This window comes from Ambystoma mexicanum, chromosome 9, assembly GCF_040938575.1.
Source record: "Ambystoma mexicanum isolate Mex_15411 chromosome 9, UKY_AmexF1_1, whole genome shotgun sequence".
In the NCBI taxonomy this organism is placed as follows: domain Eukaryota; kingdom Metazoa; phylum Chordata; class Amphibia; order Caudata; family Ambystomatidae; genus Ambystoma; species Ambystoma mexicanum.
Window position 1 is genome coordinate 1,408,070,328 of NC_090931.1, and position 72,089 is coordinate 1,408,142,416.

A 72,089-nucleotide genomic window follows, 5' to 3' on the forward strand; every position below is an offset into this window, starting at 1 on the left:
GGCTATCTAGTTCTGTGAATGAGGAGGCAGATGTGATGCTATTAATGTGGCTATCGGGATCTGGTTCTGCAAAGGAAGTGATGCAGATGTAATACTATTTATGCGGCTATAGGAATCTGCTTCTGCAAATGAAACAGTGCAGATGTGATGCTGTTAATGTGGCTATAGGAGTCTGGTTCTGCGAATGAAACAGTGCAGATGTGATGCTAATAATGCGGCATTCGGAATCTGGTTCTGTGAATGAGGCGGGACAGATGTGATGCGATTATTGTGGCTATAGGAATCTGATTCTGCAAATGAAACAGTGCAGATGTGATGCTATTCATGTGGCTATCTAGTTCTGTGAATAAGGTGGGGCAGATGTGATGCTATTCATGTGGCTATCTAGTTCTGTGAATGAGGCGGGGCAGATGTAATGATATTAATGTGGCTATAGGAATCTAGTTCTGCAAAGGAAGCAATGCATATTGTATTCTATTAATGTGGCTATAGGAATCTGGTTCTGAGAATGAAACAGTGCAGATGTGATGCTATTCATGTGGCTATCTAGTTCTGTGAATGAGGTGGGGCAGATGTGATGCTATTCATGTGGCTATCTATTTCTGTGAATGAGGCGGGGCAGATGTGATGCCATTCATGTGGCCATCTAGTTCTGTGAATGAGGCGGGGCAGATGTGATGCTATTAATGCGGCTATAGGAATCTGGTTCTGCGAATGAAACAGTGCAGATGTGATGCTATTCATGTGGCTATCTAGTTCTGTGAATGAGGCGGGGCAGATGTGATGCTATTAATGCGGCTATAGGAATCTGGTTCTGAGAATGAAACAGTGCAGATGTGATGCTATTCATGTGGCTATCTAGTTCTGTGAATGAGGCGGGCAGATGTGATGCTATTCATGTGGCTTTCTAGTTCTGTGAATGAGGCGGGGCAGATGTGATGCTATTAATGTGGCTATCGGGTCCTGGTTCTGCAAAGGAAGCGATGCAGATGTGATGATATTCATGTGGCTAATGGGATGGCAGATGTGATGCTATTAATGTGGCTATAGGAATCTAGTTCTGCAAATGAAGCAATGCATATTGTATTCTATTAATGTGGCTATAGGAATCTGGTTCTGCGAATGAAACAGTGCAGATCTGATGCTATTCATGTGGCTATCTAGTTCTGTGAATGAGGTGGGGCAGATGTGATGCTATTCATGTGGCTATCTAGTTCTGTGAATGAGGCGGGGCAGATGTAATGATATTAATGTGGCTATAGGAATCTAGTTCTGCAAAGGAAGCAATGCATATTGTATTCTATTAATGTGGCTATAGGAATCTGGTTCTGAGAATGAAACAGTGCAGATGTGATGCTATTCATGTGGCTATCTAGTTCTGTGAATGAGGTGGGGCAGATGTGATGCTATTCATGTGGCTATCTATTTCTGTGAATGAGGCGGGGCAGATGTGATGCCATTCATGTGGCCATCTAGTTCTGTGAATGAGGCGGGGCAGATGTGATGCTATTAATGCGGCTATAGGAATCTGGTTCTGCGAATGAAACAGTGCAGATGTGATGCTATTCATGTGGCTATCTAGTTCTGTGAATGAGGCGGGGCAGATGTGATGCTATTAATGCGGCTATAGGAATCTGATTCTGCGAATGAAACAGTGCAGATGTGATGCTATTCATGTGGCTATCTAGTTCTGTGAATGAGGCGGGGCAGATGTGATGCTATTCATGTGGCTATCTAGTTCTGTGAATGAGGCGGGGCAGATGTGATGCTATTAATGTGGCTATCGGGTCCTGGTTCTGCAAAGGAAGCGATGCAGATGTGATGCTATTCATGTGGCTAATGGGATGGCAGATGTGATGCTATTAATGTGGCTATAGGAATCTAGTTCTGCAAATGAAGCAATGCATATTGTATTCTATTAATGTGGCTATAGGAATCTGGTTCTGCGAATGAAACAGGGCAGATGTGATGCTATTCATGTGGCTATCTAGTTCTGTGAATGAGGCAGGGCAGATGTGATGCTATTAATGAGGCTATCGGGTCCTGGTTCTGCAATGGAAGCGATGCAGATGTAATGCTATTAATGTGGCTATAGGAATCTGGTTCTGCAAATGAAACAGTGCAGATGTGATGCTGTTAATGTGGCTATCGGGATCTGGTTCTGTGAATGAGGCGGTGCAGATGTGATGCTATTAATGCGGCTATAGGAATCTGGTTCTGCGAATGAAACAGTGCAGATGTGATGCTATTCATGTGGCTATCTAGTTCTGTGAATGAGGCGGGGCAGATGTGATGCTATTCATGTGGCTATCTAGTTCTGAAAATGAGGCGGGGCAGATGTGATGCTATTAACGTGGCTATCTAGTTCTGTGAATGAGGAGGCAGATGTGATGCTATTAATGTGGCTATCGGAATCTGGTTCTGCAAAGGAAGCGATGCAGATGTAATACTATTTATGCGGCTATAGGAATCTGCTTCTGCAAATGAAACAGTGCAGATGTAATGCTATTCATGTTGCTATCGGGATCTGGTTCTATGAATGAGGCGGCAGATGTGATGCTATTAATGTGGCTATAGGAATCTAGTTCTACAAAGGAAGCAATGCATATTGTATTCTATTAATGCGGCTATAGGAATCTGGTTCTGCGAATGAAACAGTGAAGATGTGATGCTATTCATGTGGCTATCTAGTTCTGTGAATGAGGCGAGGCAGATGTGATGTTATTAATGTGGCTATCGACATCTGTTTCTGCAAATGAAACAGTGCAGATGTGATGCTATTCATGTGGCTATTGGGATCTGGTTCTATGAATGAGGCGGCAGATGTGATGCTATTAATGTGGCTATAGGAATCTAGTTCTGCAAAGGAAGCAATGCATATTGTATTCTATTAATGTGGCTATAGGAATCTGGTTCTGTGAATGAAACAGTGCAGATGTGATGCTATTCATGTGGCTATCTAGTTCTGTGAATGAGGCGGGGCAGATGTGATGCTATTAATGTGGCTATCGGGTCCTGGTTCTGCAAAGGAAGCGATGCAGATGTAATGCTATTAATGTGGCTATAGGAATCTGGTTCTGCAAAAGAAACAGTGCAGATGTGGTGCTGTTAATGTGGCTATCGGGATCTGGTTCTGTGAATGAGGTGGTGCAGATTTGATGCTATTAATGCGGCTATAGGAATCTGGTTCTGCGAATGAAACAGTGCAGATGTGATGCTATTCATGTTGCTATCTATTTCTGTGAATGAGGCGGGGCAGATGTGATGCTATTCATGTGGCTATTTAGTTCTGTGAATGAGGCGGGGCAGATGTGATGCTATTAATGTGGCTATCTAGTTCTGTGAATGAGGCGGGGCAGAAGTGATGCTATTAATGGGGCTATATGAATCTGGTTCTGCGAATGAAACAGTGCAGATGTGGTACTATTCATGTGGCTGTCTAGTTCTGTGAATGAGGCGGGGCAGATGTGGTGCTATTCATGTGGCTATCTAGTTCTGTGAATGAGGCAGGGCAGATGTGATGCTAATAATGCAGCATTCGGAATCTGGTTCTGTGAATGAGGCGGGACAGATGTGATGCTATTCATGTGGCTATAGGAGTCTGGTTCTGCGAATGAAACAGTGCAGATGTGATGCTAATAATGCGGCATTCGGAATCTGGTTCTGAAAATGAGGCGGGACAGATGTGATGCGATTATTGTGGCTATAGGAATCTGGTTCTGCAAATGAAACAGTGCAGATGTGATGTTATTCATGTGGCTATCTAGTTCTGTGAATAAGGTGGGGCAGATGTGATGCTATTCATGTGGCTATCTAGTTCTGTGAATGAGGCGGGGCAGATGTAATGATATTAATGTGGCTATAGGAATCTAGTTCTGCAAAGGAAGCAATGCATATTGTATTCTATTAATGTGGCTATAGGAATCTGGTTCTGAGAATGAAACAGTGCAGATGTGATGCTATTCATGTGGCTATCTAGTTCTGTGAATGAGGTGGGGCAGATGTGATGCTATTCATGTGGCTATCTATTTCTGTGAATGAGGCGGGGCAGATGTGATGCCATTCATGTGGCCATCTAGTTCTGTGAATGAGGCGGGGCAGATGTGATGCTATTAATGCGGCTATAGGAATCTGGTTCTGCGAATGAAACAGTGCAGATGTGATGCTATTCATGTGGCTATCTAGTTCTGTGAATGAGGCGGGGCAGATGTGATGCTATTCATGTGGCTATCTAGTTCTGTGAATGAGGCGGGGCAGATGTGATGCTATTCATGTGGCTATGTAGTTCTGTGAATGAGGCGGGGCAGATGTGATGCTATTAATGTGGCTATCTAGTTCTGTGAATGAGGCGGGGCAGATGTGATGCTATTGATGCGGCTATAGGAATCTGGTTCTGCGAATGAAACAGTGCAGATGTGATGCTATTCATGTGGCTATCTAGTTCTGTGAATGAGGCGGGGCAGATGTGATGCTATTAATGGGGCTATAGGAATCTGGTTTTGCGATTGAAACAGTGCAGATGTGGTGCTAGTCATGTGGCTATCTAGTTCTGTGAATGAGGCGGGGCAGATGTGACGCTATTCATGTGGCTATCTAGTTCTGTGAATGAGGCGGGCCGGATGTGATGCTATTCATGTGGCTATCTAGTTCTGTGAATGAAGCGGGGCAGATGTGATGCTATTAATGTGGCTATCTAGTTCTGTTAATGAGGTGGGGCAGATGTGATGCTATTAATGTGGCTATCGGGATATGGTTCTGCAAAGGAAGCGATGCAGATGTAATACTATTTATGCGGCTATAGGAATCTGGTTCTGCAAATGAAACAGTGCAGATGTGATGCTATTCATGTTGCTATCGGGATCTGGTTCTATGAATGAGACGGCAGATGTGATGCTATTAATGTGGCTATAGGAATCTAGTTCTACAAAGGAAGCAATGCATATTGTATTCTATTAATGCGGCTATAGGAATCTGGTTCTGCGAAGGAAACAGTGAAGATGTGGTAGTATTCATCTGGCTATCTAGTTCTGTGAATGAGGCGGGGCAGATGTTATGCTATTCATGTGGCTATCTAGTTCTGTGAATGAGGCGGGGCAGATGTGATGCTATTCATGTGGCTATCTAGTTCTGAAAATGAGGCGGGGCAGATGTGATGCTATTAACGTGGCTATCTAGTTCTGTAAATGAGGAGGCAGATGTGATGCTATTAATGTGGCTATCGGGATCTGGTTCTGCAAAGGAAGCGATGCAGATGTAATACTATTTATGCGGCTATAGGAATCTGGTTCTGCAAATGAAACAGTGCAGATGTGATGCTATTCATGTTGCTATCGGGATCTGGTTCTATGAATGAGGCGGCAGATGTGATGCTATTAATGTGGCTATAGGAATCTAGTTCTACAAAGGAAGCAATGCATATTGTATTCTATTAATGCGGCTATAGGAATCTGGTTCTGCGAATGAAACAGTGAAGATGTGATGCTATTCATGTGGCTATCTAGTTCTGTGAATGAGGCGAGGCAGATGTGATGTTATTAATGTGGCTATCGACATCTGTTTCTGCAAATGAAACAGTGCAGATGTGATGCTATTCATGTGGCTATTGGGATCTGGTTCTATGAATGAGGCGGCAGATGTGATGCTATTAATGTGGCTATAGGAATCTAGTTCTGCAAAGGAAGCAATGCATATTGTATTCTATTAATGTGGCTATAGGAATCTGGTTCTGTGAATGAAACAGTGCAGATGTGATGCTATTCATGTGGCTATCTAGTTCTGTGAATGAGGCGGGGCAGATGTGATGCTATTAATGTGGCTATCGGGTCCTGGTTCTGCAAAGGAAGCGATGCAGATGTAATGCTATTAATGTGGCTATAGGAATCTGGTTCTGCAAAAGAAACAGTGCAGATGTGGTGCTGTTAATGTGGCTATCGGGATCTGGTTCTGTGAATGAGGTGGTGCAGATTTGATGCTATTAATGCGGCTATAGGAATCTGGTTCTGCGAATGAAACAGTGCAGATGTGATGCTATTCATGTTGCTATCTAGTTCTGTGAATGAGGCGGGGCAGATGTGATGCTATTCATGTGGCTATTTAGTTCTGTGAATGAGGCGGGGCAGATGTGATGCTATTAATGTGGCTATCTAGTTCTGTGAATGAGGCGGGGCAGAAGTGATGCTATTAATGGGGCTATATGAATCTGGTTCTGCGAATGAAACAGTGCAGATGTGGTACTATTCATGTGGCTGTCTAGTTCTGTGAATGAGGCGGGGCAGATGTGGTGCTATTCATGTGGCTATCTAGTTCTGTGAATGAGGCAGGGCAGATGTGATGCTAATAATGCAGCATTCGGAATCTGGTTCTGTGAATGAGGCAGGACAGATGTGATGCTATTATTGTGGCTATAGGAATCTGGTTCTGCAAATGAAAAAGTGCAGATGTGATGCTATTCATGTGGCTATCTAGTTCTGTGAATGAGGCGGGGCAGATGTGATGCTATTCATGTGGCTATCTAGTTCTGTGAATGAGGCGGGGCAGATGTAATGATATTAATGTGGCTATAGGAATCTAGTTCTGCAAAGGAAGCAATGCATATTGTATTCTATTAATGTGGCTATAGGAATCTGGTTCTGAGAATGAAACAGTGCAGATGTGATGCTATTCATGTGGCTATCTAGTTCTGTGAATGAGGCGGGGCAGATGTGATGCTATTCATGTGGCTATCTAGTTCTGTGAATGAGGTGGGGCAGATGTGATGATATTGATGTGGCTATCTAGTTCTGTGAATGAGGCGGGGCAGATGTGATGCCATTCATGTGGCCATCTAGTTCTGTGAATGAGGCGGGGCAGATGTGATGCTATTGATGCAGCTATAGGAATCTGGTTCTGCAAATGAAACAGTGCAGATGTGATGCTATTCATGTGGCTATCTAGTTCTGTGAATGATGCGGGACAGATGTGATGCTATTAATGAGGCTATAGGAATCTGGTTTTGCGATTGAAACAGTGCAGATGTGATGCTATTCATGTGGCTATCTAGTTCTGTGAATGAGGCGGGGCAGATGTGATGCAATTCATGTGGCTATATAGTTCTGTGAATGAGGCGGGGCAGATGTGATGCTATTAATGTGGCTATCTAATTCTGTGAATGAGGCGGGGCAGATGTGATGCTATTAATGCGGCTATACGATTCTGGTTCTGCGAATGAAACAGTGCAGATGTGGTGCTATTCATGTGGCTATCTAGTTCTGTGAATGAGGCGGGGCAGATGTGACGCTATTCATGTGGCTATCTAATTCTGTGAATGAGGCGGGCGGATGTGATGCTATTCATGTGGCTATCTAGTTCTGTGAATGAGGCGGGGCAGATGTGATGCTATTAATGTGGCTATCTAGTTCTGTGAATGAGGCGGGGCAGATGTGATGCTACTCATGTGGCTATGTAGTTCTGTGAATGAGGCGGGGCAGATGTGATGCTAGTAATGTGGCTATCTAGTTCTGTGAATGAGATGGGGCAGATGTGATGCTATTAATGAGGCTATGGGAATCTGGTTCTGCGAATGAAACAGTGCAGATGTGATGCTATTCATGTGGCTATCTATTTCTGTGAATGAGGCGGGGCAGATGTGATGCTATTAATGTGGCTATCTAGTTCTGTGAATGAGGCGGGGCAGATGTGATGCTATTAATGTGGCCATCGGGATATGGTTCTGCAAAGGAAGCGATGCAGATGTAATACTATTTATGCGGCTATAGGAATCTGGTTCTGCAAATGAAGCAGTGCAGATGTGATGCTATTCATGTTGCTATCGGTATCTGGTTCTATGAATGAGACGGCAGATGTGATGCTATTAATGTGGCTATAGGAATCTAGTTCTACAAAGGAAGCAATGCATATTGTATTCTATTAATGCGGCTATAGGAATCTGGTTCTGCGAATGAAACAGTGAAGGTGTGGTACTATTCATGTGGCTATCTACTTCTGTGAATGAGGCGGGGCAGATGTGATGCTATTCATGTGGCTATCTAGTTCTGTGAATGAGGCGGGGCAGATGTGATACTATTCATGTGGCTATCTAGTTCTGAAATGAGGCGGAGCAGATGTGATGCTATTAACGTGGCTATCTAGTTCTGTGAATGATGAGGCAGATGTGATGCTATTAATGTGGCTATCGGGATCTGGTTCTGCAAAGGAAGCGATGCAGATGTAATACTATTTATGCGGCTATAGGAATCTGCTTCTGCAAATGAAACAGTGCAGATGTGATGCTGTTAATGTGGCTATAGGAGTCTTGTTCTGCGAATGAAACAGTGCAGATGTGATGCTAATAATGCGGCATTCGGAATCTGGTTCTGTGAATGAGGCGGGACAGATGTGATGCGATTATTGTGGCCATAGGAATCTGGTCCTGCAAATGAAACAGTGCAGATGTGATGCTATTCATGTGGCTATCTAGTTCTGTGAATGAGGCGGGGCAGATGTAATGATTTTAATGTGGCTATAGGAATCTAGTTCTGCAAAGGAAGCAATGCATATTGTATTCTATTAATGTGGCTATAGGAATCTGGTTCTGAGAATGAAACAGTGCAGATGTGATGCTATTCATGTGGCTATCTAGTTCTGTGAATGAGGTGGGGCAGATGTGATGCTATTCATGTGGCTATCTATTTCTGTGAATGAGGCGGGGCAGATATGATGCCATTCATGTGGCCATGTAGTTCTGTGAATGAGGTGGGGCAGATGTGATGATATTGATGTGGCTATCTAGTTCTGTGAATGACACGGGGCAGATGTGATGCCATTCATGTGGCCATCTAGTTCTGTGAATGAGGCGGGGCAGATGTGATGCTATTGATGCAGCTATAGGAATCTGGTTCTGCGAAGAAACAGTGCAGATGTGATGCTATTCATGTGGCTATCTAGTTCTGTGAATGAGGCGGGACAGATGTGATGCTATTAATGAGGCTATAGGAATCTGGTTTTGCGATTGAAACAGTGCAGATGTGATGCTATTCATGTGGCTATCTCGTTCTGTGAATGAGGCGGGGCAGATGTGATGCAATTCATGTGGCTATATAGTTCTGTGAATGAGGCGGGGCAGATGTGATGCTATTAATGTGGCTATCTAATTCTGTGAATGAGGCGGGGCAGATGTGATGCTATTAATGCGGCTATACGATTCTGGTTCTGCGAATGAAACAGTGCAGATGTGGTGCTATTCATGTGGCTATCTAGTTCTGTGAATGAGGCGGGGCAGATGTGACGCTATTCATGTGGCTATCTAATTCTGTGAATGAGGCGGGCGGATGTGATGCTATTCATGTGGCTATCTAGTTCTGTGAATGAGGCGGGGCAGATGTGATGCTATTAATGTGGCTATCTAGTTCTGTGAATGAGGCGGGGCAGATGTGATGCTACTCATGTGGCTATGTAGTTCTGTGAATGAGGCGGGGCAGATGTGATGCTAGTAATGTGGCTATCTAGTTCTGTGAATGAGATGGGGCAGATGTGATGCTATTAATGAGGCTATGGGAATCTGGTTCTGCGAATGAAACAGTGCAGATGTGATGCTATTCATGTGGCTATCTAGTTCTGTGAATGAGGCGGGGCAGATGTGATGCTATTAATGTGGCTATCTAGTTCTGTGAATGAGGCGGGGCAGATGTGATGCTATTAATGTGGCCATCGGGATATGGTTCTGCAAAGGAAGCGATGCAGATGTAATACTATTTATGCGGCTATAGGAATCTGGTTCTGCAAATGAAGCAGTGCAGATGTGATGCTATTCATGTTGCTATCGGTATCTGGTTCTGCGATTGAAACAGTGCAGGTGTGATACTATTCATGTGGCTATCTAGTTCTGTGAATGAGGCGGGGCAGATGTGATGCAATTCATGTGGCTATCTAATTCTGTGACTGAGGCGGGGCAGATGTGATGCTATTAATGCGGCTATACGAATCTGGTTCTGCGAATGAAACAGTGCAGATGTGGTGCTATTCATGTGGCTATCTAGGTCTGTGAATGAGGCGGGGCAGATGTGACGCTATTCATGTGGCTATCTAGTTCTGTGAATGAGGCGGGCCGTATGTGATGCTATTCATGTGGCTATCTAGTTCTGTGAATGAAGCGGGGCAGATGTGATGCTATTAATGTGGCTATCTAGTTCTGTTAATGAGGCGGGGCAGATGTGATGCTATTAATGTGGCTATCGGGATATGGTTCTGCAAAGGAAGCGATGCAGATGTAATACTATTTATGCGGCTATAGGAATCTGGTTCTGCAAATGAAACAGTGCAGATGTGATGCTATTCATGTTGCTATCGGGATCTGGTTCTATGAATGAGACGGCAGATGTGATGCTATTAATGTGGCTATAGGAATCTAGTTCTACAAAGGAAGCAATGCATATTGTATTCTATTAATGCGGCTATAGGAATCTGGTTTTGCGAATGAAACAGTGAAGGTGTGGTACTATTCATGTGGCTATCTACTTCTGTGAATGAGGCGGGGCAGATGTGATGCTATTCATGTGGCTATCTAGTTCTGTGAATGAGGCGGGGCAGATGTGATACTATTCATGTGGCTATCTAGTTTTGAAATGAGGCGGAGCAGATGTGATGCTATTAACGTGGCTATCTAGTTCTGTGAATGATGAGGCAGATGTGATGCTATTAATGTGGCTATCGGGATCTGGTTCTGCAAAGGAAGCGATGCAGATGTAATACTATTTATGCGGCTATAGGAATCTGCTTCTGCAAATGAAACAGTGCAGATGTGATGCTGTTAATGTGGCTATAGGAGTCTTGTTCTGCGAATGAAACAGTGCAGATGTGATGCTAATAATGCGGCATTCGGAATCTGGTTCTGTGAATGAGGCGGGACAGATGTGATGCGATTATTGTGGCTATAGGAATCTGGTCCTGCAAATGAAACAGTGCAGATGTGATGCTATTCATGTGGCTATCTAGTTCTGTGAATAAGGCGGGGCAGATGTGATGCTATTCATGTGGCTATCTAGTTCTGTGAATGAGGCGGGGCAGATGTAATGATATTAATGTGGCTATAGGAATCTAGTTCTGCAAAGGAAGCAATGCATATTGTATTCTATTAATGTGGCTATAGGAATCTGGTTCTGAGAATGAAACAGTGCAGATGTGATGCTATTCATGTGGCTATCTAGTTCTGTGAATGAGGTGGGGCAGATATGATGCCATTCATGTGGCCATGTAGTTCTGTGAATGAGGCGGGGCAGATGTGATGCTATTAATGCGGCTATCTAGTTCTGTGAATGAGGCGAGGCAGATGTTATGTTATTAATGTGGCTATCGACATCTGTTTCTGCAAATGAAACAGTGCAGATGTGATGCTATTCATGTGGCTATCTAGTTCTGTGAATGATGCGGGGCAGATGTGATGCTATTAATGTGGCTATCGGGTCCTGGTTCTGCAAAGGAAGCGATGCAGATGTAATGCTATTAATGTGGCTAAAGGAATCTGGTTCTGCAAAAGAAACAGTGCAGATGTGGTGCTGTTAATGTGGCTATCGGGATCTGGTTCTGTGAATGAGGTGGTGCAGATGTGATGCTATTAATGCGGCTATAGGAATCTGGTTCTGCGAATGAAACAGTGCAGATGTGATGCTATTCATGTTGCTATCTAGTTCTGTGAATGAGGCGGGGCAGATGTGATGCTATACATGTGGCTATTTAGTTCTGTGAATGAGGCGGGGCAGATGTGATGCTATTAATGTGGCTATCTAGTTCTGTGAATGAGGCGGGGCAGAAGTGATGCTATTAAAGGGGCTATATGAATCTGGTTCTGCGAATGAAACAGTGCAGATGTGGTGCTATTCATGTGGCTGTCTAGTTCTGTGAATGAGGCGGGGCAGATGTGGTGCTATTCATGTGGCTATCTAGTTCTGTGAATGAGGCAGGGCAGATGTGATGCTAATAATGCAGCATTCGGAATCTGTTTCTGTGAATGAGGCAGGACAGATGGGATGCTATTATTGTGGCTATAGGAATCTGGTTCTGCAAATGAAAAAGTGCAGATGTGATGCTATTCATGTGGGTATCTAGTTCTGTGAATGAGGCGGGGCAGATGTGATGCTATTCATGTGGCTATCTAGTTCTGTGAATGAGGCGGGGCAGATGTAATGATATTAATGTGGCTATAGGAATCTAGTTCTGCAAAGGAAGCAATGCATATTGTATTCTATTAATGTGGCTATAGGAATCTGGTTCTGAGAATGAAACAGTGCAGATGTGATGCTATTCATGTGGCTATCTAGTTCTGTGAATGAGGTGGGGCAGATGTGATGCTATTCATGTGGCTATCTAGTTCTGTGAATGAGGTGGGGCAGATGTGTTGATATTCATGTGGCTATCTAGTTCTGTGAATGAGGCGGGGCAGATGTGATGCCATTCATGTGGCCATCTAGTTCTGTGAATGAGGCGGGGCAGATGTGATGCTATTGATGCAGCTATAGGAATCTGGTTCTGCGAATGAAACAGTGCAGATGTGATGCTATTCATGTGGCTATCTAGTTCTGTGAATGAGGCGGGGCAGATGTGATGCTATTAATGAGGCTATAGGAATCTGGTTTTGCGATTGAAACAGTGCAGATGTGATGCTATTCATGTGGCTATCTAGTTCTGTGAATGAGGCGGGGCAGATGTGATGCAATTCATGTGGCTATCTAGTTCTGTGAATGAGGCGGGGCAGATGTGATGCTATTAATGTGGCTATCTAATTCTGTGAATGAGGCGGGGCAGATGTGATGCTATTAATGCGGCTATACAAATCTGGTTCTGCGAATGAAACAGTGCAAATGTGGTGCTATTCATGTGGCTATCTAGTTCTGTGAATGAGGCGGGGCAGATGTGACGCTATTCATGTGGCTATCTAGTTCTGTGAATGAGGCGGGCCGGATGTGATGCTATTCATGTGGCGATCTAGTTCTGTGAATGAAGCGGGGCAGATGTGATGCTATTAATGTGGCTATCTAGTTCTGTTAATGAGGCGGGGCAGATGTGATGCTATTAATGTGGCTATCGGGATATGGTTCTGCAAAGGAAGCGATGCAGATGTAATACTATTTATGCGGCTATAGGAATCTGGTTCTGCAAATGAAACAGTGCAGATGTGATGCTATTCATGTTGCTATCGGGATCTGGTTCTATGAATGAGACGGCAGATGTGATGCTATTAATGTGGCTATAGGAATCTAGTTCTACAAAGGAAGCAATGCATATTGTATTCTATTAATGCGGCTATAGGAATCTGGTTCTGCGAATGAAACAGTGAAGATGTGGTACTATTCATGTGGCTAGCTAGTTCTGTGAATGAGGCGGGGCAGATGTTATGCTATTCATGTGGCTATCTAGTTCTGTGAATGAGGCGGGGCAGATGTGATGCTATTCATGTGGCTATCTAGTTCTGAAAATGAGGCGGGGCAGATGTGATGCCATTCATGTGGCCATCTAGTTCTGTGAATGAGGTGGGGCAGATGTGATGCTATTAATGCGGCTATAGGAATCTGGTTCTGCGAATGAAACAGTGCAGATGTGATGCTATTCATGTGGCTATCTAGTTCTGTGAATGAGGTGGGGCAGATGTGATGCTATTCATGTGGCTATCTATTTCTGTGAATGAGGCGGGGAAGATGTGATGCCATTCATGTGGCCATCTAGTTCTGTGAATGAGGCGGGGCAGATGTGATGCTATTAATGCGGCTATAGGAATCTGGTTCTGCGAATGAAACAGTGCAGATGTGATGCTATTCATGTGGCTATCTAGTTCTGTGAATGAGGCGGGGCAGATGTGATGCTATTCATGTGGCTATCTAGTTCTGTGAATGAGGCGGGGTAGATGTGATGCTATTCATGTGGCTATGTAGTTCTGTGAATGAGGCGAGGCAGATGTGATGCTATTAATGTGGCTATCTAGTTCTGTGAATGAGGCGGGGCAGATGTGATGCTATTGATGCGGCTATAGGAATCTGGTTCTGCGAATGAAAAAGTGCAGATGTGATGCTATTCATGTGGCTATCTAGTTCTGTGAATGAGGCGGGGAATATGTGATGCTATTAATGAGGCTATAGGAATCTGGTTTTGCGATTGAAACAGTGCAGATTTGATGCTATTCATGTGGCTATCTAGTTCTGTGAATGAGGCGGGCCAGATGTGATGCTATTAATGTGGCTATCTAGTTCTACTAATGAGGCGGGGCAGATGTGATGCTATTAATGTGGCTATCGGGATATGGTTCTGCAAAGGAAGCGATGCAGATGTAATACTAGTTATGCGGCTATAGGAATCTGGTTCTGCAAATGAAACAGTGCAGATGTGATGCTATTCATGTTGCTATCGGGATCTGGTTCTATGAATGAGACGTCAGATGTGATGCTATTAATGTGGCTATAGGAATCTAGTTCTACAAAGGAAGCAATGCATATTGTATTCTATTAATGCGGCTATAGGAATATGGGTCTGCGAATGAAACAGTGAAGATGTGATGCTATTAATGTGGCTATCTAGTTCTGCTAATGAGGCGGGGCAGATGTGATGCTATTAATGTGGCTATCGGGATATGGTTCTGCAAAGGAAGCGATGCAGATGTAATACTATTTATGCGGCTATAGGAATCTGGTTCTGCAAATGAAACAGTGCAGATGTGATGCTATTCATGTTGCTATCGGGATCTGGTTCTATGAATAAGACGGCAGATGTGATGCTATTAATGTGGCTATAGGAATCTAGTTCTACAAAGGAAACAATGCATATTGTATTCTATTAATGCGGCTATAGGAATCTGGTTCTGCGAATGAAACAGTGAAGATGTGGTACTATTCATGTGGCTATCTAGTTCTGTGAATGAGGCGGGGCAGATGTTATGCTATTCATGTGGCTATCTAGTTCTGTGAATGAGGCGGGGCAGATGTGATGCTATTCATGTGGCTATCTAGTTCTGAAAATGAGGCGGGGCAGATGTGATGCTATTAACGTGGCTATCTAGTTCTGTAAATGAGGAGGCAGATGTGATGCTATTAATGTGGCTATCGTGATCTGGTTCTGCAAAGGAAGCGATGCAGATGTAATACTATTTATGCGGCTATAGGAATCTGGTTCTGCGAATGAAACAGTAAAGATGTGATGCTATTCATGTGGCTAATGGGATCTGGTTCTATGAATAAGGCGGCAGATGTGATGCTATTAATGTGGCTATAGGAATCTAGTTCTACAAAGGAAGCAATGCATATTGTATTCTATTAATGTGGCTATAGGAATCTGGTTCTGTGAATGAAACAGTGCAGGTGTGATGCTATTCATGTGGCTATCTAGTTCTGTGAATGAGGCGGGGCAGATGTGATGCTATTAATGTGGCTATCGGGTCCTGGTTCTGCAAAGGAAGCGATGCAGATGTAATGCTATTAATGTGGTTATAGGAATCTGGTTCTGCAAAAGAAACAGTGCTGATGTGGTGCTGTTAATGTGGCTATCGGGATCTGGTTCTGTGAATGAGGTGGTGCAGATGTGATGCTATTAATGCGGCTATAGGAATCTGGTTCTGCGAATGAAACAGTGCAGATGTGATGCTATTCATGTTGCTATCTAGTTCTGTGAATGAGGCGGGGCAGATGTGATGCTATTCATGTGGCTATTTAGTTCTGTGAATGAGGCGTGGCAGATGTGATGCTATTAATGTGGCTATCTAGTTCTGTGAATGAGGCGGGGCAGAAGTGATGCTATTAATGGGGCTATATGAATCTGGTTCTGCGAATGAAACAGTGCAGATGTGGTGCTATTCATGTGGCTGTCCAGTTCTGTGAATGAGGCGGGGCTGATGTGGTGCTATTCATGTGGCTATCTAGTTCTGTGAATGAGGCAGGGCAGATGTGATGCTAATAATGCAGCATTCGGAATCTGGTTCTGTGAATGAGGCGGGACAGATGTGATGCTATTATTGTGGCTATAGGAATCTGGTTCTGCAAATGAAAAAGTGCAGATGTGATGCTATTAATGTCGCTATCTAGTTCTGTTAATGATGCGGGGCAGATGTGATGCTATTAATGTGGCTATCGGGATATGGTTCTGCAAAGGAAGCGATGCAGATGTAATACTATTTATGCGGCTATAGGAATCTGGTTCTGCAAATGAAACAGTGCAGATGTGATGCTATTCATGTTGCTATCGGGATCTGGTTCTATGAATGAGACGGCAGATGTGATGTTATTAATGTGGCTATAGGAATCTAGTTCTACAAAGGAAGCAATGCATATTGTATTCTATTAATGCGGCTATAGGAATCTGGTTCTGCGAATGAAACAGTGAAGATGTGGTACTATTCGTGTGGCTATCTAGTTCTGTGAATGAGGCGGGGCAGATGTTATGCTATTCATGTGGCTATCTAGTTCTGTGAATGAGGCGGGGCAGATGTGATGCTATTCATGTGGCTATCTAGTTCTGAAAATGAGGCGGGGCAGATGTGATGCTATTAACGTGGCTATCTAGTTCTGTAAATGAGGAGGCAGATGTGATGCTATTAATGTGGCTATCGGGATCTGGTTCTGCAAAGGAAGCGATGCAGATGTAATACTATTTATGCGGCTATAGGAATCTGGTTCTGCAAATGAAACAGTGCAGATGTGATGCTATTCATGTTGCTATCGGGATCTGGCTCTATGAATGAGGCGGCAGATGTAATGCTATTAATGTGGCTATAGGAATCTAGTTCTACAAAGGAAGCAATGCATATTGTATTCTATTAATGCGGCTATAGGAATGTGGTTGTGCGAATGAAACAGTGAAGATGTGATGCTATTCATGTGACTATCTAGTTCTGTGAACACAGGCGAGGCAGATGTGATGTTATTAATGTGACTATCGACATCTGTTTCTGCAAATGAAACAGTGCAGATGTGATGCTATTGATGTGGCTAATGGGATATGGTTCTAGTAATGAGGCAGCAGATGTGATGCTATTAATGTGGCTATAGGAATCTAGTTCTGCAAAGGAAGCAATGCATATTGTATTCTATTAATGTGGCTATAGGAATCTGGTTCTGTGAATGAAACAGTGCAGATGTGATGCTATTCATGTGGCTATCTAGTTCTGTGAATGAGGCGGGGCAGATATGATGCTATTAATGTGGCTATCGGGTCCTGGTTCTGCAAAGGAAGCGATGCAGATGTAATGCTATTAATGTGGCTATAGAAATCTGGTTCTGCAAAAGAAACAGTGCAGATGTGGTGCTGTTAATGTGGCTATCGGGATCTGGTTCTGTGAATGAGGTGGTGCAGATGTGATGCTATTAATGCGGCTATAGGAATCTGGTTCTGCGAATGAAACAGTGCAGATGTGATGCTATTCATGTTGCTATCTAGTTCTGTGAATGAGGCGGGGCAGATGTGATGCTATTCATGTGGCTATTTAGTTCTGTGAATGAGGCGGGGCAGATGTGATGCTATTAATGTGGCTATCTAGTTCTGTGAATGAGGCGGGGCAGAAGTGATGCTATTAATGGGGCTATATGAATCTGGTTCTGCGAATGAAACAGTGCAGATGTGGTGCTATTCATGTGGCTGTCTAGTTCTGTGAATGAGGCGGGGCAGATGTGGTGCTATTCATGTGGCTATCTAGTTCTGTGAATGAGGCAGGGCAGATGTGATGCTAATAATGCAGCATTCGGAATCTGGTTCTGTGAATGAGGGGGGACAGATGTGATGCTATTATTGTGGCTATAGGAATCTGGTTCTGCAAATTAAAAAGTGCAGATGTGATGCTATTAATGTGGCTATCTAGTTCTGTTAATGAGGCGGGGCAGATGTGATGCTATTAATGTGGCTATCGGGATATGGTTCTGCAAAGGAAGCGATGCAGATGTAATACTATTTATGCGGCTATAGGAATCTGGTTCTGCAAATGAAACAGTGCAGATGTGATGCTATTCATGTTGCTATCGGGATCTGGTTCTATGAATGAGACGGCAGATGTGATGCTATTAATGTGGCTATAGGAATCTAGTTCTACAAAGGAAGCAATGCATATTGTATTCTATTAATGCGGCTATAGGAATCTGGTTCTGCGAATGAAACAGTGAAGATGTGGTACTATTCATGTGGCTATCTAGTTCTGTGAATGAGGCGGGGCAGATGTTATGCTATTCATGTGGCTATCTAGTTCTGTGAATGAGGCGGGGCAGATGTGATGCTATTCATGTGGCTATCTAGTTCTGAAAATGAGGCGGGGCAGATGTTATGCTATTAACGTGGCTATCTAGTTCTGTGAATGAGGCGGGGCAGATGTAATGATATTAATGTGGCTATAGGAATCTAGTTCTGCAAAGGAAGCAATGCATATTGTATTCTATTAATGTGGCTATAGGAATCTGGTTCTGAGAATTAAACAGTGCAGATGTGATGCTATTAATGTGGCTATCTAGTTCTGTGAATGAGGCGGGGCAGATATGACGCCATTCATGTGTCCATCTAGTTCTGTGAATGAGGCGGGGCAGATGTGATGCTATTGATGCAGCTATAGGAATCTGGTTCTGCGAATGAAACAGTGCAGATGTGATGCTATTCATGTGGCTATCTAGTTCTGTGAATGAGGCGGGGCAGATGTGATGCTATTAATGAGGCTATAGGAATCTGGTTTTGCGATTGAAACAGTGCAGATGTGATGCTATTCATGTGGCTATCTAGTTCTGTGAATGAGGCGGGGCAGATGTGATGCAATTCATGTGGCTATCTAGTTCTGTGAATGAGGCGGGGCAGATGTGATGCTATTAATGTGGCTATCTAATTCTGTGAATGAGGTCGGGCAGATGTGATGCTATTAATGCGGCTATACGATTCTGGTTCTGTGAATGAAACAGTGCAGATGTGGTGCTATTCATGTGGCTATCTAGTTCTGTGAATGAGGCGGGGCAGATGTGACGCTATTCATGTGGCTTTCTAATTCTGTGAATGAGGCGGGCGGATGTGATGCTATTCATGTGGCTATCTAGTTCTGTGAATGAGGCGGGGCAGATGTGATGCTATTAATGTGGCTATTGGGACCTGGTTCTGCAAAGGAAGCGATGCAGATGTAATGCTATTAATGTGGCTATAGGAATCTGGTTCTGCAAAAGAAACAGTGCAGATGTGGTGCTGTTAATGTGGCTATCGGGATCTGGTTCTGTGAATGAGGTGGTGCAGATGTGATGCTATTAATGCGGCTATAGGAATCTGGTTCTGCGAATGAAATAGTGCAGATGTGATGCTATTCATGTTGCTATCTAGTTCTGTGAATGAGGCGGGGCAGATGTGATGCTATTCATGTGGCTATTTAGTTCTGTGAATGAGGCAGGGCAGATGTGATGCTATTAATGTGGCTATCTAGTTCTGTGAATGAGGCGGGGCAGAAGTGATGCTATTAATGGGGCTATATGAATCTGGTTCTGCGAATGAAACAGTGCAGATGTGGTGCTATTCATGTGGCTGTCTAGTTCTGTGAATGAGGCGGGGCAGATGTGGTGCTATTCATGTGGCTATCTAGTTCTGTGAATGAGGCAGGGCAGATGTGATGCTAATAATGCAGCATTCGGAATCTGGTTCTGTGAATGAGGCGGGACAGATGTGATGCTATTATTGTGGCTATAGGAATCTGGTTCTGCAAATGAAAAAGTGCAGATGTGATGCTATTCATGTGGCTTTCTAGTTCTGTGAATGAGGCGGGGCAGATGTGATGCTATTCATGTGGCTATCTAGTTCTGTGAATGAGGCGGGGCAGATGTAATGATATTAACGTGGCTATAGGAATCTAGTTCTGCAAAGGAAGCAAAGCATATTGTATTCTATTAATGTGGCTATAGGAATCTGGTTCTGAGAATGAAACAGTGCAGATGTGATGCTATTCATGTGGCTATCTTGTTCTGTGAATGAGGCGGGGCAGATGTGATGCTATTCATGTGGCTATCTAGTTCTGTGAATGAGGTGGGGCAGATGTGATGATATTCATGTGGCTATCTAGTTCTGTGAATGAGGCGGGGCAGATGTGATGCCATTCATGTGGCCATCTAGTTCTGTGAATGAGGCAGGGCAGATGTGATGCTATTGATGCAGCTATAGGAATCTGGTTCTGCAAATGAAACAGTGAAGATGTGAAGCTATTCATGTGGCTATCTAGTTCTGTGAATGAGGCGGGGCAGATGTGATGTTATTAATGTGGCTATCGACATCTGTTTCTGCAAATGAAACAGTGCAGATGTGATGCTATTCATGTGGCTAATGGGATCTGGTTCTATGAATGAGGCGGCAGATGTGATGCTATTAATGTGGCTATAGGAATCTAGTTCTACAAAGGAAGCAATGCATATTGTATTCTATAAATGCGGCTATAGGAATCTGGTACTGCGAATGAAACAGTGAAGATGTGAAGCTATTCATGTGGCTATCAAGTTCTGTGAATGAGGCGGGGCAGATGTGATGTTATTAATGTGGCTATCGACATCTGTTTCTGCAAATGAAACAGTGCAGATCTGATGCTATTCATGTGGCTATCTAGTTCTGTGAATGAGGTGGGGCAGATGTGATGCTATTCATGTGGCTATCTAGTTCTGTGAATGAGGCGGGGCAGATGTAATGATATTAATGTGGCTATAGGAATCTAGTTCTGCAAAGGAAGCAATGCATATTGTATTCTATTAATGTGGCTATAGGAATCTGGTTCTGAGAATGAAACAGTGCAGATGTGATGCTATTCATGTGGCTATCTAGTTCTGTGAATGAGGCAGGGCAGATGTGATGCTAATAATGCAGCATTCGGAATCTGGTTCTGTGAATGAGGCGGGACAGATGTGATGCTATTATTGTGGCTATAGGAATCTGGTTCTGCAAATGAAAAAGTGCAGATGTGATGCTATTAATGTGGCTATCTAGTTCTGTTAATGAGGCGGGGCAGATGTAATGCTATTAATGTGGCTATCGGGATATGGTTCTGCAAAGGAAGCGATGCAGATGTAATACTATTTATGCGGCTATACGAATCTGGTTCTGCAAATGAAACAGTGCAGATGTGATGCTATTCATGTTGCTATGGGGATCTGGTTCTATGAATGAGACGGCAGATGTGATGCTATTAATGTGGCTATAGGAATCTAGTTCTACAAAGGAAGCAATGCATATTGTATTCTATTAATGCGGCTATAGGAATCTGGTTCTGCGAATGAAACAGTGAAGATGTGGTACTATTCATGTGGCTATCTAGTTCTGTGAATGAGGCGGGGCAGATGTTATGCTATTCATGTGGCTATCTAGTTCTGTGAATGAGGCAGGGCAGATGTGATGCTATTCATGTGGCTATCTAGTTCTGAAAATGAGGCGGGGCAGATGTGATGCTATTAACGTGGCTATCTAGTTCTGTGAATGAGGCGGGGCAGATGTAATGATATTAATGTGGCTATAGGAATCTAGTTCTGCAAAGGAAGCAATGCATATTGTATTCTATTAATGTGGCTATAGGAATCTGGTTCTGAGAATGAAACAGTGCAGATGTGATGCTATTAATGTGGCTATCTAGTTCTGTGAATGAGGCGGGGCAGATGTGATGCCATTCATGTTGCTATCTAGTTCTGTGAATGAGGCGGGGCAGATGTGATGCTATTCATGTGGCTATTTAGTTCTGTGAATGAGGTGGGGCAGATGTGATGCTATTAATGTGGCTATCTAGTTCTGTGAATGAGGCGGGGCAGAAGTGATGCTATTAATGGGGCTATATGAATCTGGTTCTGCGAATGAAACAGTGCAGATGTGGTGCTATTCATGTGGCTGTCTAGTTCTGTGAATGAGGCGGGGCAGATGTGGTGCTATTCATGTGGCTATCTAGTTCTGTGAATGAGGCAGGGCAGATGTGATGCTAATAATGCAGCATTCGGAATCTGGTTCTGTGAATGAGGCGGGACAGATGTGATGCTATTATTGTGGCTATAGGAATCTGGTTCTGCAAATGAAAAAGTGCAGATGTGATGCTATTCATGTGGCTATCTAGTTCTGTGAATGAGGCGGGGCAGATGTGATGCTATTCATGTGGCTATCTAGTTCTGTGAATGAGGCGGAGCAGATGTAATGATATTAACGTGGCTATAGGAATCTAGTTCTGCAAAGGAAGCAATGCATATTGTATTCTATTAATGTGGCTATAGAAATCTGGTTCTGAGAATGAAACAGTGCAGATGTGATGCTATTCATGTGGCTATCTAGTTCTGTGAATGAGGCGGGGCAGATGTGACGCTATTCATGTGGCTATCTAATTCTGTGAATGAGGCGGGCGGATGTGATGCTATTCATGTGGCTATCTAGTTCTGTGAATGAGGCGGGGCAGATGTGATGCTATTAATGTGGCTATCTAGTTCTGTGAATGAGGCGGGGCAGATGTGATGCTATTAATGTGGCTATCGGGATATGGTTCTGCAAAGGAAGCGATGCAGATGTAATACTATTTATGCAGCTATAGGAATCTGGTTCTGCAAATGAAACAGTGCAGATGTGATGCTATTCATGTTGCTATCGGGATCTGGTTCTATGAATGAGACAGCAGATGTGATGCTATTAATGTGGCTATAGGAATCTATTTCTACAAAGGAAGCAATGCATATTGTATTCTATTAATGCGGCTATAGGAATCTGGTTCTGCGAATGAAACAGTGAAGATGTGGTACTATTCATGTGGCTATCTAGTTCTGTGAATGAGGCGGGGCAGATGTGATGCTATTCATGTGGCTATCTAGTTCTGTGAATGAGGCGGGTCAGATGTGATGCTATTCATGTGGCTATCTAGTTCTAAAAATGAGGCGGGGCAGATGTGATGCTATTAACGTGGCTATCTAGTTCTGTGAATGAGGAGGCAGATGTGATGCTATTAATGTGGCTATCGGGATCTGGTTCTGCATTGGAAGCGATGCAGATGTAATACTATTTATGCGGCTATAGGAATCTGGTTCTGCAAATGAAACAGTGCAGATGTGATGCTATTCATGTTGCTATCGGGATCTGGTTCTATGAATGAGGCGGCAGATGTGATGCTATTAATGTGGCTATAGGAATCTAGTTCTACAAAGGAAGCAATGCATATTGTATTCTATAAATGCGGCTATAGGAATCTGGTTCTGCGAATGAAACAGTGAAGATGTGAAGCTTTTCATGTGGCTATCTAGTTCTGTGAATGAGGCGGGGCAGATGTGATGTTATTAATGTGGCTATCGACATCTGTTTCTGCAAATAAAACAGTGCAGATGTGATGCTATTCATGTGGCTAATGGGGTCTGGTTCTATGAATGAGGCGGCAGATGTGATGCTATTAATGTGGCTATAGGAATCTAGTTCTGCAAAGGAAGCAATGCATATTGTATTCTATTAATGTGGCTATAGGAATCTGGTTCTGTGAATGAAACAGTGCAGATGTGATGCTATTCATGTGGCTATCTAGTTCTGTGAATGAGGCGGGGCAGATGTGATGCTATTAATGTGGCTATCGGGTCCTGGTTCTGCAAAGGAAGCGATGCAGATGTAATGCTATTAATGTGGCTATAGGAATCTGGTTCTGCAAATGAAACAGTGCAGATGTGATGCTGTTAATGTGGCTATCGGGATCTGGTTCTGTGAATGAGGTGGTGCAGATGTGATGCTATTAATGCGGCTATAGGAATCTGGTTCTGCGAATGACACAGTGCAGATGTGATGCTATTCATGTTGCTATCTAGTTCTGTGAATGAGGCGGGGCAGATGTGATGCTATTCATGTGGCTATCTAGTTCTGTGAATGAGGCGGGGCAGATGTGATGCTATTAATGTGGCTATCTATTTCTGTGAATGAGGCCGGGCAGAAGTGATGCTATTAATGCGGCTATATGAATCTGGTTCTGCGAATGAAACAGTGCAGATGTGGTGCTATTCATGTGGCTATATAGTTCTGTGAATGAGGCGGGGCAGATGTGATGTTATTAATGTGGCTATCGACATCTGTTTCTGCAAATGAAACAGTGCAGATGTGATGCTATTCATGTGGCTAATGGGATCTGGTTCTATGAATGAGGCGGCAGATGTGATGCTATTAATGTGGCTATAGGAATCTAGTTCTACAAAGGAAGCAATGCATATTGTATTCTATAAATGCGGCTATAGGAATCTGGTACTGCGAATGAAACAGTGAAGATGTGAAGCTATTCATGTGGCTATCAAGTTCTGTGAATGAGGCGGGGCAGATGTGATGTTATTAATGTGGCTATCGACATCTGTTTCTGCAAATGAAACAGTGCAGATCTGATGCTATTCATGTGGCTATCTAGTTCTGTGAATGAGGTGGGGCAGATGTGATGCTATTCATGTGGCTATCTAGTTCTGTGAATGAGGCGGGGCAGATGTAATGATATTAATGTGGCTATAGGAATCTAGTTCTGCAAAGGAAGCAATGCATATTGTATTCTATTAATGTGGCTATAGGAATCTGGTTCTGAGAATGAAACAGTGCAGATGTGATGCTATTCATGTGGCTATCTAGTTCTGTGAATGAGGCAGGGCAGATGTGATGCATGCTAATAATGCAGCATTCGGAATCTGGTTCTGTGAATGAGGCGGGACAGATGTGATGCTATTATTGTGGCTATAGGAATCTGGTTCTGCAAATGAAAAAGTGCAGATGTGATGCTATTAATGTGGCTATCTAGTTCTGTTAATGAGGCGGGGCAGATGTGATGCTATTAATGTGGCTATCGGGATGTGGTTCTGCAAAGGAAGCGATGCAGATGTAATACTATTTATGCGGCTATACGAATCTGGTTCTGCAAATGAAACAGTGCAGATGTGATGCTATTCATGTTGCTATGGGGATCTGGTTCTATGAATGAGATGGCAGATGTGATGCTATTAATGTGGCTATAGGAATCTAGTTCTACAAAGGAAGCAATGCATATTGTATTCTATTAATGCGGCTATAGGAATCTGGTTCTGCGAATGAAACAGTGAAGATGAGGTACTATTCATGTAGCTATCTAGTTCTGTGAATGAGGCGGGGCAGATGTTATGCTATTCATGTGGCTATCTAGTTCTGTGAATGAGGCAGGGCAGATGTGATGCTATTCATGTGGCTATCTAGTTCTGAAAATGAGGCGGGGCAGATGTGATGCTATTAACGTGGCTATCTAGTTCTGTGAATGAGGCGGGGCAGATGTAATGATATTAATGTGGCTATAGGAATCTAGTTCTGCAAAGGAAGCAATGCATATTGTATTCTATTAATGTGGCTATAGGAATCTGGTTCTGAGAATGAAACAGTGCAGATGTGATGCTATTAATGTGGCTATCTAGTTCTGTGAATGAGGCGGGGCAGATGTGATGCCATTCATGTTGCTATCTAGTTCTGTGAATGAGGCGGGGCAGATGTGATGCTATTCATGTGGCTATTTAGTTCTGTGAATGAGGTGGGGCAGATGTGATGCTATTAATGTGGCTATCTAGTTCTGTGAATGAGGCGGGGCAGAAGTGATGCTATTAATGGGGCTATATGAATCTGGTTCTGCGAATGAAACAGTGCAGATGTGGTGCTATTCATGTGGCTGTCTAGTTCTGTGAATGAGGCGGGGCAGATGTGGTGCTATTCATGTGGCTATCTAGTTCTGTGAATGAGGCAGGGCAGATGTGATGCTAATAATGCAGCATTCGGAATCTGGTTCTGTGAATGAGGCGGGACAGATGTGATGCTATTATTGTGGCTATAGGAATCTGGTTCTGCAAATGAAAAAGTGCAGATGTGATGCTATTCATGTGGCTATCTAGTTCTGTGAATGAGGCGGGGCAGATGTGATGCTATTCATGTGGCTATCTAGTTCTGTGAATGAGGCGGAGCAGATGTAATGATATTAACGTGGCTATAGGAATCTAGTTCTGCAAAGGAAGCAATGCATATTGTATTCTATTAATGTGGCTATAGAAATCTGGTTCTGAGAATGAAACAGTGCAGATGTGATGCTATTCATGTGGCTATCTTGTTCTGTGAATGAGGCGGGGCAGATGTGATGCTATTCATGTGGCTATCTAGTTCTGTGAATGAGGTGGGGCAGATGTGATGATATTCATGTGGCTATCTAGTTCTGTGAATGAGGCAGGGCAGATGTGATGCCATTCATGTGGCCATCTAGTTCTGTGAATGAGGCGGGGCAGATGTGATGCTATTAATGTGGCTATTGGGACCTGGTTCTGCAAAGGAAGCGATGCAGATGTAATGCTATTAATGTGGCTATAGGAATCTGGTTCTGCAAAAGAAACAGTGCAGATGTGGTGCTGTTAATGTGGCTATCGGGATCTGGTTCTGTGAATGAGGTGGTGCAGATGTGATGCTATTAATGCGGCTATAGGAATCTGGTTCTGCGAATGAAATAGTGCAGATGTGATGCTATTCATGTTGCTATCTAGTTCTGTGAATGAGGCGGGGCAGATGTGATGCTATTCATGTGGCTATTTAGTTCTGTGAATGAGGCGGGGCAGATGTGATGCTATTAATGTGGCTATCTAGTTCTGTGAATGAGGCGGGGCAGAAGTGATGCTATTAATGGGGCTATATGAATCTGGTTCTGCGAATGAAACAGTGCAGATGTGGTGCTATTCATGTGGCTGTCTAGTTCTGTGAATGAGGCGGGGCAGATGTGGTGCTATTCATGTGGCTATCTAGTTCTGTGAATGAGGCAGGGCAGATGTGATGCTAATAATGCAGCATTCGGAATCTGGTTCTGTGAATGAGGCGGGACAGATGTGATGCTATTATTGTGGCTATAGGAATCTGGTTCTGCAAATGAAAAAGTGCAGATGTGATGCTATTCATGTGGCTTTCTAGTTCTGTGAATGAGGCGGGGCAGATGTGATGCTATTCATGTGGCTATCTAGTTCTGTGAATGAGGCGGGGCAGATGTAATGATATTAACGTGGCTATAGGAATCTAGTTCTGCAAAGGAAGCAAATTATATTGTATTCTATTAATGTGGCTATAGGAATCTGGTTCTGAGAATGAAACAGTGCAGATGTGATGCTATTCATGTGGCTATCTTGTTCTGTGAATGAGGCGGGGCAGATGTGATGCTATTCATGTGGCTATCTAGTTCTGTGAATGAGGTGGGGCAGATGTGATGATATTCATGTGGCTATCTAGTTCTGTGAATGAGGCGGGGCAGATGTGATGCCATTCATGTGGCCATCTAGTTCTGTGAATGAGGCAGGGCAGATGTGATGCTATTGATGCAGCTATAGGAATCTGGTTCTGCAAATGAAACAGTAAAGATGTGAAGCTATTCATGTGGCTATCTAGTTCTGTGAATGAGGCGGGGCAGATGTGATGTTATTAATGTGGCTATCGACATCTGTTTCTGCAAATGAAACAGTGCAGATGTGATGCTATTCATGTGGCTAATGGGATCTGGTTCTATGAATGAGGCGGCAGATGTGATGCTATTAATGTGGCTATAGGAATCTAGTTCTACAAAGGAAGCAATGCATATTGTATTCTATAAATGCGGCTATAGGAATCTGGTACTGCGAATGAAACAGTGAAGATGTGAAGCTATTCATGTGGCTATCAAGTTCTGTGAATGAGGCGGGGCAGATGTGATGTTATTAATGTGGCTATCGACATCTGTTTCTGCAAATTAAACAGTGCAGATCTGATGCTATTCATGTGGCTATGGGGATCTGGTTCTATGAATGAGATGGCAGATGTGATGCTATTAATGTGGCTATAGGAATCTAGTTCTACAAAGGAAGCAATGCATATTGTATTCTATTAATGCGGCTATAGGAATCTGGTTCTGCGAATGAAACAGTGAAGATGAGGTACTATTCATGTAGCTATCTAGTTCTGTGAATGAGGCGGGGCAGATGTTATGCTATTCATGTGGCTATCTAGTTCTGTGAATGAGGCAGGGCAGATGTGATGCTATTCATGTGGCTATCTAGTTCTGAAAATGAGGCGGGGCAGATGTGATGCTATTAACGTGGCTATCTAGTTCTGTGAATGAGGCGGGGCAGATGTAATGATATTAATGTGGCTATAGGAATCTAGTTCTGCAAAGGAAGCAATGCATATTGTATTCTATTAATGTGGCTATAGGAATCTGGTTCTGAGAATGAAACAGTGCAGATGTGATGCTATTAATGTGGCTATCTAGTTCTGTGAATGAGGCGGGGCAGATGTGATGCCATTCATGTTGCTATCTAGTTCTGTGAATGAGGCGGGGCAGATGTGATGCTATTCATGTGGCTATTTAGTTCTGTGAATGAGGTGGGGCAGATGTGATGCTATTAATGTGGCTATCTAGTTCTGTGAATGAGGCGGGGCAGAAGTGATGCTATTAATGGGGCTATATGAATCTGGTTCTGCGAATGAAACAGTGCAGATGTGGTGCTATTCATGTGGCTGTCTAGTTCTGTGAATGAGGCGGGGCAGATGTGGTGCTATTCATGTGGCTATCTAGTTCTGTGAATGAGGCAGGGCAGATGTGATGCTAATAATGCAGCATTCGGAATCTGGTTCTGTGAATGAGGCGGGACAGATGTGATGCTATTATTGTGGCTATAGGAATCTAGTTCTGCAAAGGAAGCAAATTATATTGTATTCTATTAATGTGGCTATAGGAATCTGGTTCTGAGAATGAAACAGTGCAGATGTGATGCTATTCATGTGGCTATCTTGTTCTGTGAATGAGGCGGGGCAGATGTGATGCTATTCATGTGGCTATCTAGTTCTGTGAATGAGGTGGGGCAGATGTGATGATATTCATGTGGCTATCTAGTTCTGTGAATGAGGCGGGGCAGATGTGATGCCATTCATGTGGCCATCTAGTTCTGTGAATGAGGCAGGGCAGATGTGATGCTATTGATGCAGCTATAGGAATCTGGTTCTGCAAATGAAACAGTAAAGATGTGAAGCTATTCATGTGGCTATCTAGTTCTGTGAATGAGGCGGGGCAGATGTGATGTTATTAATGTGGCTATCGACATCTGTTTCTGCAAATGAAACAGTGCAGATGTGATGCTATTCATGTGGCTAATGGGATCTGGTTCTATGAATGAGGCGGCAGATGTGATGCTATTAATGTGGCTATAGGAATCTAGTTCTACAAAGGAAGCAATGCATATTGTATTCTATAAATGCGGCTATAGGAATCTGGTACTGCGAATGAAACAGTGAAGATGTGAAGCTATTCATGTGGCTATCAAGTTCTGTGAATGAGGCGGGGCAGATGTGATGTTATTAATGTGGCTATCGACATCTGTTTCTGCAAATGAAACAGTGCAGATGTGATGCTATTCATGTGGCTATCTAGTTCTGTGAATGAGGCGGGGCAGATGTGATGCTATTCATGTGGCTATCTAGTTCTGTGAATGAGGCGGAGCAGATGTAATGATATTAACGTGGCTATAGGAATCTAGTTCTGCAAAGGAAGCAATGCATATTGTATTCTATTAATGTGGCTATAGAAATCTGGTTCTGAGAATGAAACAGTGCAGATGTGATGCTATTCATGTGGCTATCTTGTTCTGTGAATGAGGCGGGGCAGATGTGATGCTATTCATGTGGCTATCTAGTTCTGTGAATGAGGTGGGGCAGATGTGATGATATTCATGTGGCTATCTAGTTCTGTGAATGAGGCAGGGCAGATGTGATGCCATTCATGTGGCCATCTAGTTCTGTGAATGAGGCGGGGCAGATGTGATGCTATTAATGTGGCTATTGGGACCTGGTTCTGCAAAGGAAGCGATGCAGATGTAATGCTATTAATGTGGCTATAGGAATCTGGTTCTGCAAAAGAAACAGTGCAGATGTGGTGCTGTTAATGTGGCTATCGGGATCTGGTTCTGTGAATGAGGTGGTGCAGATGTGATGCTATTAATGCGGCTATAGGAATCTGGTTCTGCGAATGAAATAGTGCAGATGTGATGCTATTCATGTTGCTATCTAGTTCTGTGAATGAGGCGGGGCAGATGTGATGCTATTCATGTGGCTATTTAGTTCTGTGAATGAGGCGGGGCAGATGTGATGCTATTAATGTGGCTATCTAGTTCTGTGAATGAGGCGGGGCAGAAGTGATGCTATTAATGGGGCTATATGAATCTGGTTCTGCGAATGAAACAGTGCAGATGTGGTGCTATTCATGTGGCTGTCTAGTTCTGTGAATGAGGCGGGGCAGATGTGGTGCTATTCATGTGGCTATCTAGTTCTGTGAATGAGGCAGGGCAGATGTGATGCTAATAATGCAGCATTCGGAATCTGGTTCTGTGAATGAGGCGGGACAGATGTGATGCTATTATTGTGGCTATAGGAATCTGGTTCTGCAAATGAAAAAGTGCAGATGTGATGCTATTCATGTGGCTTTCTAGTTCTGTGAATGAGGCGGGGCAGATGTGATGCTATTCATGTGGCTATCTAGTTCTGTGAATGAGGCGGGGCAGATGTAATGATATTAACGTGGCTATAGGAATCTAGTTCTGCAAAGGAAGCAAATTATATTGTATTCTATTAATGTGGCTATAGGAATCTGGTTCTGAGAATGAAACAGTGCAGATGTGATGCTATTCATGTGGCTATCTTGTTCTGTGAATGAGGCGGGGCAGATGTGATGCTATTCATGTGGCTATCTAGTTCTGTGAATGAGGTGGGGCAGATGTGATGATATTCATGTGGCTATCTAGTTCTGTGAATGAGGCGGGGCAGATGTGATGCCATTCATGTGGCCATCTAGTTCTGTGAATGAGGCAGGGCAGATGTGATGCTATTGATGCAGCTATAGGAATCTGGTTCTGCAAATGAAACAGTAAAGATGTGAAGCTATTCATGTGGCTATCTAGTTCTGTGAATGAGGCGGGGCAGATGTGATGTTATTAATGTGGCTATCGACATCTGTTTCTGCAAATGAAACAGTGCAGATGTGATGCTATTCATGTGGCTAATGGGATCTGGTTCTATGAATGAGGCGGCAGATGTGATGCTATTAATGTGGCTATAGGAATCTAGTTCTACAAAGGAAGCAATGCATATTGTATTCTATAAATGCGGCTATAGGAATCTGGTACTGCGAATGAAACAGTGAAGATGTGAAGCTATTCATGTGGCTATCAAGTTCTGTGAATGAGGCGGGGCAGATGTGATGTTATTAATGTGGCTATCGACATCTGTTTCTGCAAATTAAACAGTGCAGATCTGATGCTATTCATGTGGCTATGGGGATCTGGTTCTATGAATGAGATGGCAGATGTGATGCTATTAATGTGGCTATAGGAATCTAGTTCTACAAAGGAAGCAATGCATATTGTATTCTATTAATGCGGCTATAGGAATCTGGTTCTGCGAATGAAACAGTGAAGATGAGGTACTATTCATGTAGCTATCTAGTTCTGTGAATGAGGCGGGGCAGATGTTATGCTATTCATGTGGCTATCTAGTTCTGTGAATGAGGCAGGGCAGATGTGATGCTATTCATGTGGCTATCTAGTTCTGAAAATGAGGCGGGGCAGATGTGATGCTATTAACGTGGCTATCTAGTTCTGTGAATGAGGCGGGGCAGATGTAATGATATTAATGTGGCTATAGGAATCTAGTTCTGCAAAGGAAGCAATGCATATTGTATTCTATTAATGTGGCTATAGGAATCTGGTTCTGAGAATGAAACAGTGCAGATGTGATGCTATTAATGTGGCTATCTAGTTCTGTGAATGAGGCGGGGCAGATGTGATGCCATTCATGTTGCTATCTAGTTCTGTGAATGAGGCGGGGCAGATGTGATGCTATTCATGTGGCTATTTAGTTCTGTGAATGAGGTGGGGCAGATGTGATGCTATTAATGTGGCTATCTAGTTCTGTGAATGAGGCGGGGCAGAAGTGATGCTATTAATGGGGCTATATGAATCTGGTTCTGCGAATGAAACAGTGCAGATGTGGTGCTATTCATGTGGCTGTCTAGTTCTGTGAATGAGGCGGGGCAGATGTGGTGCTATTCATGTGGCTATCTAGTTCTGTGAATGAGGCAGGGCAGATGTGATGCTAATAATGCAGCATTCGGAATCTGGTTCTGTGAATGAGGCGGGACAGATGTGATGCTATTATTGTGGCTATAGGAATCTGGTTCTGCAAATGAAAAAGTGCAGATGTGATGCTATTCATGTGGCTATCTAGTTCTGTGAATGAGGCGGGGCAGATGTGATGCTATTCATGTGGCTATCTAGTTCTGTGAATGAGGCGGAGCAGATGTAATGATATTAACGTGGCTATAGGAATCTAGTTCTGCAAAGGAAGCAATGCATATTGTATTCTATTAATGTGGCTATAGAAATCTGGTTCTGAGAATGAAACAGTGCAGATGTGATGCTATTCATGTGGCTATCTTGTTCTGTGAATGAGGCGGGGCAGATGTGATGCTATTCATGTGGCTATCTAGTTCTGTGAATGAGGTGGGGCAGATGTGATGATATTCATGTGGCTATCTAGTTCTGTGAATGAGGCAGGGCAGATGTGATGCCATTCATGTGGCCATCTAGTTCTGTGAATGAGGCGGGGCAGATGTGATGCTATTAATGTGGCTATTGGGACCTGGTTCTGCAAAGGAAGCGATGCAGATGTAATGCTATTAATGTGGCTATAGGAATCTGGTTCTGCAAAAGAAACAGTGCAGATGTGGTGCTGTTAATGTGGCTATCGGGATCTGGTTCTGTGAATGAGGTGGTGCAGATGTGATGCTATTAATGCGGCTATAGGAATCTGGTTCTGCGAATGAAATAGTGCAGATGTGATGCTATTCATGTTGCTATCTAGTTCTGTGAATGAGGCGGGGCAGATGTGATGCTATTCATGTGGCTATTTAGTTCTGTGAATGAGGCGGGGCAGATGTGATGCTATTAATGTGGCTATCTAGTTCTGTGAATGAGGCGGGGCAGAAGTGATGCTATTAATGGGGCTATATGAATCTGGTTCTGCGAATGAAACAGTGCAGATGTGGTGCTATTCATGTGGCTGTCTAGTTCTGTGAATGAGGCGGGGCAGATGTGGTGCTATTCATGTGGCTATCTAGTTCTGTGAATGAGGCAGGGCAGATGTGATGCTAATAATGCAGCATTCGGAATCTGGTTCTGTGAATGAGGCGGGACAGATGTGATGCTATTATTGTGGCTATAGGAATCTGGTTCTGCAAATGAAAAAGTGCAGATGTGATGCTATTCATGTGGCTTTCTAGTTCTGTGAATGAGGCGGGGCAGATGTGATGCTATTCATGTGGCTATCTAGTTCTGTGAATGAGGCGGGGCAGATGTAATGATATTAACGTGGCTATAGGAATCTAGTTCTGCAAAGGAAGCAAATTATATTGTATTCTATTAATGTGGCTATAGGAATCTGGTTCTGAGAATGAAACAGTGCAGATGTGATGCTATTCATGTGGCTATCTTGTTCTGTGAATGAGGCGGGGCAGATGTGATGCTATTCATGTGGCTATCTAGTTCTGTGAATGAGGTGGGGCAGATGTGATGATATTCATGTGGCTATCTAGTTCTGTGAATGAGGCGGGGCAGATGTGATGCCATTCATGTGGCCATCTAGTTCTGTGAATGAGGCAGGGCATATGTGATGCTATTGATGCAGCTATAGGAATCTGGTTCTGCAAATGAAACAGTAAAGATGTGAAGCTATTCATGTGGCTATCTAGTTCTGTGAATGAGGCGGGGCAGATGTGATGTTATTAATGTGGCTATCGACATCTGTTTCTGCAAATGAAACAGTGCAGATGTGATGCTATTCATGTGGCTAATGGGATCTGGTTCTATGAATGAGGCGGCAGATGTGATGCTATTAATGTGGCTATAGGAATCTAGTTCTACAAAGGAAGCAATGCATATTGTATTCTATAAATGCGGCTATAGGAATCTGGTACTGCGAATGAAACAGTGAAGATGTGAAGCTATTCATGTGGCTATCAAGTTCTGTGAATGAGGCGGGGCAGATGTGATGTTATTAATGTGGCTATCGACATCTGTTTCTGCAAATGAAACAGTGCAGATGTGATGCTATTCATGTGGCTATCTAGTTCTGTGAATGAGGCGGGGCAGATGTGATGCTATTCATGTGGCTATCTAGTTCTGTGAATGAGGCGGAGCAGATGTAATGATATTAACGTGGCTATAGGAATCTAGTTCTGCAAAGGAAGCAATGCATATTGTATTCTATTAATGTGGCTATAGAAATCTGGTTCTGAGAATGAAACAGTGCAGATGTGATGCTATTCATGTGGCTATCTTGTTCTGTGAATGAGGCGGGGCAGATGTGATGCTATTCATGTGGCTATCTAGTTCTGTGAATGAGGTGGGGCAGATGTGATGATATTCATGTGGCTATCTAGTTCTGTGAATGAGGCAGGGCAGATGTGATGCCATTCATGTGGCCATCTAGTTCTGTGAATGAGGCGGGGCAGATGTGATGCTATTAATGTGGCTATTGGGACCTGGTTCTGCAAAGGAAGCGATGCAGATGTAATGCTATTAATGTGGCTATAGGAATCTGGTTCTGCAAAAGAAACAGTGCAGATGTGGTGCTGTTAATGTGGCTATCGGGATCTGGTTCTGTGAATGAGGTGGTGCAGATGTGATGCTATTAATGCGGCTATAGGAATCTGGTTCTGCGAATGAAATAGTGCAGATGTGATGCTATTCATGTTGCTATCTAGTTCTGTGAATGAGGCGGGGCAGATGTGATGCTATTCATGTGGCTATTTAGTTCTGTGAATGAGGCGGGGCAGATGTGATGCTATTAATGTGGCTATCTAGTTCTGTGAATGAGGCGGGGCAGAAGTGATGCTATTAATGGGGCTATATGAATCTGGTTCTGCGAATGAAACAGTGCAGATGTGGTGCTATTCATGTGGCTGTCTAGTTCTGTGAATGAGGCGGGGCAGATGTGGTGCTATTCATGTGGCTATCTAGTTCTGTGAATGAGGCAGGGCAGATGTGATGCTAATAATGCAGCATTCGGAATCTGGTTCTGTGAATGAGGCGGGACAGATGTGATGCTATTATTGTGGCTATAGGAATCTGGTTCTGCAAATGAAAAAGTGCAGATGTGATGCTATTCATGTGGCTTTCTAGTTCTGTGAATGAGGCGGGGCAGATGTGATGCTATTCATGTGGCTATCTAGTTCTGTGAATGAGGCGGGGCAGATGTAATGATATTAACGTGGCTATAGGAATCTAGTTCTGCAAAGGAAGCAAATTATATTGTATTCTATTAATGTGGCTATAGGAATCTGGTTCTGAGAATGAAACAGTGCAGATGTGATGCTATTCATGTGGCTATCTTGTTCTGTGAATGAGGCGGGGCAGATGTGATGCTATTCATGTGGCTATCTAGTTCTGTGAATGAGGTGGGGCAGATGTGATGATATTCATGTGGCTATCTAGTTCTGTGAATGAGGCGGGGCAGATGTGATGCCATTCATGTGGCCATCTAGTTCTGTGAATGAGGCAGGGCAGATGTGATGCTATTGATGCAGCTATAGGAATCTGGTTCTGCAAATGAAACAGTAAAGATGTGAAGCTATTCATGTGGCTATCTAGTTCTGTGAATGAGGCGGGGCAGATGTGATGTTATTAATGTGGCTATCGACATCTGTTTCTGCAAATGAAACAGTGCAGATGTGATGCTATTCATGTGGCTAATGGGATCTGGTTCTATGAATGAGGCGGCAGATGTGATGCTATTAATGTGGCTATAGGAATCTAGTTCTACAAAGGAAGCAATGCATATTGTATTCTATAAATGCGGCTATAGGAATCTGGTACTGCGAATGAAACAGTGAAGATGTGAAGCTATTCATGTGGCTATCAAGTTCTGTGAATGAGGCGGGGCAGATGTGATGTTATTAATGTGGCTATCGACATCTGTTTCTGCAAATGAAACAGTGCAGATCTGATGCTATTCATGTGGCTATCTAGTTCTGTGAATGAGGTGGGGCAGATGTGATGCTATTCATGTGGCTATCTAGTTCTGTGAATGAGGCGGGGCAGATGTAATGATATTAATGTGGCTATAGGAATCTAGTTCTGCAAAGGAAGCAATGCATATTGTATTCTATTAATGTGGCTATAGGAATCTGGTTCTGAGAATGAAACAGTGCAGATGTGATGCTATTCATGTGGCTATCTAGTTCTGTGAATGAGGCAGGGCAGATGTGATGCTAATAATGCAGCATTCGGAATCTGGTTCTGTGAATGAGGCGGGACAGATGTGATGCTATTATTGTGGATATAGGAATCTGGTTCTGCAAATGAAAAAGTGCAGATGTGATGCTATTAATGGTGCTATCTAGTTCTGTTAATGAGGCGGGGCAGATGTGATGCTATTAATGTGGCTATCGGGATATGGTTCTGCAAAGGAAGCGATGCAGATGTAATACTATTTATGCGGCTATACGAATCTGGTTCTGCAAATGAAACAGTGCAGATGTGATGCTATTCATGTTGCTATGTGGATCTGGTTCTATGAATGAGACGGCAGATCTGATGCTATTAATGTGGCTATAGGAATCTAGTTCTACAAAGGAAGCAATGCATATTGTATTCTATTAATGCGGCTATAGGAATCTGGTTCTGCGAATGAAACAGTGAAGATGTGGTACTATTCATGTGGCTATCTAGTTCTGTGAATGAGGCGGGGCAGATGTTATGCTATTCATGTGGCTATCTAGTTCTGTGAATGAGGCAGGGCAGATGTGATGCTATTCATGTGGCTATCTAGTTCTGAAAATGAGGCGGGGCAGATGTGATGCTATTAACGTGGCTATCTAGTTCTGTGAATGAGGCGGGGCAGATGTAATGATATTAATGTGGCTATAGGAATCTAGTTCTGCAAAGGAAGCAATGCATATTGTATTCTATTAATGTGGCTATAGGAATCTGGTTCTGAGAATGAAACAGTGCAGATGTGATGCTATTAATGTGGCTATCTAGTTCTGTGAATGAGGCGGGGCAGATGTGATGCCATTCATGTTGCTATCTAGTTCTGTGAATGAGGCGGGGCAGATGTGATGCTATTCATGTGGCTATTTAGTTCTGTGAATGAGGTGGGGCAGATGTGATGCTATTAATGTGGCTATCTAGTTCTGTGAATGAGGCGGGGCAGAAGTGATGCTATTAATGGGGCTATATGAATCTGGTTCTGCGAATGAAACAGTGCAGATGTGGTGCTATTCATGTGGCTGTCTAGTTCTGTGAATGAGGCGGGGCAGATGTGGTGCTATTCATGTGGCTATCTAGTTCTGTGAATGAGGCAGGGCAGATGTGATGCTAATAATGCAGCATTCGGAATCTGGTTCTGTGAATGAGGCGGGACAGATGTGATGCTATTATTGTGGCTATAGGAATCTGGTTCTGCAAATGAAAAAGTGCAGATGTGATGCTATTCATGTGGCTATCTAGTTCTGTGAATGAGGCGGGGCAGATGTGATGCTATTCATGTGGCTATCTACTTCTGTGAATGAGGCGGAGCAGATGTAATGATATTAACGTGGCTATAGGAATCTAGTTCTGCAAAGGAAGCAATGCATATTGTATTCTATTAATGTGGCTATAGAAATCTGGTTCTGAGAATGAAACAGTGCAGATGTGATTCTATTCATGTGGCTATCTAGTTCTGTGAATGAGGCGGGGCAGATGTGACGCTATTCATGTGGCTATTTAATTCTGTGAATGAGGCGGGCGGATGTGATGCTATTCATGTGGCTATCTAGTTCTGTGAATGAGGCGGGGCAGATGTGATGCTATTAATGTGGCTATCTAGTTCTGTGAATGAGGCGGGGCAGATGTGATGCTATTAATGTGGCTATCGGGATATGGTTCTGCAAAGGAAGCGATGCAGATGTAATACTATTTATGCGGCTATAGGAATCTGGTTCTGCAAATGAAACAGTGCAGATGTGATGCTATTCATGTTGCTATCGGGATCTGGTTCTATGAATGAGACAGCAGATGTGATGCTATTAATGTGGCTATAGGAATCTATTTCTACAAAGGAAGCAATGCATATTGTATTCTATTAATGCGGCTATAGGAATCTGGTTCTGCGAATGAAACAGTGAAGATGTGGTACTATTCATGTGGCTATCTAGTTCTGTGAATGAGGCGGGGCAGATGTGATGCTATTCATGTGGCTATCTAGTTCTGTGAATGAGGCGGGTCAGATGTGATGCTATTCATGTGGCTATCTAGTTCTAAAAATGAGGCGGGGCAGATGTGATGCTATTAACGTGGCTATCTAGTTCTGTGAATGAGGAGGCAGATGTGATGCTATTAATGTGGCTATCGGGATCTGGTTCTGCATTGGAAGCGATGCAGATGTAATACTATTTATGCGGCTATAGGAATCTGGTTCTGCAAATGAAACAGTGCAGATGTGATGCTATTCATGTTGCTATCGGGATCTGGTTCTATGAATGAGGCGGCAGATGTGATGCTATTAATGTGGCTATAGGAATCTAGTTCTACAAAGGAAGCAATGCATATTGTATTCTATAAATGCGGCTATAGGAATCTGGTTCTGCGAATGAAACAGTGAAGATGTGAAGCTATTCATGTGGCTATCTAGTTCTGTGAATGAGGCGGGGCAGATGTGATGTTATTAATGTGGCTATCGACATCTGTTTCTGCAAATAAAACAGTGCAGATGTGATGCTATTCATGTGGCTAATGGGGTCTGGTTCTATGAATGAGGCGGCAGATGTGATGCTATTAATGTGGCTATAGGAATCTAGTTCTGCAAAGGAAGCAATGCATATTGTATTCTATTAATGTGGCTATAGGAATCTGGTTCTGTGAATGAAACAGTGCAGATGTGATGCTATTCATGTGGCTATCTAGTTCTGTGAATGAGGCGGGGCAGATGTGATGCTATTAATGTGGCTATCGGGTCCTGGTTCTGCAAAGGAAGCGATGCAGATGTAATGCTATTAATGTGGCTATAGGAATCTGGTTCTGCAAATGAAACAGTGCAGATGTGATGCTGTTAATGTGGCTATCGGGATCTGGTTCTGTGAATGAGGTGGTGCAGATGTGATGCTATTAATGCGGCTATAGGAATCTGGTTCTGCGAATGACACAGTGCAGATGTGATGCTATTCATGTTGCTATCTAGTTCTGTGAATGAGGCGGGGCAGATGTGATGCTATTCATGTGGCTATCTAGTTCTGTGAATGAGGCGGGGCAGATGTGATGCTATTAATGTGGCTATCTATTTCTGTGAATGAGGCCGGGCAGAAGTGATGCTATTAATGCGGCTATATGAATCTGGTTCTGCGAATGAAACAGTGCAGATGTGGTGCTATTCATGTGGCTATATAGTTCTGTGAATGAGGCGGGGCAGATGTGATGTTATTAATGTGGCTATCGACATCTGTTTCTGCAAATGAAACAGTGCAGATGTGATGCTATTCATGTGGCTAATGGGATCTGGTTCTATGAATGAGGCGGCAGATGTGATGCTATTAATGTGGCTATAGGAATCTAGTTCTACAAAGGAAGCAATGCATATTGTATTCTATAAATGCGGCTATAGGAATCTGGTACTGCGAATGAAACAGTGAAGATGTGAAGCTATTCATGTGGCTATCAAGTTCTGTGAATGAGGCGGGGCAGATGTGATGTTATTAATGTGGCTATCGACATCTGTTTCTGCAAATGAAACAGTGCAGATCTGATGCTATTCATGTGGCTATCTAGTTCTGTGAATGAGGTGGGGCAGATGTGATGCTATTCATGTGGCTATCTAGTTCTGTGAATGAGGCAGGGCAGATGTAATGATATTAATGTGGCTATAGGAATCTAGTTCTGCAAAGGAAGCAATGCATATTGTATTCTATTAATGTGGCTATAGGAATCTGGTTCTGAGAATGAAACAGTGCAGATGTGATGCTATTCACGTGGCTATCTAGTTCTGTGAATGAGGCAGGGCAGATGTGATGCATGCTAATAATGCAGCATTCGGAATCTGGTTCTGTGAATGAGGCGGGACAGATGTGATGCTATTATTGTGGCTATAGGAATCTGGTTCTGCAAATGAAAAAGTGCAGATGTGATGCTATTAATGTGGCTATCTAGTTCTGTTAATGAGGCGGGCAGATGTGATGCTATTAATGTGGCTATCGGGATATGGTTCTGCAAAGGAAGCGATGCAGATGTAATACTATTTATGCGGCTATACGAATCTGGTTCTGCAAATGAAACAGTGCAGATGTGATGCTATTCATGTTGCTATGGGGATCTGGTTCTATGAATGAGACGGCAGATGTGATGCTATTAATGTGGCTATAGGAATCTAGTTCTACAAAGGAAGCAATGCATATTGTATTCTATTAATGCGGCTATAGGAATCTGGTTCTGCGAATGAAACAGTGAAGATGAGGTACTATTCATGTGGCTATCTAGTTCTGTGAATGAGGCGGGGCAGATGTTATGCTATTCATGTGGCTATCTAGTTCTGTGAATGAGGCAGGGCAGATGTGATGCTATTCATGTGGCTATCTAGTTCTGAAAATGAGGCGGGGCAGATGTGATGCTATTAACGTGGCTATCTAGTTCTGTGAATGAGGCGGGGCAGATGTAATGATATTAATGTGGCTATAGGAATCTAGTTCTGCAAAGGAAGCAATGCATATTGTATTCTATTAATGTGGCTATAGGAATCTGGTTCTGAGAATGAAACAGTGCAGATGTGATGCTATTAATGTGGCTATCTAGTTCTGTGAATGAGGCGGGGCAGATGTGATGCCATTCATGTTGCTATCTAGTTCTGTGAATGAGGCGGGGCAGATGTGATGCTATTCATGTGGCTATTTAGTTCTGTGAATGAGGTGGGGCAGATGTGATGCTATTAATGTGGCTATCTAGTTCTGTGAATGAGGCGGGGCAGAAGTGATGCTATTAATGGGGCTATATGAATCTGGTTCTGCGAATGAAACAGTGCAGATGTGGTGCTATTCATGTGGCTGTCTAGTTCTGTGAATGAGGCGGGGCAGATGTGGTGCTATTCATGTGGCTATCTAGTTCTGTGAATGAGGCAGGGCAGATGTGATGCTAATAATGCAGCATTCGGAATCTGGTTCTGTGAATGAGGCGGGACAGATGTGATGCTATTATTGTGGCTATAGGAATCTGGTTCTGCAAATGAAAAAGTGCAGATGTGATGCTATTCATGTGGCTATCTAGTTCTGTGAATGAGGCGGGGCAGATGTGATGCTATTCATGTGGCTATCTAGTTCTGTGAATGAGGCGGAGCAGATGTAATGATATTAACGTGGCTATAGGAATCTAGTTCTGCAAAGGAAGCAATGCATATTGTATTCTATTAATGTGGCTATAGAAATCTGGTTCTGAGAATGAAACAGTGCAGATGTGATGCTATTCATGTGGCTATCTTGTTCTGTGAATGAGGCGGGGCAGATGTGATGCTATTCATGTGGCTATCTAGTTCTGTGAATGAGGTGGGGCAGATGTGATGATATTCATGTGGCTATCTAGTTCTGTGAATGAGGCAGGGCAGATGTGATGCCATTCATGTGGCCATCTAGTTCTGTGAATGAGGCGGGGCAGATGTGATGCTATTGATGCAGCTATAGGAATCTGGTTCTGCGAATGAAACAGTGCAGATGTGATGCTATTCATGTGGCTATCTAGTTCTGTGAATGAGGCGGGGCAGATGTGATGCTATTAATGAGGCTATAGGAATCTGGTTTTGCGATTGAAACAGTGCAGATGTGATGCTATTCATGTGGCTATCTAGTTCTGTGAATGAGGCGGGGCAAATGTGATGCAATTCATGTGGCTATCTAGTTCTGTGAATGAGGCGGGGCAGATGTGATGCTATTAATGTGGCTATACGATTCTAATTCTGCGAATGAAACAGTGCAGATGTGGTGCTATTCATGTGGCTATCTAGTTCTGTGAATGAGGCGGGGCAGATGTGACGCTATTCATGTGGCTATCTAATTCTGTGAATGAGGCGGGCGGATGTGATGCTATTCATGTGGCTATCTAGTTCTGTGCATGAGGCGGGGCAGATGTGATGCTATTAATGTGGCTATCTAGTTCTGTGAATGAGGCGGGGCAGATGTGATGCTATTAATGTGGCTATCGGGATATGGTTCTGCAAAGGAAGCGATGCAGATGTAATACTATTTATGCGGCTATAGGAATCTGGTTCTGCAAATGAAACAGTGCAGATGTGATGCTATTCATGTTGCTATCGGGATCTGGTTCTATGAATGAGACAGCAGATGTGATGCTATTAATGTGGCTATAGGAATCTAGTTCTACAAAGGAAGCAATGCATATTGTATTCTATTAATGCGGCTATAGGAATCTGGTTCTGCGAATGAAACAGTGAAGATGTGGTACTATTCATGTGGCTATCTAGTTCTGTGAATGAGGCGGGGCAGATGTGATGCTATTCATGTGGCTATCTAGTTCTGTGAATGAGGCGGGTCAGATGTGATGCTATTCATGTGGCTATCTAGTTCTAAAAATGAGGCGGGGCAGATGTGATGCTATTCATGTGGCTATCTAGTTCTGTGAATGAGGAGGCAGATGTGATGCTATTAATGTGGCTATCGGGATCTGGTTCTGCATTGGAAGCGATGCAGATGTAATACTATTTATGCGGCTATAGGAATCTGGTTCTGCAAATGAAACAGTGCAGATGTGATGCTATTCATGTTGCTATCGGGATCTGGTTCTATGAATGAGGCGGCAGATGTGATGCTATTAATGTGGCTATAGGAATCTAGTTCTACAAAGGAAGCAATGCATATTGTATTCTATAAATGCGGCTATAGGAATCTGGTTCTGCCAATGAAACAGTGAAGATGTGAAGCTATTCATGTGGCTATCTAGTTCTGTGAATGAGGCGGGGCAGATGTGATGTTATTAATGTGGCTATCGACATCTGTTTCTGCAAATAAAACAGTGCAGATGTGATGCTATTCATGTGGCTAATGGGGTCTGGTTCTATGAATGAGGCGGCAGATGTGATGCTATTAATGTGGCTATAGGAATCTAGTTCTGCAAAGGAAGCAATGCATATTGTATTCTATTTATGTGGCTATAGGAATCTGGTTCTGTGAATGAAACAGTGCAGATGTGATGCTATTCATGTGGCTATCTAGTTCTGTGAATGAGGCGGTGCAGATATGATGCTATTAATGTGGCTATCGGGTCCTGGTTCTGCAAAGGAAGCGATGCAGATGTAATGCTATTAATGTGGCTATAGGAATCTGGTTCTGCAAATGAAACAGTGCAGATGTGATGCTGTTAATGTGGCTATCGGGATCTGGTTCTGTGAATGAGGTGGTGCAGATGTGATGCTATTAATGCGGCTATAGGAATCTGGTTCTGCGAATGACACAGTGCAGATGTGATGCTATTCATGTTGCTATCTAGTTCTGTGAATGAGGCGGGGCAGATGTGATGCTATTCATGTGGCTATCTAGTTCTGTGAATGAGGCGGGGCAGATGTGATGCTATTAATGTGGCTATCTATTTCTGTGAATGAGGCCGGGCAGAAGTGATGCTATTAATGCGGCTATATGAATCTGGTTCTGCGAATGAAACAGTGCAGATGTGGTGCTATTCATGTGGCTATATAGTTCTGTGAATGAGGCGGGGCAGATGTGATGCGTTTCATGTGGCTGGCTAGTTCTGTGAATGAGGCAGGGCAGATGTGATGCTATTAATGTGGCTATCTAGTTCTGTGAATGAGGCGGGGCAGATGTGATGCTATTAATGTGGCTATCGGGATCTGGCTCTGCAAAGGAAGCGATGCAGATGTAATACTATTTATGCGGCTATAGGAATCTGGTTCTGCAAATGAAACAGTGCAGATGTGATGCTGTTAATGTGGCTATAGGAATCTGGTTCTGCGAATGAAACAGTGCAGATGTGATGCTAATAATGCGGCATTCGGAATCTGGTTATGTGAATGAGGTGGGACAGATGTGATGCTATTATTGTGGCTATAGGAATCTGGTTCTGCAAATGAAACAGTGCAGATGTGAGGCTATTAATGTGGCTATAGGAATCTAGTTCTGCAAAGGAAGCAATGCATATTGTATTCTATTAATGTGGCTATAGGAATCTGGTTCTGTGAATGAAACAGTGCAGATGTGATGCTATTCATGTGGCTATCTAGTTCTGTGAATGAGGCGGGGCAGATGTGATGCTATTAATGTGGCTATCGGGTCCTGGTTCTGCAAAGGAAGCGATGAAGATGTAATGCTATTAATGTGGCTATAGGAATCTGGTTCTGCAAAAGAAACAGTGCAGATGTGGTGCTGTTAATGTGGCTATCGGGATCTGGTTCTGTGAATGAGGTGGTGCAGATGTGATGCTATGAATGCGGCTATAGGAATCTGGTTCTGCGAATGAAACAGTGCAGATGTGATGCTATTAATGTTGCTATCTAGTTCTGTGAATGAGGCGGGGCAGATGTGATGCTATTCATGTGGCTATTTAGTTCTTTGAATGAGGCGGGGCAGATGTGATGCTATTAATGTGGCTATCTAGTTCTGTGAATGAGGCGGGGCAGAAGTGATGCTATTAATGGGGCTATGTGAATCTGGTTCTGCGAATGAAACAGTGCAGATGTGGTGCTATTCATGTGGCTGTCTAGTTCTGTGAATGAGGCGGGGCAGATGTGGTGCTATTCATGTGGCTATCTAGTTCTGTGAATGAGGCAGGGCAGATGTGATGCTAATAATGCAGCATTCGGAATCTGGTTCTGTGAATGAGGCGGGACAGATGTGATGCTATTATTGTGGCTATAGGAATCTGGTTCTGCAAATGAAAAAGTGCAGATGTGATGCTATTCATGTGGCTATCTAGTTCTGTGAATGAGGCGGGGCATATGTGATGCTATTCATGTGGCTATCTAGTTCTGTGAATGAGGCGGGGCAGATCTAATGATATTAATGTGGCTATAGGAATCTAGTTCTGCAAAGGAAGCAATGCATATTGTATTCTATTAATGTGGCTATAGGAATCTGGTTCTGAGAATGAAACCGTGCAGATGTGATGCTATTCATGTGGCTATCTAGTTCTGTGAATGAGGCGGGGCAGATGTGATGCTATTCATGTGGCTATCTAGTTCTGTGAATGAGGTGGGGCAGATGTGATGATATTCATGTGGCTATCTAGTTCTGTGAATGAGGCCGGGCAGATGTGATGCCATTCATGTGGCCATCTAGTTCTGTGAATGAGGCGGGGCAAATGTGATGCTATTGATGCAGCTATAGGAATCTGGTTCTGCGAATGAAACAGTGCAGATGTGATGCTATTCATGTGGCTATCTAGTTCTGTGAATGAGGCGGGGCAGATGTGATGCTATTAATGAGGCTATAGGAATCTGGTTTTGCGATTGAAACAGTGCAGATGTGATGCTATTCATGTGGCTATCTAGTTCTGTGAATGAGGCGGGGCAGATGTGATGCAATTCATGTGGCTATCTAGTTCTGTGAATGAGGCGGGGCAGATGTGATGCTATTAATGTGGCTATCTAATTCTGTGAATGAGGCGGGGCAGATGTGAAGCTATTCATGTGGCTATCTAGTTCTGTGAATGAGGCGGGGCAGATGTGACGCTATTCATGTGGCTATCTAATTCTGTGAATGAGGCGGGCGGATGTGATGCTATTCATGTGGCTATCTAGTTCTGTGAATGAGGCGGGGCAGATCTAATGATATTAATGTGGCTATAGGAATCTAGTTCTGCAAAGGAAGCAATGCATATTGTATTCTATTAATGTGGCTATAGGAATCTGGTTCTGAGAATGAAACCGTGCAGATGTGATGCTATTCATGTGGCTATCTAGTTCTGTGAATGAGGCGGGGCAGATGTGATGCTATTCATGTGGCTATCTAGTTCTGTGAATGAGGTGGGGCAGATGTGATGATATTCATGTGGCTATCTAGTTCTGTGAATGAGGCCGGGCAGATGTGATGCCATTCATGTGGCCATCTAGTTCTGTGAATGAGGCGGGGCAAATGTGATGCTATTGATGCAGCTATAGGAATCTGGTTCTGCGAATGAAACAGTGCAGATGTGATGCTATTCATGTGGCTATCTAGTTCTGTGAATGAGGCGGGGCAGATGTGATGCTATTAATGAGGCTATAGGAATCTGGTTTTGCGATTGAAACAGTGCAGATGTGATGCTATTCATGTGGCTATCTAGTTCTGTGAATGAGGCGGGGCAGATGTGATGCAATTCATGTGGCTATCTAGTTCTGTGAATGAGGCGGGGCAGATGTGATGCTATTAATGTGGCTATCTAATTCTGTGAATGAGGCGGGGCAGATGTGAAGCTATTCATGTGGCTATCTAGTTCTGTGAATGAGGCGGGGCAGATGTGACGCTATTCATGTGGCTATCTAATTCTGTGAATGAGGCGGGCGGATGTGATGCTATTCATGTGGCTATCTAGTTCTGTGAATGAGGCGGGGCAGATGTGATGCTATTAATGTGGCTATCTAGTTCTGTGAATGAGGCGGGGCAGATGTGATGCTATTAATGTGGCTATCGGGATATGGTTCTGCAAAGGAAGCGATGCAGATGTGATGCTATTAATGCGGCTATACGATTCTGGTTCTTTGAATGAAACAGTGCAGATGTGGTGCTATTCATGTGGCTATCTAGTTCTGTGAATGAGGCGGGGCAGATGTGATGCTATTAATGTGGCTATCTAATTCTGTGAATGAGGCGGGGCAGATGTGAAGCTATTCATGTGGCTATCTAGTTCTGTGAATGAGGCGGGGCAGATGTGACGCTATTCATGTGGCTATCTAATTCTGTGAATGAGGCGGGCGGATGTGATGCTATTCATGTGGCTATCTAGTTCTGTGAATGAGGCGGGGCAGATGTGATGCTATTAATGTGGCTATCTAGTTCTGTGAATGAGGCGGGGCAGATGTGATGCTATTCATGTTGCTATCGGGATCTGGTTCTATGAATGAGACAGCAGATGTGATGCTATTAATGTGGCTATAGGAATCTAGTTCTACAAAGGAAGCAATGCATATTGTATTCTATTAATGCGGCTATAGGAATCTGGTTCTGCGAATGAAACAGTGAAGATGTGGTACTATGCATGTGGCTATCTAGTTCTGTGAATGAGGCGGGGCAGATGTGATGCTATTCATGTGGCTATCTAGTTCTGTGAATGAGGCGGGTCAGATGTGATGCTATTCATGTGGCTATCGGGATCTGGTTCTGCATTGGAAGCGATGCAGATGTAATACTATTTATGCGGCTATAGGAATCTGGTTCTGCAAATGAAACAGTGCAGATGTGATGCTATTCATGTTGCTATCGGGATCTGGTTCTATGAATGAGGCGGCAGATGTGATGCTATTAATGTGGCTATAGGAATCTAGTTCTACAAAGGAAGCAATGCATATTGTATTCTATAAATGCGGCTATAGGAATCTGGTTCTGCGAATGAAACAGTGAAGATGTGATGCTATTCATGTGGCTATCTAGTTCTGTGAATGAGGGGGGCAGATGTGATGTTATTAATGTGGCTATCGACATCTGTTTCTGCAAATGAAACAGTGCAGATGTGATGCTATTCATGTGGCTAAGGGGATCTGGTTCTATGAATGAGGCGGCAGATGTGATGCTATTAATGTGGCTATAGGAATCTAGTTCTGCAAAGGAAGCAATGCATATTGTATTCTATTAATGTGGCTATAGGAATCTGGTTCTGTGAATGAAACAGTGCAGATGTGATGCTATTCATGTGGCTATCTAGTTCTGTGAATGAGGCGGGGCAGATGTGATGCTATTAATGTGGCTATCGGGTCCTGGTTCTGCAAAGGAAGCGATGCAGATGTAATGCTATTAATGTGGCTATAGGAATCTGGTTCTGCAAATGAAACAGTGCAGATGTGATGCTGTTAATGTGGCTATCGGGATCTGGTTCTGTGAATGAGGTGGTGCAGATGTGATGCTATTAATGCGGCTATAGGAATCTGGTTCTGCGAATGACACAGTGCAGATGTGATGCTATTCATGTTGCTATCTAGTTCTGTGAATGAGGCGGGGCAGATGTGATGCTATTCATGTGGCTATCTAGTTCTGTGAATGAGGCGGGGCAGATGTGATGCTATTAATGTGGCTATCTAGTTCTGTGAATGAGGCGGGGCAGAAGTGATGCTATTAATGTGGCTATATGAATCTGGTTCTGCGAATGAAACAGTGCAGATGTGGTGCTATTCATGTGGCTATATAGTTCTGTGAATGAGGCGGGGCAGATGTGATGCTATTCATGTGGCTATCTAGTTCTGTGAATGAAGCGGGGCAGATGTGACGCTATTCATGTGGCTATCTAATTCTGTGAATGAGGCGGGCGGATGTGATGCTATTCATGTGGCTATCTAGTTCTGTGAATGAGGCGGGGCAGATGTGATGCTATTAATGTGGCTATCTAGTTCTGTGAATGAGGCGGGGCAGATGTGATGCTATTAATGTGGCTATCGGGATATGGTTCTGCAAAGGAAGCGATGCAGATGTGATGCAATTAATGCGGCTATACGATTCTGGTTCTGCGAATGAAACAGTGCAGATGTGGTGCTATTCACGTGGCTATCTAATTCTGTGAATGAGGCGTGCGGATGTGATGCTATTCATGTGGCTATCTAGTTCTGTGAATGAGGCCGGGCAGATGTGATGCCATTCATGTGGCCATCTAGTTCTGTGAATGAGGCGGGGCAGATGTGATGCTATTGATGCAGCTATAGGAATCTGGTTCTGCGAATGAAACAGTGCAGATGTGATGCTATTCATGTGGCTATCTAGTTCTGTGAATGAGGCGGGGCAGATGTGATGCTATTAATGAGGCTATAGGAATCTGGTTTTGCGATTGAAACAGTGCAGATGTGATGCTATTCATGTGGCTATCTAGTTCTGTGAATGAGGCGGGCGGATGTGATGCTATTCATGTGGCTATCTAGTTCTGTGAATGAGGCGGGGCAGATGTGATGCTATTAATGTGGCTATCTAGTTCTGTGAATGAGGTGGGGCAGATGTGATGCTATTAATGTGGCTATCGTGATATGGTTCGGCAAAGGAAGCGATGCAGATGTGATGCTATTAATGCGGCTATAAGATTCTGGTTCTGCGAATGAAACAGTGCAGATGTGGTGCTATTCACGTGGCTATCTAGTTCTGTGAATGAGGCGGGGCAGATGTGACGCTATTCATGTGGCTATCTAATTCTGTGAATGAGGCGTGCGGATGTGATGCTATTCATGTGGCTATCTAGTTCTGTGAATGAGGCCGGGCAGATGTGATGCCATTCATGTGGCCATCTAGTTCTGTGAATGAGGCGGGGCAGATGTGATGCTATTGATGCAGCTATAGGAATCTGGTTCTGCGAATGAAACAGTGCAGATGTGATGCTATTCATGTGGCTATCTAGTTCTGTGAATGAGGCGGGGCAGATGTGATGCTATTAATGAGGCTATAGGAATCTGGTTTTGCGATTGAAACAGTGCAGATGTGATGCTATTCATGTGGCTATCTAGTTCTGTGAATGAGGCGGGGCAGATGTGATGCAATTCATGTGGCTATCTAGTTCTGTGAATGAGGCGGGGCAGAAGTGATGCTATTAATGTGGCTATCTAATTCTGTGAATGAGCGGGGCAGATGTGAAGCTATTCATGTGGCTATCTAGTTCTGTGAATGAGGCGGGGCAGATGTGACGCTATTCATGTGGCTATCTAATTCTGTGAATGAGGCGGGCGGATGTGATGCTATTCATGTGGCTATCTAGTTCTGTGAATGAGGCGGGGCAGATGTGATGCTATTAATGTGGCTATCTAGTTCTGTGAATGAGGCGGGGCAGATGTGATGCTATTAATGTGGCTATCGGGATATGGTTCTGCAAAGGAAGCGATACAGATGTGATGCTATTAATGCGGCTATACGATTCTGGTTCTTTGAATGAAACAGTGCAGATGTGGTGCTATTCATGTGGCTATCTAGTTCTGTGAATGAGGTGGGGCAGATGTGACGCTATTCATGTGGCTATCTAATTCTGTGAATGAGGCGGGCGGATGTGATGCTATTCATGTGGCTATCTAGTTCTGTGAATGAGGCGGGGCAGATGTGATGCTATTAATGTGGCTATCTAGTTCTGTGAATGAGGCGGGGCAGATGTGATGCTATTCATGTTGCTATCGGGATCTGGTTCTATGAATGAGACAGCAGATGTGATGCTATTAATGTGGCTATAGGAATCTAGTTCTACAAAGGAAGCAATGCATATTGTATTCTATTAATGCGGCTATAGGAATCTGGTTTTGCGAATGAAACAGTGAAGATGTGGTACTATGCATGTGGCTATCTAGTTCTGTGAATGAGGCGGGGCAGATGTGATGCTATTCATGTGGCTATCTAGTTCTGTGAATGAGGCGTGTCAGATGTGATGCTATTCATGTGGCTATCGGGATCTGGTTCTGCATTGGAAGCGATGCAGATGTAATACTATTTATGCGGCTATAGGAATCTGGTTCTGCAAATGAAACAGTGCAGATGTGATGCTATTCATGTTGCTATCGGGATCTGGTTCTATGAATGAGGCGGCAGATGTGATGCTATTAATGTGGCTATAGGAATCTAGTTCTACAAAGGAAGCAATGCATATTGTATTCTATAAATGCGGCTATAGGAATCTGGTTCTGCGAATGAAACAGTGAAGATGTGATGCTATTCATGTGGCTATCTAGTTCTGTGAATGAGTGGGGCAGATGTGATGTTATTAATGTGGCTATCGACATCTGTTTCTGCAAATGAAACAGTGCAGATGTGATGCTATTCATGTGGCTAAGGGGATCTGGTTCTATGAATGAGGCGGCAGATGTGATGCTATTAATGTGGCTATAGGAATCTAGTTCTGCAAAGGAAGCAATGCATATTGTATTCTATTAATGTGGCTATAGGAATCTGGTTCTGTGAATGAAACAGTGCAGATGTGATGCTATTCATGTGGCTATCCAGTTCTGTGAATGAGGCGGGGCAGATGTGATGCTATTAATGTGGCTATCGGGTCCTGGTTCTGCAAAGGAAGCGATGCAGATGTAATGCTATTAATGTGGCTATAGGAATCTGGTTCTGCAAATGAAACAGTGCAGATGTGATGCTGTTAATGTGGCTATCGGGATCTGGTTCTGTGAATGAGGTGGTGCAGATGTGATGCTATTAATGCGGCTATAGGAATCTGGTTCTGCGAATGACACAGTGCAGATGTGATGCTATTCATGTTGCTATCTAGTTCTGTGAATGAGGCGGGGCAGATGTGATGCTATTCATGTGGCTATCTAGTTCTGTGAATGAGGCGGGGCAGATGTGATGCTATTAATGTGGCTATCTAGTTCTGTGAATGAGGCGGGGCAGAAGTGATGCTATTAATGTGGCTATATGAATCTGGTTCTGCGAATGAAACAGTGCAGATGTGGTGCTATTCATGTGGCTATATAGTTCTGTGAATGAGGCGGGGCAGATGTGATGCTATTCATGTGGCTATCTAGTTCTGTGAATGAGGCGGGTCAGATGTGATGCTATTCATGTGGCTATCGGGATCTGGTTCTGCATTGGAAGCGATGCAGATGTAATACTATTTATGCGGCTATAGGAATCTGGTTCTGCAAATGAAACAGTGCAGATGTGATGCTATTCATGTTGCTATCGGGATCTGGTTCTATGAATGAGGCGGCAGATGTGATGCTATTAATGTGGCTATAGGAATCTAGTTCTACAAAGGAAGCAATGCATATTGTATTCTATAAATGCGGCTATAGGAATCTGGTTCTGCGAATGAAACAGTGAAGATGTGATGCTATTCATGTGGCTATCTAGTTCTGTGAATGAGGCGGGGCAGATGTGATGTTATTAATGTGGCTATCGACATCTGTTTCTGCAAATGAAACAGTGCAGATGTGATGCTATTCATGTGGCTAATGGGATCTGGTTCTATGAATGAGGCGGCAGATGTGATGCTATTAATGTGGCTATAGGAATCTAGTTCTGCAAAGGAAGCAATGCATATTGTATTCTATTAATGTGGCTATAGGAATCTGGTTCTGTGAATGAAACAGTGCAGATGTGATGCTATTCATGTGGCTATCTAGTTCTGTGAATGAGGCGGGCAGATGTGATGCTATTAATGTGGCTATCGGGTCCTGGTTCTGCAAAGGAAGCGATGCAGATGTAATGCTATTAATGTGGCTATAGGAATCTGGTTCTGCAAATGAAACAGTGCAGATGTGATGCTGTTAATGTGGCTATCGGGATCTGGTTCTGTGAATGAGGTGGTGCAGATGTGATGCTATTAATGCGGCTATAGGAATCTGGTTCTGCGAATGACACAGTGTCATGATGCCTACCTCTAAGGAGCCAGGCCGGGCCCAGCAACCCCAGAGGCAGACATCATTTTCCCCAGGGAAGTCTCAGCGGGCCCAAGTCGGGGCCCTTTGGACTCAGTCCTGGCGCCTTAGGCGCCAGGCTCATAGTGGAACCCAGTCCTGGCGCCTTAGGGCCAGGCTCATAGAAGAGGATATGTGTTTAAGTGCTTGGGTGCACACTTACCTGATGCAGACCTTGCTGCTTCATCCAGGCCCTCTTGAGGCCTGAATGGGACTACTTTACCTGTAGGACTACTTCACCACCCGGGTGTGGTCGGGGAAGGATACATACCTGATTGGTGGAAGGATACATACCAGGAACTTCTTCCAAGGCTATTTAAACCCCACCCGATCAGCCACACATGCTTCGCGTTGTTCTGCACCTAGCAGCTGGACGCTCACCGTGTCAGCTCCTGCATCCTGACTTCAGCCACGCCTGCCAGCACCCTTGAACACCTGCAAGGGGAGAAAGGAAGAGAATAGGAGAAGAAAAGCCCTTACCTGCTAAATCTGCATCCCGGAGTCATTTCTCCAACGGCCCTGAAAAGGAAGACATAATTTTAAAGGCATTTCGTTTCGATCGCTGCAGCGCTGCATTTTACTCACCTTTGCAAGGCGCTTCCATCTTCAGCAGCGATCTTCCGGATTCAGCTACGCCCCGGCGCCTAGAGCAAAAAAGACAAGAACAAAGGTGAGAGGGAGAAAAGGAATAAGGAAAGCTCAGTTTCCTTTTAAGTCTTACCTGTTGGATTATTCCCACTGCATTTCGGGTCCTGCCGCTTCCTGGCATCTCCGGACCCCGGCCCCTATGGGGAAAAAAGACAAAGACATTGAATGAGCGAATGCAAAGACATTACCTGAGCGCTCATCCAGAACTGTTTCACTTCGGGTCGGCGCCATATCTCCGGCACTCCGAACCCCGGCCCCTAAGGGGAAAAAGACATAAGCATTAGCGCTTGCTGCAATTAGACAACGAACATCATTATTAAGCTTGAACTTTTGAACAGAACTTTTACAGCGCCTTACCTGAACAGTCAAGCTTACCTGAACTCTCATCAATCCTCAATCCAGTGAAGTAACTGGGTTTCAACGCGCCCCTGCATCAGAAGCAGGATGGAGAGCTCATCCTTCCAAACCCTAAGGTGAGGCTTCACGGGGAATCGTGGAGGAGGTATCGTGGAGGGTTGGAAGGGAGTGGGAGGCTTGAGCATTGTTCCACAGTTGGTAATACTCCCTTTTCACGCACAGGAGGGTATCCAACGAGCCAGGGAAGCCAGAATAGAGGGGCCTTTCCTGTCCATCTTCAGAGTTCTGCGCCTTCGACGCCGCGCCTCCGTGGGAACCAGGTGAGCGTTACACACAGTGCAGATGTGATGCTATTCATGTTGCTATCTAGTTCTGTGAATGAGGCGGGGCAGATGTGATGCTATTCATGTGGCTATCTAGTTCTGTGAATGAGGCGGGGCAGATGTGATGCTATTAATGTGGCTATCTAGTTCTGTGAATGAGGCGGGGCAGAAGTGATGCTATTAATGCGGCTATATGAATCTGGTTCTGCGAATGAAACAGTGCAGATGTGGTGCTATTCATGTGGCTATATAGTTCTGTGAATGAGGCGGGGCAGATGTGATGCTATTCATGTGGCTATCTAGTTCTGTGAATGAGGCGGGGCAGATGTGACGCTATTCATGTGGCTATCTAATTCTGTGAATGAGGCGGGCGGATGTGATGCTATTCATGTGGCTATCTAGTTCTTGAATGAGGCGGGGCAGATGTGATGCTATTAATGTGGCTATCTAGTTCTGTGAATGAGGCGGGGCAGATGTGATGCTATTAATGTGGCTATCGGGATATGGTTCTGCAAAGGAAGCGATGCAGATGTGATGCTATTAATGCGGCTATACGATTCTGGTTCTGCGAATGAAACAGTGCAGATGTGGTGCTATTCATGTGGCTATCTAGTTCTGTGAATGAGGCGGGGCAGATGTGACGCTATTCATGTGGCTATCTAATTCTGTGAATGAGGCGGGCGGATGTGATGCTATTCATGTGGCTATCTAGTTCTGTGAATGAGGCGGGGCAGATGTGATGCTATTAATGTGGCTATCTAGTTCTGTGAATGAGGCGGGGCAGATGTGATGCTATTCATGTTGCTATCGGGATCTGGTTCTATGAATGAGACAGCAGATGTGATGCTATTAATGTGGCTATAGGAATCTAGTTCTACAAAGGAAGCAATGCATATTGTATTCTATTAATGCGGCTATAGGAATCTGGTTCTGCGAATGAAACAGTGAAGATGTGGTACTATGCATGTGGCTATCTAGTTCTGTGAATGAGGCGGGGCAGATGTGATGCTATTCATGTGGCTATCTAGTTCTGTGAATGAGGCGGGTCAGATGTGATGCTATTCATGTGGCTATCGGGATCTGGTTCTGCATTGGAAGCGATGCAGATGTAATACTATTTATGCGGCTATAGGAATCTGGTTCTGCAAATGAAACAGTGCAGATGTGATGCTATTCATGTTGCTATCGGGATCTGGTTCTATGAATGAGGCGGCAGATGTGATGCTATTAATGTGGCTATAGGAATCTAGTTCTACAAAGGAAGCAATGCATATTGTATTCTATAAATGCGGCTATAGGAATCTGGTTCTGCGAATGAAACAGTGAAGATGTGATGCTATTCATGTGGCTATCTAGTTCTGTGAATGAGGCGGGGCAGATGTGATGTTATTAATGTGGCTATCGACATCTGTTTCTGCAAATGAAACAGTGCAGATGTGATGCTATTCATGTGGCTAATGGGATCTGGTTCTATGAATGAGGCGGCAGATGTGATGCTATTAATGTGGATATAGGAATCTAGTTCTGCAATGGAAGCAATGCATATTGTATTCTATTAATGTGGCTATAGGAATCTGGTTCTGTGAATGAAACAGTGCAGATGTGATCCTATTCATGTGGCTATCTAGTTCTGTGAATGAGGCGGGGCAGATGTGATGCTATTAATGTGGCTATCGGGTCCTGGTTCTGCAAAGGAAGCGATGCAGATGTAATGCTATTAATGTGGCTATAGGAATCTGGTTCTGCAAATGAAACAGTGCAGATGTGATGCTGTTAATGTGGCTATCGGGATCTGGTTCTGTGAATGAGGTGGTGCAGATGTGATGCTATTAATGCAGCTATAGGAATCTGGTTCTGCGAATGACACAGTGCAGATGTGATGCTATTCATGTTGCTATCTAGTTCTGTGAATGAGGCGGGGCAGATGTGATGCTATTCATGTGGCTATCTAGTTCTGTGAATGAGGCGGGGCAGATGTGATGCTATTAATGTGGCTATCTAGTTCTGTGAATGAGGCGGGGCAGAAGTGATTCTATTAATGCGGCTATATGAATCTGGTTCTGCGAATGAAACAGTGCAGATGTGGTGCTATTCATGTGGCTATATAGTTCTGTGAATGAGGCGGGGCAGATGTGATGCTATTCATGTGGCTAGCTAGTTCTGTGAATGAGGCAGGGCAGATGTGATGCTATTAATGTGGCTATCTAGTTCTGTGAATGAGGCGGGGCAGATGTGATGCTATTAATGTGGCTACCGGGATCTGGCTCTGCAAAGGAAGCGATGCAGATGTAATACTATTTATGCGGCTATAGGAATCTGGTTCTGCAAATGAAACAGTGCAGATGTGATGCTGTTAATGTGGCTATAGGAATCTGGTTCTGCGAATGAAACAGTGCAGATGTGATGCTAATAATGCGGCATTCGGAATCTGGTTCTGTGAATGAGGCGGGACATATGTGATGCTATTATTGTGGCTATAGGAATCTGGTTCTGCAAATGAAACAGTGCAGATGTGAGGCTATTCATGTTGCTATCAGGATCTGTTTCTATGAATGAGGCGGCAGATGGGATGCTATTAATGTGGCTATAGGAATCTAGTTCTGCAAAGGAAGCAATGCATATTGTATTCTATTAATGTGGCTATAGGAATCTGGCTCTGCGAATGAAACATTGCAGATGTGATGCTATTCATGTGGCTATCTAGTTCTGTGAATGAGGCGATCAGATGTGATGCTATTAATGTGGCTATCGGGTCCTGGTTCTGCAAAGGAAGCGATGCAGATGTGATGCTATTCATGTGGCTAATGGGATGGCACATGTGATGCTATTGATGTGGCTATAGGAATCTAGTTCTGCAAATGAAGCAATGCATATTGTATTCTATTAATGTGGCTATAGGAATCTGGTTCTGCGAATGAAACAGGGCAGATGTGATGCTATTCATGTGGCTATCTAGTTCTGTGAATGAGGCAGGGCAGATGTGATGCTATTAATGAGGCTATCGGGTCCTGGTTCTGCAATGGAAGCGATGCAGATGTAATGCTATTAATGTGGCTATAGGAATCTGGTTCTGCAAATGAAACAGTGCAGATGTGATGCTGTTAATGTGGCTATCGGGATCTGGTTCTGTGAATGAGGCGGTGCAGATGTGATGCTATTAATGCGGCTATAGGAATCTGGTTCTGCGAATGAAACAGTGCAGATGTGATGCTATTCATGTGGCTATCTAGTTCTGTGAATGAGGCGGGGCAGATGTGATGCTATTAATGTGGCTATATAGTTCTGTGAATGAGGCGGGGCAGATGTGATGCTATTCATGTGGCTATCTAGTTCTGAAAATGAGGCTGGGCAGATGTGATGCTATTAACGTGGCTATCTAGTTCTGTGAATGAGGAGGCAGATGTGATGCTATTAATGTGGTTATCGGGATCTGGTTCTGCAAAGGAAGCGATGCAGATGTAATACTATTTATGCAGCTATAGGAATCTGCTTCTGCAAATGAAACAGTGCAGATGTGATGCTGTTAATGTGGCTATAGGAGTCTGGTTCTGCGAATGAAACAGTGCAGATGTGATGCTAATAATGCGGCATTCGGAATCTTGTTCTGTGAATGAGGCGGGACAGATGTGATGCGATTATTGTGGCTATAGGAACCTGGTTCTGCAAATGAAACAGTGCAGATGTGATGCTATTCATGTGGCTATCTAGTTCTGTGAATAAGGTGGGGCAGATGTGACGCTATTCATGTGGCTATCTAATTCTGTGAATGAGGCATGCGGATGTGATGCTATTCATGTGGCTATCTAGTTCTGTGAATGAGGCGGGGCAGATGTGATGCTATTAATGTGGCTATCTAGTTCTGTGAATGAGGCGGGGCAGATGTGATGCTATTCATGTTGCTATTGGGATCTGGTTCTATGAATGAGACAGCAGATGTGATGCTATTAATGTGGCTATAGGAATCTAGTTCTACAAAGGAAGCAATGCATATTGTATTCTATTAATGTGGCTATAGGAATCTGGTTCTGCGAATGAAACAGTGAAGATGTGGTACTATGCATGTGGCTATCTAGTTCTATGAATGAGGCGGGGCAGATGTGATGCTATTCATGTAGCTATCTAGTTCTGTGAATGAGGCGGGTCAGATGTGATGCTATTCATGTGGCTATCGGGATCTGGTTCTGCATTGGAAGCGATGCAGATGTAATACTATTTATGCGGCTATAGGAATCTGGTTCTGCAAATGAAACAGTGCAGATGTGATGCTATTCATGTTGCTATCGGGATCTGGTTCTATGAATGAGGCGGCAGATGTGATGCTATTAATGTGGCTATAGGAATCTAGTTCTACAAAGGAAGCAATGCATATTGTATTCTATAAATGCGGCTATAGGAATCTGGTTCTGCGAATGAAACAGTGAAGATGTGATGCTATTCATGTGGCTATCTAGTTCTGTGAATGAGGCGGGGCAGATGTGATGTTATTAATGTGGCTATCGACATCTGTTTCTGCAAATGAAACAGTGCAGATGTGATGCTATTCATGTGGCTAATGGGATCTGGTTCTATGAATGAGGCGGCAGATGTGATGCTATTAATGTGGCTATAGGAATCTAGTTCTGCAAAGGAAGCGATGCAGATGTAATGCTATTAATGTGGCTATAGGAATCTGGTTCTGCAAATGAAACAGTGCAGATGTGATGCTGTTAATGTGGCTATCGGGATCTGGTTCTGTGAATGAGGTGGTGCAGATGTGATGCTATTAATGCGGCTATAGGAATCTGGTTCTGCGAATGACACAGTGTCATGATGCCTACCTCTAAGGAGCCAGGCCGGGCCCAGCAACCCCAGAGGCAGACATCATTTTCCCCAGGGAAGTCTCAGCGGGCCCAAGTCAGGGCCCTTTGGACTCAGTCCTGGCGCCTTAGGCGCCAGGCTCATAGTGGAACCCAGTCCTGGCGCCTTAGGCGCCAGGCTCATAGAAGAGGATATGTGTTTAAGTGCTTGGGTGCACACTTACCTGATGCAGACCTTGCTGCTTCATCCAGGCCCTCTTGAGGCCTGAATGGGACTACTTTACCTGTAGGACTACTTCACCACCCGGGTGTGGTCGGGGAAGGATACATACCTGATTGGTGGAAGGATACATACCAGGAACTTCTTCCAAGGCTATTTAAACCCCACCCGATCAGCCACACATGCTTCGCGTTGTTCTGCACCTAGCAGCTGGACGCTCACCGTGTCAGCTCCTGCATCCTGACTTCAGCCACGCCTGCCAGCACCCTTGAACACCTGCAAGGGGAGAAAGGAAGAGAATAGGAGAAGAAAAGCCCTTACCTGCTAAATCTGCATCCCGGAGTCATTTCTCCAACGGCCCTGAAAAGGAAGACATAATTTTAAAGGCATTTCGTTTCGATCGCTGCAGCGCTGCATTTTACTCACCTTTGCAAGGCGCTTCCATCTTCAGCAGCGATCTTCCGGATTCAGCTACGCCCCGGCGCCTAGAGGAAAAAAGACAAGAACAAAGGTGAGAGGGAGAAAAGGAATAAGGAAAGCTCAGTTTCCTTTTAAGTCTTACCTGTTGGATTATTCCCACTGCATTTCGGGTCCTGCCGCTTCCTGGCATCTCCGGACCCCGGCCCCTATGGGGAAAAAAGACAAAGACATTGAATGAGCGAATGCAAAGACATTAGCTGAGCGCTCATCCAGAACTGTTTCACTTCGGGTCGGCGCCATATCTCCGGCACTCCGAACCCCGGCCCCTAAGGGGAAAAAGACATAAGCATTAGCGCTTGCTGCAATTAGACAACGAACATCATTATTAAGCTTGAACTTTTGAACAGAACTTTTACAGCGCCTTACCTGAACAGTCAAGCTTACCTGAACTCTCATCAATCCTCAATCCAGTGAAGTAACTGGGTTTCAACGCGCCCCTGCATCAGAAGCAGGATGGAGAGCTCATCCTTCCAAACCCTAAGGTGAGGCTTCATGGGGAATCATGGAGGAGGTATCGTGGAGGGTTGGAAGGGAGTGGGAGGCTTGAGCATTGTTCCACAGTTGGTAATACTCCCTTTTCACGCACAGGAGGGTATCCAACGAGCCAGGGAAGCCAGAATAGAGGGGCCTTTCCTGTCCATCTTCAGAGTTCTGCGCCTTCGACGCCGCGCCTCCGTGGGAACCAGGTGAGCGTTACACACAGTGCAGATGTGATGCTATTCATGTTGCTATCTAGTTCTGTGAATGAGGCGGGGCAGATGTGATGCTATTCATGTGGCTATCTAGTTCTGTGAATGAGGCGGGGCAGATGTGATGCTATTAATGTGGCTATCTAGTTCTGTGAATGAGGCGGGGCAGAAGTGATGCTATTAATGCGGCTATATGAATCTGGTTCTGCGAATGAAACAGTGCAGATGTGGTGCTATTCATGTGGCTATATAGTTCTGTGAATGAGGCGGGGCAGATGTGATGCTATTCATGTGGCTATCTAGTTCTGTGAATGAGGCGGGGCAGATGTGACGCTATTCATGTGGCTATCTAATTCTGTGAATGAGGCGGGCGGATGTGATGCTATTCATGTGGCTATCTAGTTCTTGAATGAGGCGGGGCAGATGTGATGCTATTAATGTGGCTATCTAGTTCTGTGAATGAGGCGGGGCAGATGTGATGCTATTCATGTTGCTATCGGGATCTGGTTCTATGAATGAGACAGCAGATGTGATGCTATTAATGTGGCTATAGGAATCTAGTTCTACAAAGGAAGCAATGCATATTGTAATTTATTAATGCGGCTATAGGAATCTGGTTCTGCGAATGAAACAGTGAAGATGTGGTACTATGCATGTGGCTATCTAGTTCTGTGAATGAGGCGGGGCAGATGTGATGCTATTCATGTGGCTATCTAGTTCTGTGAATGAGGCGGGTCAGATGTGATGCTATTCATGTGGCTATCGGGATCTGGTTCTGCATTGGAAGCAATGCAGATGTAATACTATTTATGCGGCTATAGGAATCTGGTTCTGCAAATGAAACAGTGCAGATGTGATGCTATTCATGTTGCTATCGGGATCTGGTTCTATGAATGAGGCGGCAGATGTGATGCTATTAATGTGGCTATAGGAATCTAGTTCTACAAAGGAAGCAATGCATATTGTATTCTATAAATGCGGCTATAGGAATCTGGTTCTGCGAATGAAACAGTGAAGATGTGATGCTATTCATGTGGCTATCTAGTTCTGTGAATGAGGCGGGGCAGATGTGATGTTAGTAATGTGGCTATCGACATCTGTTTCTGCAAATGAAACAGTGCAGATGTGATGCTATTCATGTGGCTAATGGGATCTGGTTCTATGAATGAGGCGGCAGATGTGATGCTATTAATGTGGCTATAGGAATCTAGTTCTGCAAAGGAAGCAATGCATATTGTATTCTATTAATGTGGCTATAGGAATCTGGTTCTGTGAATGAAACAGTGCAGATGTGATGCTATTCATGTGGCTATCTAGTTCTGTGAATGAGGCGGGGCAGATGTGATGCTATTAATGTGGCTATCGGGTCCTGGTTCTGCAAAGGAAGCGATGCAGATGTAATGCTATTAATGTGGCTATAGGAATCTGGTTCTGCAAATGAAACAGTGCAGATGTGAGGCTGTTAATGTGGCTATCGGGATCTGGTTCTGTGAATGAGGTGGTGCAGATGTGATGCTATTAATGCGGCTATAGGAATCTGGTTCTGCGAATGACACAGTGCAGATGTGATGCTATTCATGTTGCTATCTAGTTCTGTGAATGAGGCGTGGCAGATGTGATGCTATTCATGTGGCTATCTAGTTCTGTGAATGAGGCGGGGCAGATGTGATGCTATTAATGTGGCTATCTAGTTCTGTGAATGAGGCGGGGCAGAAGTGATGCTATTAATGCGGCTATATGAATCTGGTTCTGCGAATGAAACAGTGCAGATGTGGTGCTATTCATGTGGCTATATAGTTCTGTGAATGAGGCGGGGCAGATGTGATGCTATTCATGTGGCTAGCTAGTTCTGTGAATGAGGCAGGGCAGATGTGATGCTATTAATGTGGCTATCTAGTTCTGTGAATGAGGCGGGGCAGATGTGATACTATTAATATGGCTATCGGGATCTGGCTCTGCAAAGGAAGCGATGCAGATGTAATACTATTTATGCGGCTATAGGAATCTGGTTCTGCAAATGAAACAGTGCAGATGTGATGCTGTTAATGTGGCTATAGGAATCTGGTTCTGCGAATGAAACAGTGCAGATGTGATGCTAATAATGCGGCATTCGGAATCTGGTTCTGTGAATGAGGCGGGACATATGTGATGCTATTATTGTGGCTATAGGAATCTGGTTCTGCAAATGAAGCGATGCAGATGTGATGCTATTCATGTGGCTAATGGGATGGCAGATGTGATGCTATTGATGTGGCTATAGGAATCTAGTTCTGCAAATGAAGCAATGCATATTGTATTCTATTAATGTGGCTATAGGAATCTGGTTCTGCGAATGAAACAGGGCAGATGTGATGCTATTCATGTGGCTATCTAGTTCTGTGAATGAGGCAGGGCAGATGTGATGCTATTAATGAGGCTATCGGGTCCTGGTTCTGCAATGGAAGCGATGCAGATGTAATGCTATTAATGTGGCTATAGGAATCTGGTTCTGCAAATGAAACAGTGCAGATGTGATGCTGTTAATGTGGCTATCGGGATCTGGTTCTGTGAATGAGGCGGTGCAGATGTGATGCTATTAATGCGGCTATAGGAATCTGGTTCTGCGAATGAAACAGTGCAGATGTGATGCTATTCATGTGGCTATCTAGTTCTGTGAATGAGGCGGGGCAGATGTGATGCTATTAATGTGGCTATATAGTTCTGTGAATGAGGCAGGGCAGATGTGATGCTATTCATGTGGCTATCTAGTTCTGATAATGAGGCGGGGCAGATGTGATGCTATTAATGTGGCTATCTAGTTCTGTGAATGAGGAGGCAGATGTGATGCTATTAATGTGGCTATCGGGATCTGGTTCTGCAAAGGAAGCGATGCAGATGTAATACTATTTATGCAGCTATAGGAATCTGCTTCTGCAAATGAAACAGTGCAGATGTGATGCTGTTAATGTGGCTATAGGAGTCTGGTTCTGCGAATGAAACAGTGCAGATGTGATGCTAATAATGCGGCATTCGGAATCTTGTTCTGTGAATGAGGCGGGACAGATGTGATGCGATTATTGTGGCTATAGGAACCTGGTTCTGCAAATGAAACAGTGCAGATGTGATGCTATTCATGTGGCTATATAGTTCTGTGAATGAGGCGGGGCAGATGTGATGCTATTCATGTGGCTAGCTAGTTCTGTGAATGAGGCAGGGCAGATGTGATGCTATTAATGTGGCTATCTAGTTCTGTGAATGAGGCGGGGCAGATGTGATACTATTAATATGGCTATCGGGATCTGGCTCTGCAAAGGAAGCGATGCAGATGTAATACTATTTATGCGGCTATAGGAATCTGGTTCTGCAAATGAAACAGTGCAGATGTGATGCTGTTAATGTGGCTATAGGAATCTGGTTCTGCGAATGAAACAGTGCAGATGTGATGCTAATAATGCGGCATTCGGAATCTGGTTCTGTGAATGAGGCGGGACATATGTGATGCTATTATTGTGGCTATAGGAATCTGGTTCTGCAAATGAAGCGATGCAGATGTGATGCTATTCATGTGGCTAATGGGATGGCAGATGTGATGCTATTGATGTGGCTATAGGAATCTAGTTCTGCAAATGAAGCAATGCATATTGTATTCTATTAATGTGGCTATAGGAATCTGGTTCTGCGAATGAAACAGGGCAGATGTGATGCTATTCATGTGGCTATCTAGTTCTGTGAATGAGGCAGGGCAGATGTGATGCTATTAATGAGGCTATCGGGTCCTGGTTCTGCAATGGAAGCGATGCAGATGTAATGCTATTAATGTGGCTATAGGAATCTGGTTCTGCAAATGAAACAGTGCAGATGTGATGCTGTTAATGTGGCTATCGGGATCTGGTTCTGTGAATGAGGCGGTGCAGATGTGATGCTATTAATGCGGCTATAGGAATCTGGTTCTGCGAATGAAACAGTGCAGATGTGATGCTATTCATGTGGCTATCTAGTTCTGTGAATGAGGCGGGGCAGATGTGATGCTATTAATGTGGCTATATAGTTCTGTGAATGAGGCAGGGCAGATGTGATGCTATTCATGTGGCTATCTAGTTCTGATAATGAGGCGGGGCAGATGTGATGCTATTAATGTGGCTATCTAGTTCTGTGAATGAGGAGGCAGATGTGATGCTATTAATGTGGCTATCGGGATCTGGTTCTGCAAAGGAAGCGATGCAGATGTAATACTATTTATGCAGCTATAGGAATCTGCTTCTGCAAATGAAACAGTGCAGATGTGATGCTGTTAATGTGGCTATAGGAGTCTGGTTCTGCGAATGAAACAGTGCAGATGTGATGCTAATAATGCGGCATTCGGAATCTTGTTCTGTGAATGAGGCGGGACAGATGTGATGCGATTATTGTGGCTATAGGAACCTGGTTCTGCAAATGAAACAGTGCAGATGTGATGCTATTCATGTGGCTATCTAGTTCTGTGAATAAGGTGGGGCAGATGTGATGCTATTCATGTGGCTATCTAGTTCTGTGAATGAGGCGGGGCAGATGTAATGATATTAATGTGGCTATAGGAATCTAGTTCTGCAAAGGAAGCAATGCATATTGTATTCTATTAATGTGGCTATAGGAATCTGGTTCTGAGAATGAAACAGTGCAGATGTGATGCTATTCATGTGGCTATCTAGTTCTGTGAATGAGGTGGGGCAGATGTGATGCTATTCATGTGGCTATCTATTTCTGTGAATGAGGCGGGGCAGATGTGATGCCATTCATGTGGCCATCTAGTTCTGTGAATGAGGCGGGGCAGATGTGATGCTATTAATGCGGCTATAGGAATCTGGTTCTGCGAATGAAACAGTGCAGATGTGATGCTATTCATGTGGCTATCTAGTTCTGTGAATGAGGCGGGGCAGATGTGATGCTATTTATGCGGCTATAGGAATCTGGTTCTGCGAATGAAACAGTGCAGATGTGATGCTATTCATGTGGCTATCTAGTTCTGTGAATGAGGCGGGGCAGATGTGATGCTATTCATGTGGCTATCTAGTTCTGTGAATGAGGCGGGGCAGATGTGATGCTATTAATGTGGCTATCGGGTCCTGGTTCTGCAAAGGAAGCGATGCAGATGTGATGCTCTTCATGTGGCTAATGGGATGGCAGATGTGATGCTATTAATGTGGCTATAGGAATCTAGTTCTGCAAATGAAGCAATGCATATTGTATTCTATTAATGTGGCTATAGGAATCTGGTTCTGCGAATGAAACAGGGCAGATGTGATGCTATTCATGTGGCTATCTAGTTCTGTGAATGAGGCAGGGCAGATGTGATGCTATTAATGAGGCTATCGGGTCCTGGTTCTGCAATGGAAGCGATGCAGATGTAATGCTATTAATGTGGCTATAGGAATCTGGTTCTGCAAATGAAACAGTGCAGATGTGATGCTGTTAATGTGGCTATCGGGATCTGGTTCTGTGAATGAGGCGGTGCAGATGTGATGCTATTAATGCGGCTATAGGAATCTGGTTCTGCGAATGAAACAGTGCAGATGTGATGCTATTCATGTGGCTATCTAGTTCTGTGAATGAGGCGGGGCATATGTGATGCTATTCATGTGGCTATCTAGTTCTGAAAATGAGGCGGGGCAGATGTGATGCTATTAACGTGGCTATCTAGTTCTGTGAATGAGGAGGCAGATGTGATGCTATTAATGTGGCTATCGGGATCTGGTTCTGCAAAGGAAGCGATGCAGATGTAATACTATTTATGCGGCTATAGGAATCTGCTTCTGCAAATGAAACAGTGCAGATGTGATGCTGTTAATGTGGCTATAGGAGTCTGGTTCTGCGAATGAAACAGTGCAGATGTGATGCTAATAATGCGGCATTCGGAATCTGGTTCTGTGAATGAGGCGGGACAGATGTGATGCGATTATTGTGGCTATAGGAATCTGGTTCTGCAAAGGAAACAGTGCAGATGTGATGCTATTCATGTGGCTATCTAGTTCTGTGAATAAGGTGGGGCAGATGTGATGCTCTTCATATGGCTATCTAGTTCTGTGAATGAGGCGGGGCAGATGTAATGATATTAATGTGGCTATAGGAATCTAGTTCTGCAAAGGAAGCAATGCATATTGTATTCTATTAATGTGGCTATAGGAATCTGGTTCTGAGAATGAAACAGTGCAGATGTGATGCTATTCATGTGGCTATCTAGTTCTGTGAATGAGGTGGGGCAGATGTGATGCTATTCATGTGGCTATCTATTTCTGTGAATGAGGCGGGGCAGATGTGATGCCATTCATGTGGCCATCTAGTTCTGTGAATGAGGCGGGGCAGATGTGATGCTATTAATGCGGCTATAGGAATCTGGTTCTGCGAATGAAACAGTGCAGATGTGATGCTATTCATGTGGCTATCTAGTTCTGTGAATGAGGCGGGGCAGATGTGATGCTATTCATGTGGCTATCTAGTTCTGTGAATGAGGCGGGGCAGATGTGATGCTATTCATGTGGCTATGTAGTTCTGTGAATGAGGCGGGGCAGATGTGATGCTATTAATGTGGCTATCTAGTTCTGTGAATGAGGCGGGGCAGATGTGATGCTATTGATGCGGCTATAGGAATCTGGTTCTGCAAATGAAACAGTGCAGATGTGATGCTATTCATGTGGCTATCTAGTTCTGTGAATGAGGCGGGGCAGATGTGATGCTATTAATGAGGCTATAGGAATCTGGTTTTGCGATTGAAACAGTGCAGGTGTGATGCTATCCATGTGGCTATCTAGTTCTGTGAATGAGGCGGGGCAGATGTGATGCAATTCATGTGGCTATCTAATTCTGTGAATGAGGCGGGGCAGATGTGATGCTATTAATGCGGCTATACGAATCTGGTTCTGCGAATGAAACAGTGCAGATGTGGTGCTATTCATGTGGCTATCTAGGTCTGTGAATGAGGCGGGGCAGATGTGACGCTATTCATGTGGCTATCTAGTTCTGTGAATGAGGCGGGCCGTATGTGATGCTATTCATGTGGCTATCTAGTTCTGTGAATGAAGTGGGGCAGATGTGATGCTATTAATGTGGCTATCTAGTTCTGTTAATGAGGCGGGGCAGATGTGATGCTATTAATGTGGCTATCGGGATATGGTTCTGCAAAGGAAGCGATGCAGATGTAATACTATTTATGCGGCTATAGGAATCTGGTTCTGCAAATGAAACAGTGCAGATGTGATGCTATTCATGTTGCTATCGGGATCTGGTTCTATGAATGAGACGGCAGATGTGATGCTATTAATGTGGCTATAGGAATCTAGTTCTACAAAGGAAGCAATGCATATTGTATTCTATTAATGCGGCTATAGGAATCTGGTTCTGCGAAGGAAACAGTGAAGATGTGGTACTATTCATCTGGCTATCTAGTTCTGTGAATGAGGCGGGGCAGATGTTATGCTATTCATGTGGCTATCTAGTTCTGTGAATGAGGCGGGGCAGATGTGATGCTATTAATGTGGCTATATAGTTCTGTGAATGAGGCAGGGCAGATGTGATGCTATTCATGTGGCTATCTAGTTCTGATAATGAGGCGGGGCAGATGTGATGCTATTAATGTGGCTATCTAGTTCTGTGAATGAGGAGGCAGATGTGATGCTATTAATGTGGCTATCGGGATCTGGTTCTGCAAAGGAAGCGATGCAGATGTAATACTATTTATGCAGCTATAGGAATCTGCTTCTGCAAATGAAACAGTGCAGATGTGATGCTGTTAATGTGGCTATAGGAGTCTGGTTCTGCGAATGAAACAGTGCAGATGTGATGCTAATAATGCGGCATTCGGAATCTTGTTCTGTGAATGAGGCGGGACAGATGTGATGCGATTATTGTGGCTATAGGAACCTGGTTCTGCAAATGAAACAGTGCAGATGTGATGCTATTCATGTGGCTATCTAGTTCTGTGAATAAGGTGGGGCAGATGTGATGCTATTCATGTGGCTATCTAGTTCTGTGAATGAGGCGGGGCAGATGTAATGATATTAATGTGGCTATAGGAATCTAGTTCTGCAAAGGAAGCAATGCATATTGTATTCTATTAATGTGGCTATAGGAATCTGGTTCTGAGAATGAAACAGTGCAGATGTGATGCTATTCATGTGGCTATCTAGTTCTGTGAATGAGGTGGGGCAGATGTGATGCTATTCATGTGGCTATCTATTTCTGTGAATGAGGCGGGGCAGATGTGATGCCATTCATGTGGCCATCTAGTTCTGTGAATGAGGCGGGGCAGATGTGATGCTATTAATGCGGCTATAGGAATCTGGTTCTGCGAATGAAACAGTGCAGATGTGATGCTATTCATGTGGCTATCTAGTTCTGTGAATGAGGCGGGGCAGATGTGATGCTATTTATGCGGCTATAGGAATCTGGTTCTGCGAATGAAACAGTGCAGATGTGATGCTATTCATGTGGCTATCTAGTTCTGTGAATGAGGCGGGGCAGATGTGATGCTATTCATGTGGCTATCTAGTTCTGTGAATGAGGCGGGGCAGATGTGATGCTATTAATGTGGCTATCGGGTCCTGGTTCTGCAAAGGAAGCGATGCAGATGTGATGCTCTTCATGTGGCTAATGGGATGGCAGATGTGATGCTATTAATGTGGCTATAGGAATCTAGTTCTGCAAATGAAGCAATGCATATTGTATTCTATTAATGTGGCTATAGGAATCTGGTTCTGCGAATGAAACAGGGCAGATGTGATGCTATTCATGTGGCTATCTAGTTCTGTGAATGAGGCAGGGCAGATGTGATGCTATTAATGAGGCTATCGGGTCCTGGTTCTGCAATGGAAGCGATGCAGATGTAATGCTATTAATGTGGCTATAGGAATCTGGTTCTGCAAATGAAACAGTGCAGATGTGATGCTGTTAATGTGGCTATCGGGATCTGGTTCTGTGAATGAGGCGGTGCAGATGTGATGCTATTAATGCGGCTATAGGAATCTGGTTCTGCGAATGAAACAGTGCAGATGTGATGCTATTCATGTGGCTATCTAGTTCTGTGAATGAGGCGGGGCATATGTGATGCTATTCATGTGGCTATCTAGTTCTGAAAATGAGGCGGGGCAGATGTGATGCTATTAACGTGGCTATCTAGTTCTGTGAATGAGGAGGCAGATGTGATGCTATTAATGTGGCTATCGGGATCTGGTTCTGCAAAGGAAGCGATGCATATGTAATACTATTTATGCGGCTATAGGAATCTGCTTCTGCAAATGAAACAGTGCAGATGTGATGCTGTTAATGTGGCTATAGGAGTCTGGTTCTGCGAATGAAACAGTGCAGATGTGATGCTAATAATGCGGCATTCGGAATCTGGTTCTGTGAATGAGGCGGGACAGATGTGATGCGATTATTGTGGCTATAGGAATCTGGTTCTGCAAAGGAAACAGTGCAGATGTGATGCTATTCATGTGGCTATCTAGTTCTGTGAATAAGGTGGGGCAGATGTGATGCTCTTCATGTGGCTATCTAGTTCTGTGAATGAGGCGGGGCAGATGTAATGATATTAATGTGGCTATAGGAATCTAGTTCTGCAAAGGAAGCAATGCATATTGTATTCTATTAATGTGGCTATAGGAATCTGGTTCTGAGAATGAAACAGTGCAGATGTGATGCTATTCATGTGGCTATCTAGTTCTGTGAATGAGGTGGGGCAGATGTGATGCTATTCATGTGGCTATCTATTTCTGTGAATGAGGCGGGGCAGATGTGATGCCATTCATGTGGCCATCTAGTTCTGTGAATGAGGCGGGGCAGATGTGATGCTATTAATGCGGCTATAGGAATCTGGTTCTGCGAATGAAACAGTGCAGATGTGATGCTATTCATGTGGCTATCTAGTTCTGTGAATGAGGCGGGGCAGATGTGATGCTATTCATGTGGCTATCTAGTTCTGTGAATGAGGCGGGGCAGATGTGATGCTATTCATGTGGCTATGTAGTTCTGTGAATGAGGCGGGGCAGATGTGATGCTATTAATGTGGCTATCTAGTTCTGTGAATGAGGCGGGGCAGATGTGATGCTATTGATGCGGCTATAGGAATCTGGTTCTGCAAATGAAACAGTGCAGATGTGATGCTATTCATGTGGCTATCTAGTTCTGTGAATGAGGCGGGGCAGATGTGATGCTATTAATGAGGCTATAGGAATCTGGTTTTGCGATTGAAACAGTGCAGGTGTGATGCTATCCATGTGGCTATCTAGTTCTGTGAATGAGGCGGGGCAGATGTGATGCAATTCATGTGGCTATCTAATTCTGTGAATGAGGCGGGGCAGATGTGATGCTATTAATGCGGCTATACGAATCTGGTTCTGCGAATGAAACAGTGCAGATGTGGTGCTATTCATGTGGCTATCTAGGTCTGTGAATGAGGCGGGGCAGATGTGACGCTATTCATGTGGCTATCTAGTTCTGTGAATGAGGCGGGCCGTATGTGATGCTATTCATGTGGCTATCTAGTTCTGTGAATGAAGTGGGGCAGATGTGATGCTATTAATGTGGCTATCTAGTTCTGTTAATGAGGCGGGGCAGATGTGATGCTATTAATGTGGCTATCGGGATATGGTTCTGCAAAGGAAGCGATGCAGATGTAATACTATTTATGCGGCTATAGGAATCTGGTTCTGCAAATGAAACAGTGCAGATGTGATGCTATTCATGTTGCTATCGGGATCTGGTTCTATGAATGAGACGGCAGATGTGATGCTATTAATGTGGCTATAGGAATCTAGTTCTACAAAGGAAGCAATGCATATTGTATTCTATTAATGCGGCTATAGGAATCTGGTTCTGCGAAGGAAACAGTGAAGATGTGGTACTATTCATCTGGCTATCTAGTTCTGTGAATGAGGCGGGGCAGATGTTATGCTATTCATGTGGCTATCTAGTTCTGTGAATGAGGCGGGGCAGATGTGATGCTATTCATGTGGCTATCTAGTTCTGAAAATGAGGAGGCAGATGTGATGCTATTAATGTGGCTATCGGGATCTGGTTCTGCAAAGGAAGCGATGCAGATGTAATACTATTTATGCGGCTATAGGAATCTGGTTCTGTGAATGAAACAGTGCAGATGTGATGCTATTCATGTGGCTATCTAGTTCTGTGAATGAGGCGGGGCAGATGTGATGCTATTAATGTGGCTATCGGGTCCTGGTTCTGCAAAGGAAGCGATGCAGATGTAATGCTATTAATGTGGCTTTAGGAATCTGGTTCTGCAAAAGAAACAGTGCAGATGTGGTGCTGTTAATGTGGCTATCGGGATCTGGTTCTGTGAATGAGGTGGTGCAGATTTGATGCTATTAAGGCGGCTATAGGAATCTGGTTCTGCGAATGAAACAGTGCAGATGTGATGCTATTCATGTTGCTATCTAGTTCTGTGAATGAGGCGGGGCAGATGTGATGCTATTCATGTGGCTATTTAGTTCTGTGAATGAGGCGGGGCAGATGTGATGCTATTAATGTGGCTATCTAGTTCTGTGAATGAGGCGGGGCAGAAGTGATGCTATTAATGGGGCTATATGAATCTGGTTCTGCGAATGAAACAGTGCAGATGTGGTGCTATTCATGTGGCTGTCTAGTTCTGTGAATGAGGCGGGGCAGATGTGGTGCTATTCATGTGGCTATCTAGTTCTGTGAATGAGGCAGGGCAGATGTGATGCTAAAAATGCAGCATTCGGAATCTGGTTCTGTGAATGAGGCGGGACAGATGTGATGCTATTATTGTGGCTATAGGAATCTGGTTCTGCAAATGAAAAAGTGCAGATGTGATGCTATTCATGTGGCTATCTAGTTCTGTGAATGAGGCGGGGCAGATGTGATGCTATTCATGTGGCTATCTAGTTCTGTGAATGAGGCGGGGCAGATGTAATGATATTAATGTGGCTATAGGAATCTAGTTCTGCAAAGGAAGCAATGCATATTGTATTCTATTAATGTGGCTATAGGAATCTGGTTCTGAGAATGAAACAGTGCAGATGTGATGCTATTCATGTGGCTATCTAGTTCTGTGAATGAGGCGGGGCAGATG